This window comes from Panthera pardus, unplaced genomic scaffold (genome assembly GCF_024362965.1).
Source record: "Panthera pardus isolate Hobbes unplaced genomic scaffold, ASM2436296v1 HiC_scaffold_2, whole genome shotgun sequence".
Classification (NCBI taxonomy): domain Eukaryota; kingdom Metazoa; phylum Chordata; class Mammalia; order Carnivora; family Felidae; genus Panthera; species Panthera pardus.
The window spans coordinates 48544284-48616372 of record NW_026526765.1 but is presented as its reverse complement, the minus strand read 5'-3'; the positions used below and the strand labels follow the sequence as shown (position 1 = coordinate 48616372).

General features: G+C 38.9%; 2 protein-coding genes across 7 annotated transcripts; both read left to right on the top strand.

Moving 5' to 3' along the window:
- The first annotated feature begins 154 nt into the window (after positions 1-154).
- Positions 155-18238, top strand: HAVCR2 (hepatitis A virus cellular receptor 2). Of its 2 annotated transcripts, XM_019464524.2 has the most exons (7): positions 155-905; positions 2177-2515; positions 3422-3505; positions 7403-7443; positions 8924-9050; positions 12408-12444; positions 14306-18238. In XM_019464524.2, the coding sequence occupies exons 1-7, from the start codon at positions 848-850 to the stop codon at positions 14463-14465; spliced, it is 846 nt and encodes a 281-aa protein (XP_019320069.2). In that variant the 5' UTR covers positions 155-847; the 3' UTR covers positions 14466-18238. The 2 variants fall into 2 exon arrangements, with proteins under 2 accessions (XP_019320069.2, XP_019320070.1); XM_019464525.2 differs by lacking the exon at positions 3422-3505.
- A 7845-nt stretch (positions 18239-26083) lies between these two features.
- On the top strand, positions 26084-52112 carry HAVCR1 (hepatitis A virus cellular receptor 1). 5 transcript variants are annotated; one of them, XM_019464521.2, is made up of 9 exons: positions 26090-26421; positions 29902-29959; positions 32887-33225; positions 36238-36321; positions 39612-39698; positions 42262-42317; positions 45817-45928; positions 47160-47196; positions 49414-52112. In XM_019464521.2, exons 1-9 carry the CDS (start codon positions 26383-26385, stop codon positions 49526-49528), a joined length of 927 nt encoding a protein of 308 aa, XP_019320066.2. In that variant the 5' UTR covers positions 26090-26382; the 3' UTR covers positions 49529-52112. The 5 variants fall into 5 exon arrangements, with proteins under 5 accessions (XP_019320068.2, XP_053763033.1, XP_019320066.2 ...); XM_019464520.2 differs by having other exon boundaries at positions 26094-26421; positions 39594-39698; XM_019464519.2 differs by lacking the exon at positions 26090-26421 and adding an exon at positions 29344-29535 and having other exon boundaries at positions 39594-39698.
- Positions 52113-72089: the final 19977 nt, after the last annotated feature.

Genomic DNA, 72089 nt, shown 5'->3' with positions numbered 1-72089 from the left:
CTGATTCTATTACATAAGATGTAATAGAATATTGAGGTCCCCTTGATTCCCACTGCAGTGGGGGAGAAACACTGCAGAAAGGAAATATCTTTCCTAAGTGGAAGGGTTTGAAAGTTCAGGTCAAAGTCAGAATATTACAGCAGGGAGCCATGCATATGTCACCTAGCACAATTTCCTCATTTCATACATTTTATAAATGAGGAAACTGAGATCCAACAAGGTTATATAGTACAGCCCAGTGTGTGTTTGGACAAGGCTAAGAATTAAGTTCCGGGGGTGGAAAGGGCCCATAAATTTGAGAATAAGAGACATGCCATTCATTGTGGTATTCTCCAGCTCCTAGTCCATTAATATTGATCACATGACCAACCAACTGACTGATCTGACTGAATGAATGCATGGATGATATGTTCCTGCCTTGTGTTCCCTGGTAACCAGCTAGACCCACATGCCATCCATTCCAAACAGAGGATTATTTCATTGGAGATATGAGAGGGCTCTCTCCACTTGCTAAGAGAGTTTTCTTGACTGGCTGAGAGACATTTTTCTTCCTTGAGTATTGCTTCCTCTTCGTTGATACTAACAGGATAAATATCAGAGCCCTTACAGGATGTGTGTGGTGTAGCACGACAGACAACTGGGGTTTCCTTTGATGTAACTGTGGATTTGACAGCATTAACAGAGGAAAGATTGGTAGTCAGGTGCCCTGGTGTGTTGGTCCAGCAGTCGGGGAGAGCAGCCATTGCTCCTGTGATTGTGGAAGAGATACAGTTGCAAGAGGTACCCAGTTCCACTGGAGAATCAAAACTAAACAGAGCTATTACTGGACGTTTCTTCTTCAGAATCCATGGTTTCACAACTTTCCTTCGACTGTGTCCTGCTGCTGCTGCTGCCACTACTCACAAGTAAGTCTGGGCACGGGCTGTCACACCTGGATAGCGTGAGATAAAGATACAAAGACAGTCATTGTAATATTTGTAGTAGCAAGTTTGGTAGCAGCCTAAATAAATGCCCACTAGTGGGGGAGTAGGTAAATCAGTTTGTGATATCTTCATGATGCAAACAGTGAAGCTGACCAAACATAGTGATATGAAATGTCTCTAAGTTGAAACGTTAATTGAATAAAGCAAAGAACAGAATAACATGTATATTAGACTTCCATTTGTGGATGTGTGTTGTAGGGAATAACATGTATATTAGACTTCCATGTGGGAATACATGAATGGTCCTTAATGTATAGACTCTGGGAAGGGGAACCAGAAAATGGGAAGGAGCAGGGAGAGGGAGTATACTTTTCATATATCTTTTAAAAAAATTTTTAATGTTTATTTATTTGAGAGAGAGAGAGAGAGAGAGAGAGAGAGAGAGAGAGAGAGAGAACATGAGTGGGGAAGGGGCAGAGAGAGAGGAGGACACAGAATGTGAAGCAGTCTCGAGGCTCTGAGCTGTCAGCACAGAGCCTGATCACAGGGCTTGAATTCACGGACTGTGTGATCAAGACCTGAGCCAAAGTCTGATGCTTAACTGATGGAGCCACCCAGAAGCCCTCATATACCTTTTTATACTGTTTAAATGTTTCACTATATATAATTTATTAATATATATATACTTAAAGACAATTCATTTCAAACCTCAAAATAGCCTGTGGGTGGTTTCAAATATGCAAGCTTCTTATTTAGCCAATAGTTTTTATTCATTATGTGCTGAGTGCTTAAAAAAAGAGAGAGCTTTATGTTAACTGCCTTTCATCGATGAGCAGATGGGTGAGCTGTTTTACTAGTTAACAATGACTCATTTTCTGACTATCTGCCCAGCCCTCCGATGTTCACAGGGCTAGACCACAATTGTCTCTTAGGGCATTGGTTCTCAAAGTGAATTTCCAACCAGCTCTGTCAACAACTGGAAACCTGCTAGAAATTCAGATTTTTATACCCCACCCCAGACCTATCGAAGTAGGAACTCTAGCGGTTGAGCCCAACCATCTGTGTTTTAACAAGGCTTTCTGGTGATTCTGATGCTCCTCCAGTCCGACAATCATTGTCATAATGGATCATCTTCCAAACAGGACAGCAGGACTGGTTTCCTTTTTATTCTGTATGGCATTACTTGCAGTTTTCTTGAAATGGACCAGCCTCACTCATTGCCTGGATCTTGCTCTCTTTACTTCTTTATTCAGGGTCTTTGGAAGTGGAATACGTAGTTGAAGTGGGTCAGAATGCTGTTCTGCCCTGCACCTACTCTCCAGCCACTCCTGAGAATCTTGTGCCTGTCTGCTGGGGCAAGGGATCCTGTCCTATGTTTGAATGTCATAGTATGGTGCTCAGCACAGATGGAAGGAACTTGAAATATCAGACATCCAACAGATACCAGCTAAAGAGGAATTTCCACAAAGGAGATGTGTCCTTGACTATAGAGAATGTGACTCTAGCTGACAGTGGGACCTATTGCTGCCGGATTCAATTCCCAGGCCTAATGAATGATAAAAAATCAAACCTGGAGTTGGTCATCAAACCAGGTGAGTGGACCTTTGCGTGTCTTCTTTATGAATAAAACTCACCTGCAGGTAATTAAATATACTGATTGGTCTCATTTCTGATCTCCCCAATTATAGCCCTGGGAGTGGGTCCCTAAGACCTAAAGTTTAACAGGCTCCACCGACAATGCCCAGCCACATTTAATTCCCTTCCTCTATTTTCAAACTCAGGGACAGGATCTGTAGAATGGGAGGAAAGGCCTAGATCAGTGGTTAAGAACCTGATTGCTCATTAGATCACCTGGAAAGCTTTTTAACACTTACATCTTCTTGGTCCCCACCCACAAACCAGAGAAATCGGCATTTCCAGAGGTAGAGCCTGAGTTCTGGGATTTTACGAAGTCTACCTTAGATGATTCTCCTCCCTGTGCAGTCAGGATTGAGAACCACTGGACTGTGTATGTGTGGGGTGGGTAGTGGCGGGGTACACGTGTTTGTACATTTTAAGATTTATACAGCATATAGTGTGTGGCTGATGAAGCTCAGTTTAAATCCAACTTTGCCTCTTACTAGCTGTGTAATCTTGGGCAAGTTATTTAAGCTCTGTGGCCTCCTGTTCTATAAAACATGGCAATTCCTACTACACAGGCCATTGGAAGGATTTTATGAAGTGTTTTATAAAAAGCATTTAGCATGGCCATTTTTGTGGCTATTAGTTCTATTATTAACAATTAGACTGCGATGACGATGGCCGTTAACAGACCTCTGCCCAACATGTGAAGAGTCTCATACACTCTCAGTGAACACGTCCTGGTAGGTTTGGCAGTTGGGCATGTGCCTTTCTTCATTTGTTGTGTTTCATATTTTTTTCTGCTGCCCCTTTGATTCCCCGAAACAAGCTCTCTGTTCTCAGAGAAGTCTCATCCTTATATTGGTTTCTGACATTAGCCAAGGTCACCCCTGCTCGGCCTACATGCAGAGACTTCGGTACAGCCTTTCCAAGAATGCTCACCACCAAGGGATATGGCTCAGGTAATTATACAAGTGGTGTAAGAGGAAGCCTTCTGGCATTTTCTGAGTTCGGAGGATTTTGAATATGGGAAAGAGATGAGAAATGGGTTTGAGTGGAGGTGTGAATGTTCCTATGCACCTGAGATATTGTGTGTGGTGAGAGGGGTGGTGGGGACAAACCTGTGTTGGGAAAAAGGAGCGCTGAGCTAGGATTTGGAATTAGTCACAAGTAGCCCTGTGACCTGGGCTGAAGCCTTTCACTTCCCTGGACCTCACCTTCCTGTTCTGTTCAAGGAGAGGGTTCAGAATCTTTGGATTTTGTAACCTGGTAAAATTCCCACTCCCTCCCCCTAAAAAAAGAATTTTGGTAATATATGTATTTTGCCAAATAAGGAAAAAATTGCATTATTATCCATTATTGCAATAATAAAAGACATGTTTTTAAATTAAATACATTTATTCTAATGAAAAACTCATTACATTGCCATTATTTTCCAATTGACTCCCAGAATGGGGATGTTTTGTTATGAATCCATCCCAGTCCATGTTTGGGGTTGGATTAGGTGATTTCAAGGATCTCTTCTTACTGGAATGAAGCCCATCATCTTCCCTCAATTCCAACCTCAGAAGGAGCAGCTATATTCTTTAAGTAATTCAACAAGGACTTTTCCATGCTGCTCTGGAAGAGAAGATAGGATCAAAAGAGCAGACCTCAGGTCACATTGAGCAGGGAGATTAATCTTAAATGTCTCCTGTCAAAGTCCTGGTCTCTCTTATACTCTCTGGAGCTTAGTCTTCCATTCAGTAAGATGAGGGTAATAACAGGTAAGTCCAAGTCCCATATCTTAATCTCATAAATCTCCTAAATCCCACCTTATGAAATTTAACTAAGAAAGGGTGTCTCAAGTGCTTAGCCCAGTATTTGATCATACTATGTACTCAGTACACGTTGGTTATTGTCCTTAATGTTACCAATAAGATCTGGAGGCAGAATGCGATTGTGGTTAAGCACATCAGCAATAGGTAGGTAGAATGGGTTCCAATATCAGCTCTTCCCGCTAGCTTTGTGAGCTCAAGGTAAAATTGCTCAAACTTTGTGAGGCTCAGTTTCCTTACCTCTATGTTGAGGGTAATCTACTGCGTAAGATTGTTCTAAAGATTTGAATGTGACAATGGTTGTAAAGTGCTCAGTGTAGTACCTGACCCACAGAAAGCACTCAAATACTGGTTATTATTGTAAGTAGTAACTTTAGCTCTCTAGTGGTTTAATCTTTGGTAGTTCTTTAGTGATTGGTAGATAATATCTCTTATGCAATTAGTGAGGAAATTAAATACGGTGGGAACAGATGATAGCCCTCATTGTGGCCTAAGCAAGTCATACCAGATATTTATTGTATGCCCACATTCCCATCCTGTGCTACCAATGCTGTTTATAACATCACCCTCAAGCGCACATTCACTGTATACCCACACACCTTCCTCACGAGGCAGTATATTTCCTCAGAGTTGTCTATATCCTAAACAAGTCTTTTTCTCTTTAGTTTTTACTTGTTAGTTCCTTCCCTTTAGGGCAACAAAGATGGGGGCATTTCTTGCATTGGGAATATAGGCACAGTACCTACAACCTCTGAGCTTTCGATGGCCTAAGAAAATATTCAAGTAAACAAACAAAAAATGTAACAGCTCCAAAGTAGGAAAATAAATAAAAATTAAAATTATTATTTAATGGCATGTCCATAACATGTAACATGATGTCAACTAGTTACCTGCAAGTCAACCTGTGTGTACTTATACATACCTTTTCTTTAGTGTGGAATGTGGGTACATTTAATATGTTTGCTATAAAGTGGAATGGAACCTTAACAAGTAAGAATTCAAGAATCATGGAACCTATCTCGAACACAAAACAATGTAATGTCTCTTCCACCTAAAGGATGCAGGACAGGGTCACAGTGAATCCTCAGCTCTGGAGATAGACTTGGCCTAAATCTCAGGTTTGTCAATGAATAGTTGTGTGATCTTAGGCAAAGTACCTCTCTGAGAATCAGGTTTTTCATCTGAAGAATGGAAAAATAATAGTACCTACTTATTGTGGTGAAGATTAAAAGCTGTTGGGCAAATAAAGTACTAAGCACCATGTCTGGCATATAATATGTACTAGATGGTAACTACAAATTCATAAACTTTTAAGACTCTCATGTGCCACCCTGTTGCTACCTCCACTCCAGCCAAGTCTTGGGTTCTCTGGGAAAATCAAAGCAACTTTTTCCAACTGTCCCACTCACTTGGTTGATGGCTATCTATGTGAAAATAATCTGCGATAATCTATAAAATGGAGTGCTGTTGGGTCATTTTCCCTGTAAATCGTAATTAAAAAAAAAAGAGAAGTCAGTCTTATCATTTAGGCCAAGAAAAATAATTACAGGGAAGCAGAAACTGGATTTACATTAGAAAATCTTGTGTGTGGTTAAGATTCATGTTTACTTAGTAGTTCCACCAATGTGGTTTTTATACTTTAAATTCCTTTTTGGGTAATAAGAGCAAAGGTAAGTGGAAGATAATCTCTTTTACTTCCTCTTTTTTAAAAATAGTTTTAGGCTGAGAATAGTAAAATATTAATATTAAAGTCATGGTGTGTTGGGATGCCTGGGTGGCTCAGTTGGTTAACTGTCTGACTTCGGCTCAGGCTCAAGTCTTGCATCAGGCTCTGTGCTGACAGCTCAGAGCTTGGAGCCTGCTTTGGATTCTGTGTCTCCCTGTCTCTCTCTGCCCCTCCCCTGTTCATGTCCTGTCTCTCTTTGTCTCTCAAAAAATAAAACAAAATGTTAAAAAAAGAAATAAAAAAAAAATCATTGTTAAAGCAGGAGTCCTGCCTTAAAGGATTTAGATTTTTAGGCTTCCAGAAAGTGGCCATGACATTTAAGAAGTTTCAGAGCCTCTGACTCAGCCAGATAAATGAGTAGGCATCCTTAATTTTCCCAAAGCTACCCATCTACTGATTTTTAGAAAGCAGCATCTGTGAGGTCAGGGCTTGTGCCCATGCTGTTCACAGCTCTGTACCCTGGGCCTGGCACAGAGAAGGGGTGTAGTACATGTTCATCAAATGGATAAGCAGGTAAAGAAATGAATGAGTAAAAAGGAAAGAAGGTGAGATGGCACCTGGGCAATGTGACCACGTGGTAGTGACAATGCAAAAGTAAAGGTTGTTGAAAGGGTCATCGTTCAGAGTGTCTTGTTTAAAGCCATGCAGACCTAAATCGAAAGGCTATTTCTGTTATTCACTAATCTCTGTGACCCTGGGTAAGTCCCCTAACTTCCTAATTCTCAGCTTCTTCATCTGCAAAATGGGGCTAATAGTCTCTACTTTAGGATAGTTGTTTTGAATGCTAAATGAGATACTTCGTTCAAAGAATTTAGCACCATGTCAGCTCATGGTAAATTATAGCTATAGTTATTATTACTCTCATTTTTAGGCAATGAAATACCCCGTCTCCCTCTTAATGAGTAAATGTTAAACTTTTTTAAGAAAATTAACTTTTGTTATCTTTCAAAGTTTCATTACAATATAATGCCTGGTTGAGTGTTATCAATGTTGTTGGCAATTTGCTGCCCTCTTTGGGGTGCTGTGGACACAACAAACCACATATTCGACAGAGGTTTTCCTGGCAGAGGTCTCCCGTTCATAGAACATAAGTAGTCAGGTTCATTATCTGGATAAAAAAATATGGTCATCCATATCAAATCGTTGATTTGTAAGTGTTTAGAAAATTTTGTTGGTCTCACAATTACTTATTGTGAAGAGTATAGAGTAGGATTAATTTCAAATATGATTCTAGGCATCTTTAAGAGTTTTTAAAACTCAGATAAAAGAAAACATTCTTGACTATTCTATCAGCTGTTTTTTTCTCTTTATGGCAGAGACACGGACACTGGAGGCCCTCCATGCTAAAAATCAAACTGTAAGTGACATGGACATGTGTGTGCGTGCATGCGTGTGTGCGTGGGTGCGCGCGTGCTAACCTCATATTCAACTCAGAGGGAAGCAAGTTTGGCTTTAGTCTTCATTCTTGTTTGCTCCTCTCCTTTGGAGAAAACATGCCTCACTCTCCATTAGCCTCAGAGCCCTCCGCTGTAACATGTTGATGAGGGCAGTTCTAGCCATCTAAGGACGGAATGAGGGGGTAAGTGCAAAGTGCCTAGCACATAGTAAGTGCTGGAAAACAAAAACACAAAACCACTAGCTTCTTGTTTCTCTTCTCATATTTCACAACTGCGAACCGCTGTGGAGGGTTCAAAGACCCTCCATATCCCTGGAATATATTTCTTCTCGCTTGCATGGTAACCCTGATGAGAAAGATTGTGTAAATTTATTTATGTCTGACAAGACACTAGTCAGGAGTATTTGAAGTCAACAATGTATATATCGAAGTATAAACAAATCAATATTTTAATTAACCACAATTTTAGTGTCCCCCACTTTCTCAGAGCAAAAGGGAATCCCCTAGATATCAAGCTTATAGTAGTGACTTAAAAATTCTTTGAAGATGTATACAGGAGTCTGCATTCATTTGACTAAGTCCCCTACTTGTGTGTTCACAACCAAGGCTCAGCACTTTGTGTTTGTCCCTGCCCCTCTTTGTGACCAAAGACTGACTCTAAATACCTCTGTATATCCATAGTATTTAATGCACAGTACCTTGCATATAGCACTCCTGTAGTAAAAGTTGATTGAATAAGTGGAAAATTTAATTTCTTTGACTTCTTTGTTTTAAAGTTATTTATCATTGTTGCTTTTAAAGGGAGAATATGGACTAAAATTTTGAAAGCAGAAGAATGTTATGGCTTTCAGTTACAAAATAAAATTAATAAAACTAATTAGAGAAATAGCCACCATACCTATCACCACGTAAGCACTGATTGCATTTACTGCATACAAGGCCCTGTGCTAGGCATTTTGTATTTCTTGTTACTTCATTTTCCTAAGAACTCTCCAAGATGATGGCAGAGCTGGGATTTGAACCCAGGACTGTCTGGCTGCAAAGGCCTGGCCCTTGAATCAGTTTTTCTGTGAAGGTGGGGACTTCTCTGCAAGACACCAAGTTTAAACCACTCTGAAACTCCCTGGAACACCAGGGGACCTTGGACGAACAGGGTTCCACCCTAAAACCTATTTATGTTTGTGGGGGAGGGGGGCCCATTTATTAAGAGTTCCTTGTCCCCCCCCCCCCCCACATTGTAGAAGCAGCACATTTTATTCCCTTGTAAGTTTAAGGATTATGCTGATCCCGTTCTTTGGGTGGTTTGAGGCTTGTCTAGAAGGAGATAGATCATGCACGGTCTCAAGGTCCCTGCACTCCTCTGGTGCTGTACGTCACGAGACTAGCTGAGCACACAACTGATTTCTGCCCATCTGCTGCAATTCTGTTTGTGTTTCCATAGCAAATACCCACATTGGCTAAAGCATTACAAGACTCTGCTGTGACCACCAGAATAGGCATCTACATTGGAGTGGGGATCTCTGCTGGGCTGACTCTCATTCTTATCATTGCTGCTTTAATTCTCACATGTAAGTTGGTTGATGTTGCAACTCTCTCCCTCTGATAAGGAACTGTTAAAATAGGAACAAACACAAACCTAGATACAAATGTAAGTTTGTATTTATACCTGAAGACGATTAAACTGAGTACCCTGTAGTCCTTCCAAACCTAACAATAATAATAGCTAATTTTTATGCAATGCTTTACCATGTAATATGCAGGCCTGGTGCTAAACATTTTACGTACATTTTATTGTCACCATCTCATGTGGCAGGTAGTATTTATCACCGTTTTATAGTGCAGGAAACTATAGCTACTAGAAAGTGAGCCTCTTTCCCAAGGTTTCAGAATCCATAAGAGGCAAAGCTGGAATTGAAATTCAAGCAGACTGATTCTAGCACCTGTTCTCTTACCTTTCGTTAAGAAAATAAACTTCTTTAATTCATGAATTAAGTTTATTAGGAAGTGCGACAACAGAAAGTAATTTCTTTCTGTGCGTTTTCTATCTTATTTGTTTCTCAGGCACAGGTCTTTAGAGAGAGGGGTGGCAAGTCCTTTTACCAATGGGTCATGGCCAGGATTGCAGCATTTGTATTTTCAGTAGATGATTATGCATGGGAAACCATCACTATAATCAAGACCCAAACATCGTCATCACCCCAAAAGCTTTGCACACTTTTATATTTGTGATATATTCTCTTCTCTTTGAGGACAGAGGCCAAGACCTTATACCCCAGGGCTTAGTACATTCTAGCAACCCTTCCTACTAATACTTAAAACATGGACTGCATATAGGGTGACCAACCAACCCAGATTTTCCCAGGACTGAAGGGGCCTTAGGATGTGATCCTGCCAATGCTAAAACTGGGACAGTCCAGGGAAAACCAGGATGAATTGGTCACCCTAATTGTGCGACTTAAAGCTGCTGAGTGCTTTATGGGCATTAAATCTTCATGATTACCTTAATGAGAAAGATACTAATATTATTCTAATTTACCAATAGAGAATGAACATGCTGGCCAGAGCCACACAGTTATTAGATACAGAATTTGAAAGCAGGACTCTCTTATTCCTTACCATTATGCTATTCTGCTATCCTCGGTAAATGGATTGTTCTCGGAAAGAAACTACCCTAGCCACACTTACCTGGGTTTGCACAGAGGCAGTAGTGGAGTTTGTGAATTGATCACATGAATGCAAAGTCTACAGGTTGAAAAAGAGCAATGCTAGTACTCACTAGCCTCTCAAGTTCTGCCATGCCATTTCAGCTGGTGCAAAGAGGCTCGAAGTGAAGGTAATGAATGGGAGAAGTTTGACACTTTATACACACATATGTATTACTCCAAAAACATGGCTACTTCGAAGGACAGATAGGAAAGTCCTGTTTGATTTGTGGTCTACAGGTTGCTAGACAAAATCTTATGACAAAGGTGACAGGTTTTTAAGTCATGACATCAAAGCCATAAATTGGTTAACAATACAACCAGCAATCCCGTATCTTTCTAGTGCACTCTCTGAGATGAGCGAGCATACCTCAGTACCACTCAAACCCCTCTCATTTCTCACTCAACTGATGAAGTATAAAAGACCTGTTCCATCTCCTTAGACTTAGCTAAGACTTCATTCTCCTTTTACCCCTTTCTCCAGAATTATCTACCTCTCCCCTTCTATTCATTCTATTCTCATCAGCATAAAAATATGTTCTAACTCACCTATTCCTCTTTAGCTACTCCCATTTCTGTTTTCCTTCACAGCCATATTTCTCAGATGAATTTTTCCTACTTTGTACCCCCTGAACTCTTCAGCCCATCATCTAGCTTCCATCCCTGAAGCACAATGGAGATAGTTTTAGTCAAGCTCACTGACAACCTCCATTTTGCTAAATCCAATAGACACTTCTGTCTTCATTGTAGTCAATCTTTCAGCAATATTTAATCAAATTGACTCTCACTCATTCTAGATAGTATTCCTTCTCTTGGCTTCTAAAACACCACTCTCCTACTTCATTGGCCGTCCATTTTCAGTCATTTTTGTTATTTCCTCTTCTGCTTGACCTTTAGATATTCCTATTCCTCAGGGCTGGCCCTTTCCCTTTCTCTATACCCTCTAGGTGATGGTGTCTATTTCCATAGGTTTAAATAGGTTTTAATTAATTTATTTAATTTAATAATTAATTTATTTAAATAAATAAATAATAAATAAATAAATAATTTTAATTTAATTTAATTAATTAATTTAATTAATTTAATTAAATAGGTTAAATAGGTCTATTTCCATAGGTTTAAATTAAATCTTTAATTCCCCCCTCCAACTCTGAGTGTTTGTCCTGTCGATACCTCCACTTAGATGCCTTCCACACTTAACATGTCCCAAATGGAGGTCTAGAGTCTATATTCCACCTTCCCAGAACACGGCCTCTGCCTCTCTGGTGTTTCCCATTATAACGTTTCACTACCATCCATCTGGTTGTTTAAGCCAGAATGCCATAGGCCATCCTAGAATCCTGTTTCCTCCTAACATAAAAGCCAATTTTAATTCCTTCAGACTTTCTCCAAAATATATGTAAAATACATTCATTATTCTGAATCTCTTTTGATCACCACCTTACTGTGATGTGAGGCATCACGATCTCTACTTAACTTCTTCATTTTTTAAATACCTGCTTTTAATCTATTCCCCACATAGGAGTTAGAGTGATCTTCTTAAAACCCAGTCAGCTCATATTTCTGTCCTCCAATGATTTCTTATAGGAATAAGAGTAAGATTCTTATTTTATAGAATAATATCCAAAATCTAGATTATGACTTAAAAGGTCTTATAGGAGCTATCCCCAGCCTACCTCTCAGAACTTATCTTGGGCTATTTTCTTATTTCAGCCATATTTTCAGTTTCAGGAAGCCATACTCATCATTACCAGGGATTCTCTTTGCCTGAATTCTTCCCCTGCCTGTTCACTTGGCTGACTCATTTTCTTTATTTTCGGAACTGAGCTTAAAGGTTACCCCTCCTGAGAGTTTTTTCCTGACCACCTTCTCAGTCATCTGTTACAGTGCATTGTTGGTTCCACAATTAGAAATTATTATTTTCAATGCCCCCCTCACTAGAACACAAGCTTTCAGAAGTCAGGGCTCACAATTCACCTTTGCATTCCCAGTGCCTACCAGATGCTCCATGTATTTCCTGAATGTGAAAAATGTATCTTTATTGCTTTCTAGAAGAGTCCATGTAACAATCCAAGACACACATTGATAGTTTGATTTAATTCAGTCCAAGGGGAGACCAGATTTTCTTAAACAATCCTTGCCTTCAGTGAGTTCATTTTATTTCCTAACTCATTTGTTTTATGAGAGCAGTTTTAATGGACTTTTCTTCCACATTTTACCTAGGGTATTCTTATAGCAAAGAGAAGTTACAGAATTCAAGGTAAGAGTAATGGGTAGGGTAGGGGAAGGTGGGAATCTTGGAGGCCCCTATTCTAATATGGCTTTGCTCTTAGAAGCCTGGCCCTGGGATTTAAACTTGTACTTCCTTCTTACCTTAGATTTATGTAATGCCAATTAAACACACTGCTCTGTTTTACTTACTGATTTTTCTAGCTTCATTGACTAAAGTTAAGGTATACAATTCATCTCCCTATTGATAGGAAATGCTTATTTGTATATTGATGGTTCTTGTTTTTTTTTTTTTTTTTTTTTTTTTTTAATGAACTGACCCTTCTAGTGATTGAATTACATCCAGGCTCTGGGTTGAGCTTTGGGTTACAAAAGTGAGCAAGAAACCCAGACTCTACTTTCAGGGCTTTTATAGCTCAGCCCAGGCGTTCTTAACTTAGGTTGCCTATTAGAATCACCTAGGGCACTTGAACATACTGTTGCCAACCCCAGAGCAAATACATTGGCATCTTTGAGGATGAGACCTAAGTATGGGTGTTTTTCTGAAAGTTTTCCAGGTGATTCTAATATGCAAAAGGGGTTGAGATCTACTGGTCTATTATACTGCAGTCTCGGTATCTGTTTTTGACTGTATACATATGCGTACATATACACACATGCACACCTCCCCATTCCAAATATACGAAGCTTATATAGCGTGTACTAGAATTTAGTGATATTTGGCACATGGGTAGAATGCAGTACATTTCAAGAAAAAAAAATGACTCATCCCTTTGAATTATATCTAAACCATGAGTGATTTTAGGTAAATATAGATAGTGTATTAATTAAGACAAAATACTCTGCAGTAAAAAGAGCCAAATAAAGCCAAATAAAACAATTTAATTATTAATGGCTTTTGATCATCTGTGCCAGGATCTGTTATTAGAACTGAAACTTGAAATGTGATATTACCCATGGGTGATATTTACATGCATTAATTCATTATTTGGTGAAATTAGTTGGTTAATGTTCATCCCTACTTATAAAGGTAAGCTCTGTAGAACGTTAGGAAGTTGTTGCCACATTAACAACTATATCCCCTGATACAGTATGTGATGCTTAGTAGACACCTACACATCTGATGATTGAATGAATAAATGCTCCTTACAGCAGCCCTGTAAAATAGAATGTTTATTATTCTCATTTTACAGATGAGGACCCTGAGACACAAAGTTTGCTAATACGCAGCCTTCATGGGATTTTTGTGTATTGTTTACTGCTGCATTTCTTGCTTTGTAGCACAGTGGGTAACACACTAAAAATTTCTTGACTGAGTAAATGAAAACAAACAAACAAACAAAAACCCAACCACTTAATTTGTCCAAGGTCATATGGCTGGTAAGTGACAGACAGAATTCAAACTCAAGTCTGATTGGATCCATAAAATATTTCCTTTTTTTTTTCTTTTTGAAACTGTTCAAGTCCACAGAAGAATTGAAGTTATAGTACAAGAACAACAGAACGCTTCAACCAAACTCATGGTTTGAGATTTGGACCTGCTTGCTTTGTTTGTTTCTCTATTTACAGAGAACGTTTCTTCCGAACTATTTGTAAGGACATTTCAGACATCTTCCCCCTTCACCTAAACACTTCAGTCTGTACCTCCTTCCAACACGATGCCATTTTTATACTTAGGAAAATTAAGATTAATTCAAAGGAATTCAAATTTCCTCAACTGTTCCACAAATTGTTTTATGCTATTTTATGGCTTTTTTTTTTTCCTAGTTAGGACCTGATCAAGGATCATGTACTATATTTGGTTGTTGTCTCTTCAGCAAAGCCTCTTATCTTAACTCTATTCTGTGCTGCCCAAGAAATGCTTAACTCAACTGTAACATTTATTTCCACAGCCTTGTCACTTTGGCCAACGTCGCTCCCTCAGGGTTAGCAAATACAGTAGCAGAAGGAATGCACTCAGAGGAAAACATCTATATCATTGAGGAGAACATATATGAAATAGAAGATCCATATGAATACTACTGCTATGTCAGCAGAGAGCAACTATCCTGACAACCCAGAGATCTAACCCTTTAACCCCGCCAGATCCCACTACTTCATTTTTGAGCATGGTATCATTGTGAAAACTATGAAATGTGTCAGCTGATTGGTTTTAGGGGCCCTGTCCATGGCCACCAAGCAGAGTTTTTACATTTCGGGAGATAATTAGCTCACATAGGGATGGAACTGTGTCCTACACTGTATTTAGGTACAACATCACCTCTGTATTTCAGCCAGTGGGGCTACCCAATATAGAGCATGCTAATCGGGGCATTAGAGTTCAAATGGGCTTTTATATAGAGTAGGAATTGTTGGGTTTTTTTTTTTTTTTAATGTTTATTCACTTTTGAGAGAGAGACAGAGACAGAGACAGAGGACGAATGGGGGAGGGGCAGAGAGATTGCGAGACACAGGATCTGAAATAGGCTCCAGACTCTGAGCTGTCAGCACAGAGCCCGATGAGGTGTTCAAGCCCACAGACTGTGAGATCATGACCTGAGCCAAATTTAGATGCTTCACTGACTGAGCTACCCACGCACCCCTAGGCTAGGAATTCTTAATATGTGGTCCCAAGAATTCCAGGAAATTCAGTCACATTATGTATCCACAGAACTACTGAAAATATAGGGAAAATTATGTGTTAAGATATGTGCATGTCTTTTTGGTACAGAAAGGCTAAAGGGGCCACTGAGTTTCAAAGAGTTCTGTGACGCATAAAAAATTTAAAAGCTATTAGAGGAGGAGTAGATGGTCTCGAAGGTTCTCTCTGAGTCTCAAGACTTATGCTTCTTTGAATATTGATTGTTTCCCAGTAAGTGCCTCTGCACAGCTCTCCTTTGCCAGTTAAGTAGACTGCCTAGCAAGTCCTGTGGTGTGAAGGAGCTCCTAGAGAAAAAGGAAGTGTGCTCCGTGTGTTGCCAAGTTTTGCTTGCGGTGCACTCAAAAGGAAATATCTCTGACCAACTTCTCCATTCATGGAGAGAACTGGAGCTATGTTTTTCATAGAAGAAGAAGCAGTGACTTGTACACAAATTCTGTTTCCTGGTGGAAAGAAAGCACAGGGCTCCAGCAATCTATATTTATCGGCATCAAATCCTGTGATGGAAAGGCTGTGGTCCCTAAACTTCATTTCCAAGGTGGTGGCGACTAAGTTTGTCTTCTCTTACTCATTGCCTGCCCAGTGCCTGGCACGGCTCTCCCACATAATAGAAATGTACTAAATGCCTTTGGAATGAAAAACATAAGCAGAAAGGCAGCCTTCTGGAAAGACTTTTCCATTGCAGAACTTAGAGCTGTTCTTGGAGAACTCACAGACACTCCTAAGCTCTCAAATCTGTTCTTATCTAGTTCAAAGTGGTGTTTGCTTCTTAGCTCAGGCCTTTGAAAGTCTGTTACTCTCTTGTCTGTGTCCCCCTTTCTGCTAAGCCTCCTCAGTATATAAAGAATCAATGAGAAGGACCTGTTGCTGCCTGAAAACTACCCCTCCCCAGGTAATAACTAAATCGCTGTGATGCTGTATGCAGAAAATGTTGGTCACCAAGGATGTAGGCAGCCTGTTTATTTCCAGGAGTCTCTGGCAGTTTTGTTGTGTGAATTATAATGTTTGGGCTGCATTTAGACAGTTTTGGGAATCACTGGATTTCTACTGGGAGATATATAAGGGAGATCATTTCATAAAATTATAGGGAACAACTCTCATACAAGATGAAGAATTAACTGTAAATGTTTTACAGTTATGAAATTCTAGAGGGAAAGGACTTCAGACACATTTGAACCATATCAATGGTTCCCACCACCACACCCCTCCTGGAAAGAGATTCTTATCCTATTATTTAAAAATCTTTAAACGATGGTATGTATACAGGATGATTATTGCAACGGTGTTTGTAGGGGACTTTTTATGTCAATTGGGGAATAGTTGATTATTGTAATCTCAACACACTTGTGCATTTAAGTGGTTTCACTTAAGAATTAAGTGGTTTCATCATTGAGCTGTTTTGCTAATTCAATGAATATTTAAGTGCTTACTATGTGTCAGGTACTCTCGTGCTGAGACCATAGAAAGAGACCAAACAGACATATCGCTGACCCTGTAGAACTTGTAGTTCATCTGACAGTAAGGAGGATTCATTCCATTCATTCAGTTGGCGAACATTTATTGGCACCTACTATGTGCCAGATACTGTTCTAGTCCCTAAAAACAGCAGTGAGTTAAACAGACGAAATCCTGATTCTCGTGTAGCGTATGTTACTTACTTGTCAGAGAAGAATGCCATATTGCTAAGTAAAAAAAAAAAAAAAAAAAGTTCTAGAATAGTATATATTGTTGATGCTAATGTTTTCTTTTGCCTTAAAAAATCTAGAAGAATATTCCAAAATCAATATGGCTATCCCACAGGGGCAAATTGTCATGAGACAGACTTCTACTTTTTCCTTTTATGTGCTTGTAAAATTGTTTGAATTATTTTCTTTTATAATAAAAAAAATAGATATAAGAATTGTAGCAATGTTTTTCTGTCTGCCCTCCTCATCATAGAAAGAAATGGAGACTAGGATAAGCTAAATTCAAGGTCAAGGCTGGCAGTAAGCCAGGACTGGAACCCTGGTTGTCAGAGTGGGATCTATTCTACACCAGTTATTTGGAAGGGGGAAGGTGGCAGAATGGGGAACAGAAATCTTCAAGGCTGCTCCAACGGGCCCAGGAGGTCAATGGGTAACTTAATTAAAAACAATGTAATAAGACTGAACATGTGGCTTGCTCTTAGAAGCATCTTAGGATTTTTTTCTCCATAGCTCTTCCATAAGAGACCCCAGGACAAAAGGGGGCTTCCTGATCTTTTTAGACTGAAAAAGTAAGGTCTTCCCATGTTTTATCTGCATCACTTCTAGATTTTGAATTCCCAAGGCAGAAATTCCCAACAGTTCAATCCCTCATTAGTTGATTTTCGGGTACCCCCCTCATGCCTATTCGTATTTTTAATTTCTCATTTAAGTATAAATTCAAAAACTTAAGCTGAACACAATTTTGTCTCCATTTTTTATTCAGAAAGTTTAGATCCTTCTGGAGAAAAGTATAGAGAGATGCCCCAGAGCTGCAGTGTTTAAGATTTTTCCACCACCTTTTTGTGGGACTCAGTTGCTAAGTGGGGAAAAAGAGAGGGGCCTCTGGACCATTTGGCTGCAAAGTTCTCAAGCCTGAGGAGGGCTCAGATTTTAGCCCATTTTCAGTGGAAAATTTGTGCAAAGGAGCAGTATGAGTCAGAAATGTTTCAGGCTTGTAGATCCTCTGTGTCTTTTTCTCAGTAATGTTGACTACAATGATAAAGGTCATTCCAAGTCACTCATTTGCTCATGGTAGTGATTATCTTTTGTGAATTCTTGTTTGAATTCCTTCTGCTTATGTGAGTCTCCTTTTCCAGAGAAAGCAGTGAGGCTTTTTTTTTTTTTTTTTTATGATTGTTTAAGCTATTCATGTATGGTGGTGGTGGTAATGGGACGTCTGTCTAAATGTGCACATTATTTTAATGTAATTGTTTTGTGGGTGGGTCACTTTTGGAAAATATTTCATTATAGTTTTATATTCTGTACTTGCAACCTGTTTTATGGTAAGTTGATATGTCGTCCTTTGTAATTTCTACATTTTGTATTCATACTTTTTCATTCATTTAAACCTAGTTCATGTAAAATAGAAATACTTCTTACTCCAATGCAGTGTTTACCTTATTTTTGTCAGCTCTGAAATATCCATATTCTATATATCTATATCTGATCTGTTTTAAATTTTACTTGTGGTTGTGGTTTCATTTGCCATTACTGGCCCATTGCATGCTGAGTTTAGTTCTTGTTCAGAAAACACTTCAGTAAAAAGTAACAAATGTATAAATGTAGGTGAAGATTATTTCCAACAGTTTGGTTATATTGCAACAAATAGATTGTATATTATAATATATGTAACTATATTATAATATAGATTTTTGATTCATTTCTCTATCCCAAAGTTTACCACTATGTCTTAGCAAAAATCTCTTGAACTTAGTATTAGCTGAATCTAAGGGTTGAAGTAGGAATCCAAGGGGGAAGGAGCTTTAAAATCTGCTCACTGGCTAGGTTTCCAGAAGGTTCTTGGGGGAGCAGTGCTTTTCATCATTCTCTCCAGCAACATCCAACTTCAACAGAAATTCCTATTATGTAAACGGCAGCCAAATAGCTTGTAATCACCATGGGAAAAAAGCATTACCTGAACTAAATGGAATCTTAGGTAAAAACTAAGACATATGACAGCTATCCTAGCTGCCTTACTTGAAGGAAATGAGTTTACGAGGGGCACTCTGGCTGGGACATACAATTTGGAGCTAATTACCTTACAGTATATTGAGACTAAGTAAGAATCTCTATGAAGCAGAAGACACACATCTTGTTAGATTGCTTTTTTCCATTATTATTGTTATTATTATTGTTTATTATTTATTTCAGAGACAGAGAGAGAGACAGAGTGTGAGCAGGGGAGGGGCAGTGAGAGAGGGAGACACAGAATGTGAAGAAGGTTCCAGGCTCTGAGCTGTCAGCACAGAGCCCGACGCAGGGCTCGAACTCACAAACTGCGAGATTATGACCTGAGCCAAAGTCGGACACTCAATGGGCTGAGCCACCCAGGCACCTGATGTTTATTCATTTTTGAGAGAGAAAGAGACAGAGTGTGAGTGGGGAAAGGGCAAAGAGAGAGGAGACACAGAATGTGAAGCAGGCTCCAGGTTCTGAGCTGTCATCACAGAGTCCCACACTGGGCTTGAACTCATGAACTGTGAGATCATGACCTGAGCTGAAGTCAGATGCTTAACCAATTGAGCCACGCAGGCGCCCCTATTATTTTTTTTAAATGTTTATTTTTGAGAGACAGACAGACAGAGCATGAGTGGGGGAAGGGCAGAGAGAGAGACACACATAGAATCCGAAGCAGGCTCCAGGCTCTGAGCTGTCAGCACAGAGCCAGACGTGGGGCTTCAACTCACAAAGGGTGAGATCATGACCTGAGCCAAAGTTGGACGCTCAACTGACTGAGCCACCCAGGCGCCCCTCCCTTATTATTGTTTTTTATCTTTTTATTTTGAAATACTTTAAGATTTACAGAAAAACTGCAACGATAATACAGGGTTCCTGTAGTCACCAGTTTCTGCTAATGTTAACAACTTACATAACCATGGTATGTTTGTCCAGACCAAGACATTAACATGGAAAAATACTGTGAACTACAGACTTTGCTTGTTATTCTGTTATTGATTTTTACTATTTGAAGTTAAATTCTTTTTGAAAAATATAATAGAGTTTAGGTTAAAGGTGAATGTCCCTATTCCCTGTCCTCCTTATCAAAATTTCTCCCCAATCTCATTCCCCAGGAATAATAATCAGTGTTTTTGCTTCATTCTTTTCCACCAGCACCATCTAGTAGAAATGCAATGAAAGCTATACAGGTAATTTAAATTTTTCTACTAGCCACATTTACAAAATAAGAAGAAACAGGTGAAAGTAATTTTTAATAGATTTTTTTTAAGCCCAGTCATTTAAAGTATTGTCATTTTAATGTAGAATAAATATAAATATCATTAATGAGTTCCTCCCCCCCCCCCATTTTTATGCTTCAAAATCCAGCGAGTATTTTATATTTAGAGCACATCTCAATTCTGACTAGTCACATTTTAAGTGCTCTTTAGCCACATGTGGCCAGTGTCTACAGTACTGGTACAGGTCTGGACCATTTCCTATTCTCTCTCATACACACACAAAGACGTACATTGTAATTTAGTTTTCCCACTATTTGTAGAAGGCCATCTGTCCATGTCAGATTATATGGGACAACAACGTTCACCTAGATAACTGAGTAGTATTAAGTAGAACACATGTGCATAATCTATTAAATCCCTTCCCTATGCATCTATATTTAGAGCCTTTTTTTTTTCCATTTCAAACAAGGCTGCAAGGAACATTCTTCATACAAAAACCTATGTGTATTTATGCAGCTTCAAGGCATAGAATTCTAGATATGGAATTGTAGGATCAAAAGATGTGATTGTATTTCAAGTATTATGATTATAAAACAGTATATTTTTAAATAGATATGCCAGTCATCGTATTGCTAAATGAATATTATCTTTCTCAAGGCAGTCATTTTAGAAAACTATTTACTCCAACAACGTTCCTTTATCTCAAAGTAATTTTTGGTTTTTTGGAATTTGACTTAAGAACCAGTTTAAGCTAAAAATACATAGGCCATGTGACTCTCATAGGCCTTGCTCCTTTTTAATCACAGTTATTATTTATTTACTCATTAATTTCCTTCCTTCCTTCCTCCCTCCTTCCCTTGCTTCCTTCCTTCCTTCCTTCCTTCCTTCCTTCATTCCATCCATGCACCCACTCATCCATCTAAGGAATACCCTCCTATTGGTACCCCCCATTTCACTTTTGCTCTCCTCAGAATCCATTCTCCTTACACAGCAGCCAAAGCAGTTTCTTTTTTAAAGTCATCAACCAGGTTCAATTGCTTTGTTATTTAAAACCTTTCAACAACTTCCCACGGGACTGGATTTTTTCTGACATCCCCAACGTTTTCTTATTCACTCTATTTCAGCCATGCTGCTCTCCTTTCCGATTCCAGAACAAACTAAGTTCTTCCTGGTTCTGGTACCTTTTCGATGGAGCTGATCTGTCTGTTTGGGGTACTTCTCACAGACCATTTGCAGAGCTGTCTTTTTAATTTTTTGTGGGTTAAGTGTCATGAGCATCCCTGACCACCCACTCTGAAGTACCAACCTGCCTAGCTTTAGTCTAGTATATTTCCTGCATAGTTTATTTGAGTTGGAAATTCTATTTATTTGCTTTTATTTCCATGTGATTTGCCTTCCCCAATACCCAACTATAAAGTACTCTACCTTTCATTTCATATCCCAGATGCCTAGTACAATACTTGGCTCAGAGTGGATACTAAATAAGAATTTGTCGACTGACAGACTGAATATATGCCTGCTATATGCAAACTCAAGCCATGATACAGGTACCATAGAAACACAGATTTGTAAGTATTTGTCCATCAGGAAAGCCTCATAGCCAAGCAACTGACTACAATAAAAGATAGTAAGCACCTAGTAGACCTGCATACTAGATTCCAAATAGTACAGCAAAGCATTTTTTGCATTTTTTGGTGCTGTCTTCGTTTGTTTCCTCTTTGCTGGGAATACTATTCCTTGTCCTTACCCCTTCCTTAATTTAACTCTATAAAATTCTAAATGACTCTCATAGAATAAAGATGGCCTGGCACATGGCAGGTGCTCAATAAATATTAATTGGGTGAATGCATGAAGTGGTACAGGTGTCATAGAGTCTAACAGCAGACCCCCAACTAAACACATAGTGACTTGATATATTTTCTATTTTGCAGAAAAAAACATGTGCCTTACAGTATAAGCACTTGAATATTAATTAAAACATTATTTCATAATCGGCCATTTTTCTAGGTGCTTGGTGATGTCTGAATGTGGCTTGAGGCAAGTTCAGCTGCTTTTTTTTTTTTTTTCCATCTGGGATAAGGAAAAAGGTGGTTGTAATTAGGTTGTGAAAAATATAGCAGAATGTACAAGACTTCTGCTTTTGTAAGAACATGCGGTTTGAGGACTTGCCTGATTTTCTTATTTTTTTCTTTAGTTAAAATATTTTACATACATTATATAAACAGTACATGGTACATTCTTGTTTTAAGATACTGAAATGATACAAACATATTCTTAAACTGAAAGGCCCCCTTGCCTCTGCTTGTCCCCCTACCAGAGAGGACATTCTGAAGGTGTTGGATGGGTATTCCCAACCCCTTTGCCATGACTTTGCCATGTAGATACGCATGCATGTAAGTTTGTTGTCATTTTATCATGGGGATTTTACAAAATGGGTTTCTATAAAATAGATTGTTGTGTAATTTTTTTTTTCATTTAGCATTTCTTGGAAACAGTTCCCAACAAAATTTTGACACTTTCTCAAAGTATATCATTAATAAGCAGAGGGTTTTATTGACACTGTTTAAAGTCTCAATCCCCACCACCAACGCAGTGCCTGCCAAGGGTTTTGATCGAACTCAGTGTATATTTTATCTCATTGCTACCAGCACACACAGGCAGTTTAACCAGGTGTGCAAGTCCTGCAATAGTCTTGGTTTGGGAGAATAGAATCCTTTAGAAAACTACCCTAATAAATAGTAAATAGTACCCTATCTGATAAAAGCCCAATGCCGTCAAGTGTCTTTGACTCCCCTTCTTTCCTAAAATGGATGTGGATGAAATGTATCACAATCATGTGGTAATGCAGAAAGTTACAGGTTAAAACTGAAAAGTTTTAATCCAAAAACATCTGTGATGTCATTGTTTTTAAGTAGGCAACCTTGTTTTAGTTTCAGGGGGAAAAGAAAAGGACCCATAGTCTCTTAATTTCTTGGGGAAACATTCTGCTTTATACAAATAGTGCCCTCTAGCTGTGTGAGCCAGGGCTTGGCTTGCATCCAGCTTTCTGACATCCTTGTCATACACAACTTTAAAACTCTGGGTCTCAATTGACATGTAATTATAAATTCTAGTGGAGCATAGTAGAGCTCTACTGCTTTCTTATTAAAGGTGACAGCTTGTCTTCCTAAACTTCCAAGGGCAGAGATTGCAGATTTGCTTTATGTGATTAGAATGTTCCATGTTTAGCATGGGGTACTCAATAAAGACTTGGTGAAATAACATTTGTTGAGTGATAAGAATAGTCGAGTAGGTGAAGCTGGCTTTCACTTCTGCATCTGTCCTGAGTGATGTGTACAGGTCCTGCACTCTTCCTCTTTTTCTTCTTTGCTTTATTTCTCTATAAATTGAGAGGTTTGGCCCCTGTTTAAGGTCCCATCATGTGTAAGCAGTATCAAAGTCTATATGACTTTTCAGGCTTGAAGCCTTACCTAAAATCAAGATCTGTGCTGAATCTTTTATTTTTATTTTTTAATGTTTATGTATTTCTGAGAGAGAGAGAGACAGAGAGAGAGAAAGCAGGGAAAGAGCAGAGAGAGAGGGAGACACAGAATCTGAAGCAGGCTCCAGGCTGTGAGCTGTCAGCACAGAGCCCAATGTGGAGCTCAAATTCATGAACCATGAGATCATGACCTGAGCTGAAGTCAGATGCTTAAATGACTGAGCCACCTAGGTGCCCCGTGATGAATCTTTTAAAAACATCCCAGCAGAGAACCAAAACAGAGCTGAGTTCCAGCTCACTAACATCTCCTTATAATCTATTTCAGTTAGTAAATAGACCAAATCCAGCAAAAAAGATTGTCAGACTGGAGAAATTTGACTTTCAAAGATACCTGCCACTATTCTTATGTAAGGGTGTGGCAAAGAGATGAATGGATGCTGGGAGAAAGTTGTCTTTACCCATAAAAACCTTTGAGGGAGGATTAGTAACAACATCAGAGGAGCTGGAAAACTACCTCTTAACTTGTCCGAATGTAAGTCCTCTAGAAACCAAAAGTATCACATGGGGTATTAGGACAGTGATGACTGAGCCAACAGGAATTAGGGGAAACTTGCATAAAACTGGACAAATATTTGGAGCTTTGGGGAGGTAGATTCTTAGTTAAATAGGATCATGGACTTGTATGTCTGAGTTGTTTACACTTTTCCTGCACAACATCAGCCAGAAAAAGAGTGTACCTTTGGAGGAAGCCATATTTATTTAGGCTTGTTTGAAGACTGTGTGACCTTAGAGTCAACACATATTTTTGCTGAGCCTCTCCTCGTCTGTGAAATGGGTATAATATGATATTATGAAAATGGGAGTATGTGTGTCTAGAGCATAGTTATGTTAGCCCTTTGGCTTCTTGACTTCTGTGATTTGTAAAATAAAAATACTTGTAAATTGTAAAAGATAACTAGTTGTATAAGTGTAATGTTCATAAAGGAGGAGCTTAGTATTGGCTTCGGACTTTTGCAGGTTTCGTGATGGTCTCTTCTGGGCTTACGGGGCACCTGGCTGGCTCTGTCGGTAGAGTATGCAACTCTTAATCTTGGGGTTGCAAGTTTGACCCCCCATGTTGGGTGTGATATTACTTAAAAATAAAAAAGAAGCTATTGGGGTTACAAAGGTTAGCAGGTAAAAATGGTTAAATTTGGTTGGCGTTTTGTGAGGCTTGGGGTGGAAGGGTGTGCCCACTTGGGGAAGGTGGGAAAGGTGGGGAAGGTGGGCAGCTTTCAGAGTCTGGACTTTGGCATTGGGAAGCCATTGAATGCTTTTATGGTAGAGCAGATACTTGATTAGATTATTTTTTGAAATATTTATTTTTTATTTTGAAAGAGAGAGAGCATGCACAAACAAGGGAGGGGCAGAAAGAGGGAGAAAGAGAGGATCCCAAGCAGACTCCACCCTGTCAAGCACAGGGGTGGACATTGTGCTCTATCCCATGAACCATGAGATCAGGACCTGAGCCGAAATCAAGAGCTGGACGCTCAACCAACTGAGCGACCCAGCCCCTGATTAGGTTATTTAGAGAGAGATGTGGCCATACTCCACTGTGGAGTCTCCTATTCCTCCCCCGTAGCCTGTGCCTGCAGGTAGCTGGAGAATAGCATCAGCGTCTTGGGCTGTTCTCACTTTCATGACCCCTACCTTCAGTGGCACTTTAATGCTGCCTGATGGTCCTACATTAGTCCCATTTTCTCTTGCTGATGTGCTCCCCTGGTCATGTCTAAAACAAAATCCCCTAATTAGGCACTGGATTTTATTCCTCCATTACTCCACAAATCTTCCCTCTCTTAAATCAATTTTTATTTCTCCTCTGGATCATCTCCGGATCATACAAACATACTGCTATTTTGATCATCTTAAAAAATCTTTCTTGACCCTACTCTCCAACTCCATTTTCCATTTATTTTTCCCTATAAAACTCCTTTAAAGAGTGCCTGTCTCCAATTTCTCTCTTGATTTTTCCTTTCTTTGTAAACGTTTCTTTCTGAAGTGTAATGTACATAGGGAAAGTAAATAATCACTTAAGTACTCTTCACCACAACTGCTTTTGTCAAGGTCATTAGGTTGTACAGTCCTTTAGACAAATCTCATTCCTTGCCTTTGCAACATTTGATTCATGATGATCGCCTCTTCAGTGGACGAATTTGTTTTACGTGACTTCCAGAATCCCATTTACTTTTTTCTTTTCCTCTTACCTCCTTGGTCTGCTTCTCTTTGTGTGCTGGCATCTCTTCTATTTCAACCATCTGTGGGATGCCCCCGAGCCTAGTCCTTAGCCACAAGCATTCCTTTTGATTGAATATCTCTAGGTGCATGATTTGAAAATACCATTTCTATACCAGTGACTCCCAAATATTTATCTTTGTTTTAAAATTTTTTAAAAATGTTTATTCATTTGTGAGAGAGAGACAGACAGACAGACAGAGCATAAGCAGGGGAAGAGCAGAGAGAGAGGAAGACACAGAATCCGAAACAGGCTCTAGGCTCTGAGCTGTTAGCACAGATTCCGATGCGGGGTTCGAACCCACCATCCATGAGATCATGATGGGAGCTGAAGTCGGATGCTTAACTGACTGAGCCACCCTGGCACCCCCCAAATACTTATCTTCATTCTAGATCTCTCTCCTGAACTTCAACAGCCTCCACCTGAAACCCAACACTTTCAAAATCCAGACTATTTCCTCCCAAATCTGTGTCACATGCAGCTTCCCTATCTCAGGTGGTGGCACTTCCAGTTCTTCCAGTTGTTTCAGGCCAAAATCCCCTGGAGTCATGTTTAAGCTCCTGCACCTCATATCCTGTAGAAAATCCTGGTTGCTCTACTGTGTAAACATCCAGAGCCTGAACTGCCCACTACCATCCCTTCCCGTCTTCTGACATACCGCACTCCTGACAGGTCCTCATGCTTCTCAACCCAGCAGCTACAGAGTCCTTATCAAAGGTAAGCCTGGTCTTGTCACTTCTATGCACCTGCAGTGGTGCTCCTTCTCGGGTAGAGTAAGCAGCTGGGAATTCATGTCTGGTCCCTGAACATTGTTGCCCATTGAACCTTAACCCTCAACTTGAGATGTATCTTTCAAGGGGTCACAAATTTGGCACTAAAGAGTAGTGGTTCATGGAGGTTATGTAGGTCAAATTAAACAAACAAACAAACAAACAGACAAATCACTATGCTGTTTGGGAGCCTTTAGGACACAATAGAGGCTGTCATAGGAGATGGACTTGCTAGAAAATTCAGTCCTACAAAATAATACATAATCAACATCTCAGAGCCTTGGTTTTATGTCCCTGTTCTGGCTCTTGCTCATTATTTATTCCACTTAAAACACCCTCTGCTCCTTCCCCCATTTTCCAATGATGAATCTCACATGTCACTTTTTTAAGGGATTTTTCTGCCACTCCCTGCATCACCTTCCCACCCTCCCCTGTCAATGAATGATCTCCCTCCATACCTTCATACTTCCATTACTTTATTTAATCAATGCTAATTGGCTCCCTTACAATGTTTCAGGAGTATAACAGAGAACAAAATGGAGGAGCTCTATCTTAGAGGAGTTTATGGTCTAGAATTGAGTACTTTTCAACACCATAGCCATGTGTGGCTATTTAAATTTAAGTTAATTAAATAAAATTAAGTTAATTATTTTTAACTTCTAAGTTGTACTTGTTGCATTTCAAGTGCTCAGTAGTCAGATGTGGCTAACAGCTACTATATTGCACAACATCCATATGCTATAATAACTCCATCATCATGGAAAGTTCTATTGAACAGTACAAGGGAAAGGAAGGATGGACAACACACACACAATCAAGGGCAACAAGGTAAGAAATGCTGCACAGAGAACTGAAATAGTGTAATAGAGTGATGGGTTGGCTACTTTAGACAGAGGGACCAGAAGGATGTCTGAGAAGGTGACAGTTAAAGAGGGTCCAAAAGAAAAAGAGAAATCTGAAACTGGTGGGGTAAAGGAATGGAGATCTAGGCAGAGGGTACCACTAGGGAAAAAGTCCTAATATGGGGATACATTTGAAAGAACCCCAAATGGCTGGAGCCCTGTAGCAGGGGAGAGAGACATAGAAGAAATTTGAGAGGTAGGCAGGATCCAGATAACGGGGGGATTTTGTAAATCTGGGTAAGACATTAGGGTGTTTTCTTGCTTTTTGTTGTCTTCTGAGAAAGCCATGGGAACATCGTAAGGGGAAGAGTGACACAATCTGATTATATATTTACCAATTACATCATTCTGCCTGATTTTATTAGTTGCTTACTTACCTGTCTCTCCACCTGATTGCACAATCCTGGGTTTTTTCATTCTTAGTATATTAAGTCATGCGGCATTAGCCTCAATATATTGATAGCAAATGTGGTATGATTGAATTAAATTAGAAAAATCCTTATCATTGACCTTCTGGGCTTTGACTAAGTCTCGGAGTATAACAAAACTAGTCATAAAATATTTTGCCTCCCAAATAAATATAAGGCACGACCTACTTCTTTGTGAGGCATTTCAGAATGTGTTCCCCCACTTTTGCTGGTGGTCAATGTGGGGTCAATGGTGTTCCCTTTAAGTGGAGAATAAGAGGAGGATGGGAATCCAGAAAGGAGTTTTTCCCTTGTGAGAACTCATCTTGTTACCCAATTGAATTCAAGTGTGTGGCGTTGTAAAGCTAGGAGTACTAATAAAGGTCATATAATCCAATTGTTGGATGGAAGAGGCGAGTTTCAGCAAATAGGCCAGGGGGACAGCCGGTGTGAAGGCCCAGTGACAGGAAAGAGCTTGTATTCGTGAAGGTGGAGTAGAGTCTAAGACAGGGGCCCCCTCCAGACACAGAAGCACCCCACACCCCCAACAAGGCTGGCGCAGGAGCAGGCTGGAGAGGGCACACTCTAAGGGGACTGGGTGCTACAGGCCATTGCTGGCCATCTAATTGTATTTCATAACAAAGCAGAAAAACTGAGTTCTCATGTGGGCTCTCTAGATTTCTAAATGGTGGCCATTAATTAAAAATGAATTTTTTTAAGGATTAGTTTTTAACATAATCTCTACGCCTACGTGGGGTTTGAAACTCACCACCCCAAGATCAAGAGTTGCATGCTCTACCAACTGAGCCAGCCAGGTGCCCCCAAGAAAAGAATTTTTGAACACCGTGGCACAAAGCACTTCTGTGGGCCAAATATAGTCTTTAGGCCACCAGTTTGTAGTATTAGGCTTTAGGTCTTTTTTCCAAGTGCAGAGACTGCTGGAGTCAGGAGTTCACATTCCCGAGCAGCACAGGACCCGTTGCCACTGTTTTCATGTCTCTGTGAAGCCTGTGATGGGCTGCAAGTAGCCTAGAAATGGAGCATCAGTACCTTCCTGGGAGGAAGTTACTGAATCTTTAGATCAGAGGACAGTTAATGAAGTACTAGGCAGGCTGACACATACTTGTGTGGCTTAATGATTAAGTGCAAAAGTCAGAAGAGCTTGTCTGGAACCTTGGCTCACTTAACATCTACAAGCCTCAGTTTCCTCTTCTATGAAATGAGGTTAATAGCAGGACCTGCCGAAGGAGGTCTTTGAGGACTAAGTGCATGTGTGTGTTTGGCATAGAGCCCGCCACACAGTAAGTTTTCCGAAAACCTTGGTTAGCATTAATGCATATTTACATTTCATTTTCAAAGGTCTTCCATATCGCTTTTGCTCATTATAACAATTCTTTGAGGGAGACACAGCAAGTACTTTTAGTGCTATCTTACAAATGAGGAAGTCAAGGCTTGGAAGAGCTCAGTAACTCATGGAGATACCCAGCTTTGCAAGTGACAGAGCTGGGATCTAAACCCAAGTCTGGTCCAGAATCTACTTCCTGAAACACTTCCTGACATCACTCAGTGAGATGTGGTCTGAGTCATTGCTTCCTGTAACATGGTCAGGCACGGTGATTTACATTTTTGATTAATTCTTGCCACTGGTAAACTTGACAGTATAACTAAGGCTTGGGACAATCATTGTAGCCACAGAGCAGGGAGTTCTCTGCACTCATTAAAGGGCCAGTTGACTCATCTCCGAGGCCAAGGGTAAGTGAAGACCAGTCTTGGTTGTGATCGTCCCCTCACTGAGCCTGACTCTGGTTTCCTTTCTGTTTGCCCCCGTATCCCCTGTGTCAGCATCAGGAGTCAGTTTGGACTCTGTGGGGAAGGAGCTGGGAAACAAGGGGCTGACCTGAGGACAGCTTTGCCTGTCTGTTGGAAGGTGCAGGATGGTCACACTAGAGATAACTGACATGTGAAGCTGTTGTGCATGGTCTCTCCTCACTGACGAGGCAGGCTCATGTGATTCACCCAGTCAGGGTGAAAGGAGAAGTTGCAGTCTGAGAATTAAGACTTGTTCCGAGACCATCTGGTGAGGGGCACACCTACCAGTCTGCTTTCTCTTTCCTTCAGGCCAATACCATCATGCAGCCTTGGGTAGCCATCTTCAGCCCCATACTACTTCTGACAGGTAAGTGAACAGGTGGGCCGGGGTCTGGAAGCCCTGAAGATTGGGGCACGTAGGAGACGTGTGAGTGTGGTGTAGGAAGATGGATGTGCTTGGGCTTTGGTGAAAGGTAATGGATCAGTTAGTGGCCAAAGAACCAGGCTAAATCTTACGCAAAAGAAATTGCTTAAATGCTATGACTTACAAAATCCATGGGTGAGTGAGCCAGACCCAATGCAGAACTGTGTATCATATCTTGTCATTTGTGTTTAAACAATAAAAGGGACGAGTGGACAGCAGTGTCAGCATGGACTACTCAAGTGTATGTAGGATATAGTAACAGTGTTGCCATGAGCAGGAGGGGATGGGGAGAAGAAGCTGGGATTAGTTGGAAAGGGAACCAGTCCTCCATTGAACCATCCTATGTCATTTGATTTTTTAAAAATGCTGTGCAACTATTTCTTTTAAAAGACTCTTAAATACAGAGAACAAACTGAGGGTTGATGGGGGGAGTGGAGGATAGGAGAAAATGGGTGATGGGCACTGAGGAGGGCACGTGTTGGGATGAGCACTGGGTGTTGTATGTAAGCGATAAATCACGGGAATCTACCCCCCCAAATCAAGAGGACACTATATACACTGTATGTTAACCAACCTAAAAATAAATTATATTAAAAAAAACAACAGAATAAAAGCATCCTTCAAAAGTTAAAAATAAAAAAATAAACAAATAAATAAATAAATAAAATGCTTTATAGGGTTTGAGGACATGATTATACTTAGTCATGAAACAGAGTATTCCTTTTAAATCAGAATTGAAATAAGCATGTTTATAAGTGATAAGAGAATTTAGTGATATAACTGAATGTCAACTCAATGTATAGGGGCGCTCTGGTGGCTCAGTGGGTTGAGTGGCCGACTCTTGATTTCTGCACAGGTCATGATCTCAGGGTTCGTGGGATTGAGCACCATGTCAAATTCCCAGAGTCTGCTTGGGATTCTCTTTCTCCATCTCTCTGCATGCACGCATGTGCACTCTCTCTCAAAATGAAATAAACATTTAAAAAAAATAAAAAATAAACAAATAAAAAATATAAAAAATATTTTATTTCAAAACACTCCATGAGATAGCAAAGTTAGGAATAGACATAATGCATAAATTTTAAAAACAATAATCTCCAGAAGTCAGATTATGAAGGAAAGTTCATTTATTATAACTTATATAACTTGATTTTTATAATTAGCATGTATTATATTTATAATCTAAAAATGATACTAGGCAAAACTAAATATTTTAAGAATTCAGTGACTTTTTCTTATTTTATATAACCATGAACATTTTATTCCCAGAGCATTTCCCAAAGTCACAGCCAAAATTGTAAATGTGATTGGTTGGTGAATTTCAGATTTCTTTTCATGGCCACCTTGTCTGCATTTGGCACGATAGGACTTTTATGCCACTGCCCCAGGAGAGACTTCTTGTTTTTGTTTTTTAAGTGTCATAATTTAGTACTTGGTTGAGTGTTTTCCAACTGTCTGTTTTCACAGGGGAAGTGGGCCTTGCTCAGTTGTGGGGCTGCTAACAACATATGAGAAGGGGTCCCTATTGGATTTTTTTAGACTGATCTTAAAGCCCATGATAAACCTCAGCTCCTCCTAGAAGTATTAGAAACCCATTTCCTAAATTTTTTTTTTAAATTTTTATTTATTTATTTTCAGAGAGAGAGAGAGAGAGATCATGGGGGAGGGGTGGAGAAAGAGGGATAGAGAGAAAATCCCAAGCAGACTCCATGTTGTGTGGAACCCCATGTGGGGCTCAAACTCACAAACTTTGAGATCATGACCTGAGCAGAAATCAAGAGTCAGACGCGTAACTGACTGAGCCACCCAGGCACCCCAGTCAATAATACTTTAAACAAAACATTAGTTCTGCTTTTATTTATTTATTTTTTTAGCATTTATTTATTTTGAGATAGAGAGAGTGGGGGGAGGGAGCAGGGGCAGAGAGAGAGGGAGAGAGAGAATCCCAAGCAGGCTCCACACTATCAGAGCAGAGCCTGACACGGGGCTAAAACTCACAAACTGTGAGATAATGACCTGACCCGAAATCAAGAGTCAGACACTTAACCCACTGAGGTAAGTAGGTGCCCCAAGCTCTGCTTTTCTTATAAGAAAGGTGCTGTGAGGGGGCATCACTTGCAATAGAAGTTTAAAAAGCTGCAATAAAAATTAAAACTTTAAATGCAATAGAATTTTTCAAACATATTTCAATTGAGACAGCGAATGAATCTGGGGAAGTGGAAAAGCCACATGTATGTCAAACACAGGATGAAATACATACTCATGTATTACTGGAGTGTCATTTGGTTCAAACCTTTTGGAAAGAAATTTGGTCATGTTCATCAAGAGAGTGAAACTATTCCTGGTAATTTCTCTCTTAGACATCTGTCCTGTTAGAAAATAATCCTAAATACGGAAAAAAAGCTTTAATTATATCTTATCTACAAATATCATATAAATAATGCTTTTAAGAAAATGTTAACATAAAAAAATTTTTTTAATGTTTATTTTTGAGACAGAGAGACAGAGCATGAACGGGGGAGGGTCAGAGACAGAGGGAGACACAGAATCCGAAGCAGGCTCCAGGCTCTGAGCTGTCAGCACAGAGCCCGATGCAGGTGGCTTGAACTCACAAACCCACAAACTGTGAGATCCTGACCTGAGCCAAAGTCAGACACTTAACCGACTGAGCCACCCAGATGCCCCAAGAATATGTTAACATAAAAAAGGAGTACGTTAACATAAAAATGCTTACAATGAATTTTTTTTAATTGAAGATACAAATCCATATGATTGCAAATGAAATAAACTACATTGAAAAGAAAACAGTGAAAATAAATATAAAACTGAAATATTGAGGCCTCATACTCTTCTTCCTCTTTACTTAACAGATGCTGTAGTGTCTCACAAACAAGTGAATGGAGTGGTAGGTCTTTCTGCCACGCTGTCCTGTGCTTACTCGACAGCTAAGGGAGTCACCACCATGTGCTGGGGCAGAGGGGTATGTCCTGTGTCCCAGTGCTCAGATGTAATCATCTGGACTAATGGATCCCACGTCACTTTTCGGAAGCACCCACGTTATAAGCTAAAGGGAAACCTTTTAGAAGGGAATGTGTCTTTGACCATAGAGAACGTGGCTCAGACGGACAGTGGCCTATACTGTTGTCGTGTTGAACACAGCGGGTGGTTCAATGATATGAAGATCACCCTGTCATTGGACATAAAGCCAGGTGAGCTTGTTTTCCTTCTTTGATCACTTCATGTGGGTTGACTGAGATGTTGACTCTTTGGTAGTGTTTTTCTCCTTTAAGAGGGCAAGAGGAGGTTCCTACAGTCTTGTTTTTCAGCAACTGTTGGAAAATAGAATAACTTTTATTTGTATAAAACGAAGTCTTAGACCAATCTTGATTCAAGATGGTAAGCTAGAGGATCTTCCCAGTCAGCAAACTGTTCCCTAAAGCAGTGCTTCAAAAATGCTAATTGGTTCATGAAAAAGCATTCACTGTTCCACTGTGAAATATAGTAAACATTTTTATCAAGCTGAATTTATTCAGCTTAAAGAACTGCCCTTGTTCTCTGAGATTATGTTTTAGAGGAATTTTTAAATGTTCTTAACATTTTTAAAACTATTTCAGAGCATTTCAAACATATAAAGTAGGTAATATGGTATAAGGTCTTATCATAATGGTAGCACCCAGCTATAACAATTGTCAACTCAATCTTGTTGCATATCTGGTTATAAAGGAATATATAGTTCCTTCCTTCAGCCCTGCCTGGGAATTTTTGTAGCATATTTCACATCATATTGCAAAACTGGTTCTTTAAAAATGAAAATGACCTTATTGCAACATGAAAGCATTTATATTCCAGTAACGATACACCAGTTGCTTTTAAGAATTTCATGAAATCCAGGGGCCCCTGGGTGACTCATTCGGTTAAGTGTCCGGCTTCAGCTCAGCTCATGATCTCATAGTTTGTGAGTACGAGCCCCACGTTGGGCTCTGTGCTGACAGCTTGGACCCTAGAGCCTGCTTCAGATTCTGTGTCTCTCTCTCTCTCTGCCCTTCCCCTGCTCATGCTCATGCTCTGTCTGTTAAACATAAATAAAGGTTAAAAAAATAAGAAAAAAAAAAGAATTTCATGAAATCCAAAAATCTGTCTTGATGTAAACATCCTCATTTTCTTTACCACTGGATGAACAGAGTGGATTCCTCAGGATTCCCTGGTTTCTGGTGTTCTTTCCTAATGAAGTTCCTTCCACTAAACTCTTATATTGACAATAGAACCCAATACCTGTGGCCTTAATAAACTCTCTCTCTCTCTGTTTTAAATTAAGAGGAACTTGGTCTTGCAATCTACCAACTTTTGGACTTGGCCTGTTTCTTTTGTGAAGGCAAGTGGGATAAGGTCAATTCTGATGGAGAAAATAGCTGACTCTGGGGAAACTACATCTGGGAAGCAATTTAGGGAAGCCCAAGAATGCTGGTGACTGTAGTGTGCTCTAGACAGAAGTGAGGAGGCAGCATGTCCAGAAGAGATGATGATTGTAACTTTTTTGTATTTGTGAATTTTTTTATGGTTTGGTTGAATTTTTTATGGTTTGGTTGTATGGTTTGAAGCTGATAAAGTGCTTCAAAATTCTTTAATAGGTGGGCATTTACAAGGGCAGTGCCCTGTCAAGTGGGAAGAAGGTTCATAACTGAGCCAAGGTGACTCTGCCTCCAATAACTAACTCTTTGCTAAAGTTGTCTTACATTTTTCATAGGCTGAGCTTACTCTTCAAGCTTCTGTTAGGGCTTTTTTTTCCCCCCCACCAGCATCTATAGTTATAGTTTCCTAGATTCTGCTCGGGAAAAATATTTACCACTGAAGAAGTCAAGTTCATTACACAATTCCATCAGGTTACCTCCTCTTTATTGTTTCCCTTATTCTCCTTTGCTTAGATTTTTTGCGTACTCAGCATACTTGGTTTTAGCTGGAAGGAGGGGACTGGACTGTACTCTTTTCGGAAGCCTCTGACTACACCTTAGATCAGGGTCAGTAAACTATAGTTCCAGAACTAGATCAGATAACAAAACAGGGTCATTGTTTTATAAATTTTTATTAGAACAGCCATACACATTTGATATATATATATATATATATATATATATATATATATATAGTCTATGGCTGCCTTTCACTGACAGAGTTGAGCAACTGTGCCTGGGACTACAGGGTGTCCAAAGACTGAGGCATTTACTATTTGACCCTTCCCAGAAAGTTTGCTGACCTCTACTTTAGACTAATGATTCGCATTAAATAGACACTCACAAATATTTGTTGAAAAAAGTTTTTCCTCTTCAGATTCTAAATTAAGTTAGATCTTTCAGAAGAGTTTTCAAACCAATTGTCCCCTATATAAGTGAAATGGGTTTTCCTTTGTAGTTAGTCAAGTTGAAATTGAAGGAAACTTCTCGTGGAGAAAAACGGTGCCTAGTGAGATCAAAAGTTTATATTCTTCATTCAGTCCTTGTTGGGGCTTAATTCTGGTTTCAGTTCTCTCTGGGTACTTCTGTGACCTTCACTAAGTGGTTTGGAATCCTACCCCACTTCTGACTCCAGAAAGAGTCTATGTTATTAGCTATTGTTATTATCTCTTAGGTAGAAAGGAACCGTAAAACATCTAGTTTACCTTCTAACCAAATATATAAATCATCTGTGTGATTTATCTAGCTAATACACTAATGGATGTGAGTTAGCCCTCATTTAGGTTGCACGTCCCTCTTGGCACGGTACCCTCAGGACTGATGGAACTGAATGCGATTTATTTGGTAAGCATTCTGGGCCTGGGAAATCCTGTTGAAGTCTTAGTCATTCACCACTGAGATGATGAAGACAGCTCCAGGCTCTAGACATTTTCCTTAACTCACAGGTGTTTATGAAGATACATAAATCTGATAGGCATGACTGGTCTCAAAGTGCTTCAGTGCAAATCCCAGGTGTCATTTTTCACCTCGGAACCTCCCCAAATATATATCTTTTAATGCAGCTGTTTCCTTTTCACAAGTATGTCTTCAAGTCCTCCTGTGTCACAGATTCTAGTTGACCAATGACAAGAACTCTGAGTTCAGGGAAAATTGGTGCCTAATTCTGCCTGGGGACAGTTTCTCATTGGTTGCATTGGTACATGGGCCCAGCACAAGGCTCTTGTTTCCTGCTGCTTGACTAATCCTTGCTTTCATATTGATTTCTAACTCCAGCTGTGGTCACCAGTGTTCCAACGTCACCTAGGGCCTTTACCTCTACTTCTTCAATGCCAGCACCCACGCAGAACCTCAAGCCAGGTAAACAAATGTGTTCCTTGAGCCCTGAGGTCTTCTAATGAGAGGATGTAGACCATCCAGGGCATTATGTTAAAGCAGAAGTACAATCTAGGCTGAGTGTTCTTACCTGGGTTCCAAACATGGGCTTCACAGGGTCTGTGAATACCTGTCCCAAATTGTATGCATGTAATCATTTTTAGAGAAAGGAGACTCATAGCTTTTGGTCAGATTATCCAATGCATTCATTATTAGCACCCGCCCCACCACCACCACCCCCCCGCCTCCCTCCCCTCCCCCCCCACCCACTGCCCAAAGCCAGACCTTTGATCTTAAACAACTATTGAGGGTGGAGTGGATTTGGCCCAGTTGAGCAACGGTTTGTAAGGAAAAAATAGGGAATGCCAGGGAACAGGGGCCAGGTTAATGAGATTCTGTCCTTACAAGGAGCTCTGAATAGAGATCATTTAGTACATTCTGAAGCTGGACCTCCACTTGAGGATAAGATTTCAGTAAAGTTAACATTTACTGTGTTTTCTAAGTGATAGGAACCATGCTAACTGCTTTGCAAGTATTATATTGTTTAATATAATACTTATGACAATCTCTCTGCACTGTAGGTGTGATTCAATCCCATTTAATAGTTGTGAGAACTAAGGCAGTGTCTCAGTTCATTGCAGAAAGTTATATGGATAGAAAGCACTTGAATCAGGATTCATTCTCCATTAATTTGAATTTTGGGTTTGTGCTTTTAACTACTGGATTGTTCCTTCTACCATGAGTATTGAGTTTATGTTTGGATGAATTTGTCCTGATCTGACATCCCTCACTGAAAAATCCTTTATACGATTACCCTGTCTTCTCTAGGCATTCAATCTACTCACACAGTTTTGCTTCCAGCATCTTTTAATTTATTTATGTAGCATGGAAATGGCAAAAGATACTATTTATACCGATGAAAAAGTAAACATCGGATTTAAAGACTTCAGGGATTTAGAACTTACACTTTTTTTTCCCCATTCAGGCCACAAGGTTAACACTTCAAACTTCTGATAAATAAGAGTTTAGATTTAATACAAATGAAGAATAATTTGATATAGGGGCGCCTAGGTGGCGCAGTCGGTTAAGCGTCCGACTTCAGCCAGGTCACGATCCCGCCGTCCGTGAGTTCGAGCCCCGCGTCAGGCTCTGGGCTGATGGCTCGGAGCCTGGAGCCTGTTTCCGATTCTGTGTCTCCCTCTCTCTCTGCCCCTCCCCCGTTCATGCTCTGTCTCTCTCTGTCCCCCCCAAAAAAAAAAAAAAAAAAAAAAATTGAAAAAAAAAAAAAGGTAGAGAAATAGTTTGCCATTCTGAGGATAAGTTTAGGTTCAAACCTTCTATCTCTAGGATTAAAAAGATAACTTTCAGTGGAGATTCTTAGAGCCTCCAAAACTCTTTGACCCCTTGGGGTAGCACTGGAATCTGAGGAGTAACAGAGATGTCACAACCTCTTAGCCAGAAAAACCTGATGGAACATATTGATTTCCCTTGACTCCTATTGAACCATATGTATATTTAATCAGGAGGGATCTGAAGGATTGGGCTGTGAGCTGAGTTTGGAAGAGAGGGCTTTAGGTTAAAACTTGGATTTTAGAGCCATAAAAGTTTGTAAGAAAAACAGCTCTGTTTGAGGCAGCTGAACATACTAGAGAATCTGTTGACTTTCTCAATATTGATTTAGCTTCATAATATTTAGTTTGTGCCTGCAAATGTGGATGGATTAGTGGACTTGGTTTGGTGAACATGCATGTTTAAAGCAAAGATTGAGAAGAAAAGTGTTGGTTCATATGTCCATGTGACCTCCTCAGGGATAGTATTAATTGAGCCTTATCCTTGTCTTGATGCTTTTCTTAAGAGTTTGAGTTGAGTTGAACAGGAAGGAGGTGCACATTGGAGCAGATCCAACATGGGGATATTTATCTTTACATCCACTCTCTTCCTGTGCTCAATGCCTCTTGTATATACAACTTGCCTAAAAATTCATGGAATGATTGGCTGTAAGGTTGTAGAAATGGAGGTGGGAGGGGGGGGGAGAAAGATGCCTGCTAAGACAGAAACTTGGAAAAAAAGTTAAGCCCAAGAGGTCTTTTGCACAGATCCAAGTTGAATAAAGATTCTGATCACCCAACTTTCTTATATTGTCTTGTTCTTAGTTCTTCAACAGAGCTACATGCTGTTTTAGATTTGAACATTAGAGAGAGGCAGGAAGATAGTTCAGAACATGAGAAAGGGTAAAGTTGAAATGTGGAGATCACTGTGGGGAAGGGAAAACAGAAAGACCAACAAAAGGCAAGAAAAGCCCAGGTTTGGGAATTCTTGTCCAGCCAGCCCTAATAACTTGCTCCAAAATTTGTGGTGCTCTAAGAGGAAGGTATATAAAAATAAAATATTTAAAATATTTAATAAAATGCACAAAGAAGGAAGTGATCAATGCTGCATATAAGGTGAAATATCTGATAGAAAAGAAAGGATTGATTTTAGAAAGGAAAGGGAAACCTATCCCTGTACTGGAAAACTCTTAGTGAAGCTTTTGGTGTGAAACATAAGATGAGTCAGATAACAGGAAATCAGTCTTAAGAAAGGAGTGACCACAATGCAACCGCAGAAGGAGCCAGGTCAAGGTCTACCAAGAATGTTGCTTTTAGAGTTGTTAATCATCATCAAGGTTCAGACATTGGACAATATTGTCACCTTGAAGAGACCTCAAAGAATTAAATATTTTGAGTATGTATTCTGTGCTGATATGTGGATGGATACTGGGAACTTGAATAAGGTCAGGAAATCTAGATGGCGCTGTTGTGAAGGGGAAAGGGCAAATAAGCACAAACCCCCAGGCCCTGTTCCCATGAAAGTGAAATGTCATTTGTATGAATAAAAGCTTAATTGGATGTCCTACATATGGTGCTGTTGTAGACTTTGGACATTTAGGGGGATCCTAGGAGTAGAACAAGTGTAGAATAACCCTATGTATTGATGAACTATCCGGATGATTATCTAGATCAGGTTTGTTCATGATAATGGTATGCCTAGATAGTGGTGCCATCTGTGATTAAATTTCTAAGAGGGGGTTGAAAGGACTGGAAGTGAGTGAGTGAGAGGCATGCCTTCAGGGACTGGCTGCTTCAGGGAATGGCTGCGTGAAGGTGCTGTGGGAAGTTGATGGTGATTCCTGATTTTAGTTGTGTTTTTCATTTTTGTTGGGGGTGGGAATTTTCCTCTACAGATGGAGCACAGTTCTATTCTTTTCATTCCAATAGCTACTTCATCTTCTCCAGTGCAGACAGCAGAAACCCAGCCTACAGCACCACAGGAGACGAGGACAACACAGCCCACCAGTTCACCATTGTACTCTTGCCCAAAAGGTAACTTCATTTTTTTCCTGAACACCTGAGAGTATTCAAATTTTGATAATCACTGACACATTGTTAAAAGCATATATTTCGGAGTAAGACAGACCTGACCTGAATGCTGATGCTGGCCACTCTAATGAGCTATGTGGTTTGAACAAATGTCTTACCTACTTAGAATCTGTTTTTATCGTTTGTGAACTGGATGGAATACCAATTATCTTGTAGAATGCTGGTGAAGAACCTCAGACATAGTTAAAAAGTGGTAAGTAATAGATACAATAGCAACTCTGACTCTTACTTAGAATGTCCAGAATCCCTATACCTGACTGTCAGAGGTGGCTTGTGTGAGTTGGGAAACATTGACATGCATATCACTCTTTGTCTTAATCAAATCAATCAGTCTTGACTCCAAACTTATTAGTGGGCTTGCTCCCTTGGGCCAGAGCCTTAAAACAATTAAATCCAGCTCCGTGGTATCCAGACTAAACTGGTCAACCATGTTTCTGCTTTATCTAAGACCCAGACCCTAAGTGTATCTAGGAAGCTCCCCTGTCACCCTGTGGAGCTTGTAAATGGACACTTTGAGATTAGCTGAGGACATCAGCACCAGCACCAAGAGGCATATCCTGCTGAGACTGTCTGTTTACTTCCCCAATTTTTCCCTACTGTCCCTATTCTGGGCAGGTCTCATACAATCTCTGCTTTTTTGAAATGTAAGATTCTCCTGTCTTCCCTGTGGTAGAGAAAGGTGATTTGAATCCTTTCATTTTCCCCAGTTAATTCTGTTACCCATGGTGGTAATTCTGGAGAGTGCCACAGGCTGAACCCCTTTGTAATGCAGAGCTGGCTTGTGTGTGCCTGTGCATGTGCTGAATCCAAACAAGGTCAAGCCTTGCAAGAGTCCTCCCTTATGTGCATGACTCATTGTGCTTAGGAGTTAACAATCCGTAGCTGCCTCCCTGCCCCCCCCCGCCCCCCCCCCCCTCCTTTTGGCTTACCTTTTGCCAATAATTCCTGGAAGCTGGTTAATTTAAAATGGAGCTGCAGTGAGATTTACAGATGACCTATTCAACTGGGATTAGATAATGGTGACATTTGGTTTTGAAAGTGGAATCCTTAGTGTGAACTGTTTCCGGGCACAAAAACAAAGTGAAAATATATAGAAACACAAGGTGGCAGCAGTATGAGTGGCGGCACCCCACGCTTTTAGTAGTTGAGTAGGAAGAACATAGGAGTAGGAAATCATTTTCTAAAAATCATGTCACTACAACCTGGTCCAGGTAGAGTTTTCCAAAGTGAAACAGACATCGGAGCTGCTGTGTCCCCTATGAGTCATGTGATTGTTGCCATGCTGGCAGTGTACCTGAGGTTCTGGAGCCAGATCCTCATTGTGCCTGAGTCAGCCTGCAGTGGGCCGAAGTCTCACAGAAGCAAAGAATGTTAGGTTTGGAAGGATTTTGGTGCTCATATGGCCCACCACCCACCTTAGATGGATATATGTGCCAGGAAACTGTTGTATATTATCTCACTTAATTCTTTTAAGGCAGGCCTTATTTACTGCCATTGCTAGATTAGGGAGGCCCTATAATTCTCCTTTAGAGACAGCTTCCAATTCAACGGCCAGTTATTAGCTTCAGACCTATGGGCAAGATGTTGCATTCCTCACTGGATGTTAATGATGATCGAAAGACATGATGTTTGGAAAGCATACTGCACAGTGACTCTCTCCCCACCGCTCCTTCTATTGTAACATATTTAATTCATCACAGCTAATATTTATCTAATATGGTGTTAAGTCCTTTACATGCATCATCTAATTTAGCAACTTTATGAGATGGGTGCTGCTATAGCTTGTAGTTCTGTCTATATTACAAAATAGATATTTCAAAACTCTATTAAGATTTGAATGCTCAGAACTTTAGGGAATAATATAAATAAAATCCTTTTATGTAGGATTTCAGGTAGTATAAGATACATTAGTTTTATAGCTGATATAGCAGATTTTTTATAAAATACTTCTGGATCAAAGTATGGGCACATTGGCATATAATGTAGGAGTTATATGCCCCTCGTTTTAGGTATCTTAGTATGTTTTACCCACATTCTGAATAAAACCAATGTAATGTCCATTCAGAATAGAGTGGTTCTGATCTTTGGATGTGCATGTGGCCTTTGGGTACTCATGGCCTTTATGCCAGTTCTTAGCTGGCATAAAAATATCGATTTCCTACCATTAAGTGGCATTCTTAACTTGGTTCCAAGAATGGGCCTCTGTGATTCCCCTAAAACTGTAGGTGAACCTTTGTGTATACATGCATTTTTTTTTTCCATAAAGAAGACAAAAAGTGTCCATTTTTGAAGGGTCCATGACAAAATGGTTAAGGCACACAACCTTCCACGATAAATTAATACATGTTAGTAACTTGGTATGACTTTTGCAATGTCTTCAGCATTTGGCCATATTATTATTCAACTTTTCATTCACCACCAGAAGGCAACGTGAATATATTTAGTGTCTGCAGTGAAAATTCAATATTTTTTGTAATTATAATTAATTTTCTTTCTTGTTGAGCAGATGGGAATGGCACTGTGACACAGTCTTCAGATGGCCTTTGGCATAGCAATCAAACTGTAAGCATATTTCTTCCTACTTCATTAGCCAGTTTCACTTGTGCGCCCCCCTGGAAGCAAGTTACATTTAGAGATTATTTCTGTAAGATTGGCCCACAGATTGATTCTTTCTGGTTGAAATTTTTTAAAAAAAGGAAGAAAAGAATTTGACTCTTAAATAGGGATACTTTAATTAATTTGGAAAGTTCATACGGGTGGTGGACCAGTTTGTTAGAATTTGCCTGCTAAATGATATTACATTCTGTGTACGCATACATATACATACAAACGCCCACCACAGACTTTCTCCTGGCCAAACATTAAGAAGAAAGAATGGTCTAATTTAAGGAGAGTGACTTAACATAATAGACCAAGGAAGACTTTAATTATCATTAGGGAAATAACATGCTTTGAATCAATGGAGTGGAGGCCACCCCAGACAAAAATATATCCGTGAAAGTGTGCTTGCTTAAGCATATCCTCCTTCGTATTCTTTTCAAACCCATTTGGCATTCTTTATAGAAATATTGAGGCCACTATTGAGTTTTTCCATATATAAACCTCCCCATATGATGACTTTTTAAGGTATTAACATCTTACACACGTTTGTGATTTTCTTACACTTTTCCACAGTGAGCTTGGGAAAACTCTAAGGGGCCCTAAATACTCCTGATGCTTGTCAAAGTCTCATCTTTGTAAACAAGTTAGACAAATTTATCAATAGGACCTTTTCTTTTGGTTCCTCTGAGAGAAATGAGTTTTCTTTTAGTATGTGCAAATAACTCTCAGAAACAGCAAACAAAAAGAGTTTGAGGTATGAGAATAGTCCTTCTGGTCCCAAGTACTGAGAAATGACAACACAGGCCATGGTAAGAAAAACTCAAGCTCAGGCACGGTGGGATTATTTAGTGTGGGGTCAAATGGCTTTATGTTGTATACGTCAGTGACAATGAGACCATTACAGAGGAGTGATATTAACATTTTTAACCACTTATGTAGCATGGGCACTGATTGACCTGATGGATGTGGGTTGAATTTGTATATACCTGCTAAATGTCAGAACTGCAACTATGTGAATGATTCTTCTATTGGTATATAGCCAGGCCTATGCTGGATTAGAAAAAAAAGTAAATAAAACATTCTGAATGGTGATATTGTTCTCGACCTCAGTTATCTGTAGGACAGGTATGTTTAGCAGCAAATGGAAGCGATTTAGAAGCAAGTCACAACAGACAGTAGTGAAACCATGGGCTTTTTGTGTCTTGACTGTGAAGATGTTAAGAGGCATCTCAGGTATCTTGAAAACATGCAGCATGTATTTTGACTCAGTGGGTCAGCTTCCTGGACTCTATTGTAGGAGAAATTGAACAAATGCATGAAGATGTATGAGAAAAGATGTTCATTGCTGCTATTTATAGTCATGAAAATAGTATAGACAACTTAAGTGTTCAATAGTAAGGGATTAATTACTTAGTCAGTTAAGCATGACCACATATTGCCATTAAGAATGTAGTCACTGCAGTGCATTTGCTGACATGGGAAGACAGTGACTGTTTATTGTTAAGTGAAAAAAACAACTGTTAAAACAGCATGCACACATGTGGAAATGTAGTAGCATATATTGAATATAGTAATTGTTTCTGTCAAGAAAAACACTAGGAGGATAAAATTCTAGAAGAGCAGATAATGAAAAATGGTAATAGTGGTTGTTCTTGGATGTTAGGATTATGGTTGGTTTCAGTTTTCTTTTTTCATGCTTCGCCGCACATTCTAAAATGAACATGCAGTTTTTATGTAATATTTTTGAAAATGAAAGCAAAGCCTGCCTCCTGCAGCCCCATGTTACATCTAACTACTTTACTCCCCGTTGGAAAGCTAATAACACAGCTCTTCCCTCCCAGACACTGGCCATTTCGCCTTTAAGTAAGGATGGCTCAAACACTAAGTATCTTTTCCTATCTTCCTCATAGTATTTATCAGAAAGTACCTAAAAGTACCTTTCCCAAGAACACTATTTAATCTGTAGTTGACAGACACAGACACAGAGGCTCAGAGAGGCTAAATAACTTATCCAGGGCCACACAGCAATGAAGTTGAAGAGCCGGGATCCTGACTCCAGACATTAAATTTTTACGCAAGAAGACACTTGATCCTTCTCTCTTATCTTCTTTTCTGTTAAAATACTTACCCTCTGGGATCTCTTTAGGATTTGAGCTAAGCTATAAAAAGTTGCTGAGCACAATGCCTGGCATATTTCAGGCTTATTCCAGGAGGTGGTGATCCTTTACAAACCACACTAGGGTGTTTAAACAAATTTCTGCTTCTCTACCCAATTGCACAGCACTTCAAGTTGGTTGTTAATGAGGGCCATGTCTGTGAGCACCTACTTTCAAGTCCATTTATGTAGACTTTCACAGACTCTTGAGTTATAGCTAAAAAAATAAATAAAAATAAAGACTGTAATCAAGGGCCAAATTCAGTCACCAAGCATATGCAGGTAACATCACCAAGCCAACTTATACACGAACAAAAATTGTTTTTTCTTTTTTAATATCATGGTGGATATATTTATGGAAATAGCTTATTGGTTTTTAAAAATATGCATAATGTACATATAATAAAGTACACCCCTTTGAAACATACAGTTTGAGTTTTGACAAATGCATACCCCTATGTAAATACCACCCCATGCAAGGTATAAAACATTTCTGCCATCCCTAAATACATTTTGAATTTTAAATGGTCTTTGAATTTCACCATATGGTTACAACCTCAGATCACTTGGTCTTATCCCTCATGAGCCAGAAATAGCCAAGGGCCAATAAAGAAAATGGGTCAAAAAAAATTAAAAGTAGATCTAGCCTATGACCCAGCAATAGCACTGCTAGGAATTTACCCAAGGGATACAGGAGTACTGATGCATAGGGGCACTTGTACCCCAATGTTTATAGCAGCACTTTCAACAATAGCCAAATTATGGAAAGAGCCTAAATGTCCATCAATTGATGAATGGATAAAGAAGTTGTCGTTTATATATGCAATGGAATACTACTTGGCAATGAGAAAGAATGAAATATGGCCTTTTGTAGCAACGTGGATGGAACTGGAGAGTGTAATGCTAAGTGAAATAAGTCATACAGAGAAAGACAGATACCATATGTTTTCACTCTTATGTGGATCCTGAGAAACTTAACAGAAAACCATGGGGGAGGGGAAGGAAAAAAAAAAGGTTGGAGAGGGAGAGAGCCAAACCATAAGAGACTCTTAAAAACTGAGAATAAACTGAGGGTTGATGGGGGGTGGGAGGGAGGGGAAAGTGGGTGATGGGCATTGAGGAGGGCATCTGTTGGGATGAACACTGGGTGTTGTATGGAAACCAATTTGACAATAGATTTCATATTAAAAAAAAGAAAAAAAAGAAAAAGAAAAAGAAAAATGGGTCCAAGTACATTATTTTAGGGAATGTCTTCTACTCGTAACTCTAACAAGATGCTTTTCTGATCCACTGATGTCTCCTTAGCATGTGTCGCTGGCACAAAATTCATGGATGACCACCAGTAAGGGACTCTACATTGGAATCTGCATTACTACTGTGGTATTGCTCACTGTGTTGGTTGTTGTGATTACCAAAAGTAAGTCATTTCAGAATTATGCCTAAGGGAACACAGTGGCAAGGGTTCTAGAGCCAAACTGCCTGAGTTCGAGTAGCTCCACACACTACGTGATTGTGATTTCACATTTTCACATAAATTTCTGTTTCGTTTCGTTTCTCTTCTTTTCTTCTCTTTTCTTTTCTTTTTTCTTTTCTTTTCTTTCTTTCTTTCTTTCTTTCTTTCTTTCTTTCTTTCTTTCTTCCTCTTTCTTTCTTTCTCTTTCTTTCTTTCTTTCTTTCTTTCTTTCTTTCTTTCTTTCTTTTTCTTTTCTTCCTTCTTAGAGAGGGAGAGAGAGAGAGGATGTGAGTGGGGGGAGAGGGACAGAGGCAGACAGAGAGAATCTTAAGCAGGCTCAATGCTCAGTGTGGAGCCCCATGTGCAGGCTTCACAGGGCTCAATCCCATGAGCTTGGGATCATGACCTGAGCTGAAATCAAGAGTCAGACGCCCAACCCACTGAGCCACCCAGATGCCCCTAAATGTCTGTTTTCTGAACTGTTCTTAAAAAAAAATATTGGCCTATAAAGATGCAAATTAAATTCTCCAAAGGTGAAATTAAATCTTAAGAAATGAGAATTTTGGGGGCAGGCTTGGAGTTTGGAAAGCAACAAACCATTGTAATATATACAACTTGTTCACTCCTTTTCCATTCCCCCCCAGGAATCAGTTTTTGTCCTCATGAGTGATGATATTGTTGAATTTTACAACACCCATTTGACAGGAAAGGCAAATGAAACATTGGGAGGGAAACTGATTTCAGGGCTAGAAGAAAGAATTTCAAAAGGCAGTCATCCAGCTGTTGTGTACAGGGTGTGTGTGTGTGTGTATGTGTGTAGCCTTCCTTCTATGAAAGAGCCACAGTCATTTATTTTTATTGAAATTTATTTATTAATAATTGCATTAAAGTAAGCCAGGGCATGTGGGTGAATACACTAAGCCATTATGAAAATGAAATACTTTTATGAGAAGTTTGTTTGGGTCTTATCGATTCAAAAGGAGTTACTTGAGTATCTAGGAAAGCACCAAGTCTGTTTTTTTTTTCTTTTTTTAAAAAATTCTTTCTTCTAAATTTATTTTTTCAGGCTCTAGCTCTGTCCAGGTTTTGTTTATAGTAAAGCAATAACAGAAATAATATACTTGCTTGAAAAAAAGGTCTTGTAAACTATTTGACCAATGTATGTAATTTTCTCTTTGGCTCTTCCCCAATTTAGAATATTTATGCGTAAGAAACAAGCTGGAACAACTAAAGTAAGTTTGAAAGTGTGTCAATACCTTTTGGTGTTTCTACTCTGTTAAAAGTAAAGAAAAATTTGTCTCTGTCCTTCTCCTCTTTTTCCCCTAAACTCTTCATTTTATACCCTACATCCTGAAAAATCTAGTTTAATGAATACCACTGTTGTTATCCACAACTTCTAGTGATATTTTTCACTTTCTACATTTCTCTGGAATTGTGCCAGAACTGCTACAGAAGGAGCATCCCAATCTTACCTCTTAGAGAAAGAGAACTAAATCACAAATGCTTGATAGAATGTTTGAGTAAGTTATTTGATTTGTTCTTTGATTTCATTCAGTGCTTTGTTTATTGAATGTTTATTGAATGTCTACTATATTTCAAAGAGATGAACAAAGCGGACAGAAACACATCAGCAAATAAACAGGGACCTTGCAGTGCTTCTAGACAAATATCATTGGGGATATGGAAAAAGGTAATGGGTTGAGTGAGCTCTGAAGGAACAGATGACAGCTCTGCAGAGATGTGGAAAAAGACAGCTCCAGGCTGAAGAAGTGCAAAGGCACTGTGGTGAGGCAGGTACCTCCAGCTCTACACAGGTCCTGCCTTCTCCTGCTGTTTCATTCCCAGCCAGGTGTGCTCATTTACATGGGTTATCTTGCCTCATAAACATTGGCATTTACAGTTTTTGGAAATCTATCCTACTGCCCAATTAAAACTTAAATCCCCTTTACCTGCATCCAAAACTTGGGGTCATCTACTGGAATAGCTGTAATAGTAGGAAGCCAAATCCAAGTAGCTTGCTTCGTTTGATAGAGCTTGAGCTTCATTAAGCAAGGTGTTTATTTAAAATCCATTTCTCTTAGATCGCCATACATTATTCCTAGTTCCCCTTCACTGGATGTTTGCACACAGCCTTTCTTAGGTCTGAGTTAATTGCATGAGCTAATCCAAAGAATGCACCTTGAACAATGCCCAACACATTGTAAGTGCTCCATAAACATTGGCTTTTGTAATTGCCGTTATGCCTGTCATGGTAAATCTACCCATGAGATAGGCACTATTATTCTCAGCTTACAAACTAGAATACAGGTTTAGAAGTGTGAAGTGACATCCAAAGTCACACCACACAGCAGGTAAAAGGCTCAGTCTTAGGTCTTTTAGAGTCCCAAACCCATACTTACAGAAGTTTTTGACTGTGCGCTTCTAAGAATGGAAGAGGAAATTACTCCTAATAGGCAGAAAAGCATGGAACACAACATCCTATTAGTTGATCTTTGTTCTTTCACTATTAACTTTTTCTAAGGGCTGATTTTTTATCACCTAATCATAATAGAAAATATTTGTTGTAGAAAATCTTATAAAATATAAGAAAATTGAAACAACAAAACCCCAAGCTTTTCTTCATGACTTTTTTTCTTTTCTTTTCTTCTTCTTTTTCTTTTTCTTGGTTTTCACAGTTCTCATCACACTGATTCATTTTAAGTCATTGACACTTGTTCTCACAATGTATGGGTGGTCACTTAAAGATCAGAGCTGAATGAATCCTCAGTATGTTCCCTATCATTTCTCAGCAGGCTTAGGTAATAAAAATAGGCACTCTCTACAAATTATGAAACAGCAGCTGTATCAAAACTGCAAACATGAACTTTCTGTACACTTACTGTAGGAGTGTATGTGTTATGAAAGTTGTCTAACCCATGGCTTTCAAATTCGGATCATTAAAACATAGTAAGATTTCTGCACCATGATCTAGCACACGTTTATATGAAGCAATACTCTTTTACTATGTCCAATATATTCTGATATATTTTGTATTCTGTGTTTATCCTAAATGCAGGATTTAGACCACTAAACAGATTTAATAGCGCTCTCTGGAAAACTACAACCCACAGTCAGAAAAACAGCAGCCAAACCATTTCTTAGCTACTACCCTTGAGAATATGCTTGATTTAGGACTTCAATTTGATGTGCGATACCAGTCTTAGATTTTCAATTTTTGCATTCTATTACATGAGTCTCCTGAAGGAGAATACTTAGGTTTTCTACATACTTCTTAAACAGACTCTCCTTCAACTTAATATTCACTACCCTGGATCTCCTTTTCATTTCATAGACTGTGAATGGGGTTCTGGGACTGGCAAATACCCAGTCTTGCCTGCGTGTAAACAAATGTGCTCACCACACTTTAGAAGTGGTCTGCTTTTCCTTTATTCATGTTATTCTTTCTGTAGCTTGGTTTCGTTGAGTGACCCCCAGACTGGAGCTTTGCAAAGTGCATGTGAAGTGGGTGTGCGAGCGGAAGACAATATCTACATTATCGAGGACAATCTTTACGTCATGGATTAAGACCCAGCGGCACTCTAAGGATTTATACCCTTGACTGCAGAAGACAGTGACAAGATATCACCATGTCAGAGTTCTTTTAAGCTCTAGAATGATTTTTCTGTCAATTTCAAATGATATTCCAATATGTCAGTTATGATGGGTAGGCTGACTTTGGTTCATCTGTGTACAGTCAACCTCATTGGTCATGTAGTCCTAATTTTTTATACTACAACTGGTTCAGTATTTCTGGTCATTGCAGAGATTTCTCTCAAACACGAAGTGAACACTTTAGAATTGTGTATTCTCTTTGGACCCTATGAACCCTATATCCATCAAGAATTCTCGCTGGTGAAACAGGAGAGGAACTACTACGTTGGTCACCAAAGCTGTCAAGAAGAGTGGAGTAGGAGTTAAAGTCAGCAAATCCAATTTGGGACTTAAAGTCTTCACTTGGAATCATTTCACAATTATCTCTTGTGTTTTACCTTGTAATAACTCCAAATGTTACATTTCTTAGGTTCCCCAAGGCTTTCAAATCACAGGGGTACACAGGCTTTTATTTCCCCCATAGGGAAATAGAAGTGAATGTGATATTGCCATTGTGGGTAAATCCAATTTCTCATGGCTCTGGAAATACATGGTATTAAGCCTTTCCTTAGAACCAGGGTGGGTATTTTAGCAGTTAGAAGAAACTAGGGTAATGAGTGAACCAAGAAGATTCTCCAGGAAAGAAAATCAGTTGATTTATTACATGCTATTTCTGCTACATCTGTTCCACAGTTCCAAGCATTTGTGTAGATAATTGTCATGCTCTCTGAAATAATTTTTAGAATGAGGCAGGGCATAAATAAATAGAAGAAAAAAAAAGGGAGAAGGCTAAAAGGCTTTCTGCTTTAGAAAAGTTACTTTGCAAATATAATAATGTTGTTTGAGAGTGTTACTAAGTTTCAGTCAAAATTCTAAATTGTCACTAAACCACTGCAATTTTTAAAATTGTTTTGGAAGGATGAAGGTTTTTTTTTTTTTAATATCAAAGCAATTCCAATGCTATTCTTTTTTTTTTTCACAATTCAGTGAAATTTTTGTCTTTTCCAAGAGAGTTAAACAAAAGCTAAAGGTAAGGATTTTTTAGTCAACACAGGCATTTCTACATGAACAGTTAACAAGGTTGGGTATTAATTTCAATCTGAGTAAACCCTGAAACAACTCCTGCTTGGGGTTCAGAGATACACTATAGCAGTTGAGGAAGGCAGGATGTTCATTTCTGAGGGCAACATGCTTGACATTCTTCTGCAGGGTTCTAGGAAGTTAACAGGACCTCTGAATAAAAGTTATACGGGCAAATAATATTGTTAAACATGCTATCTTGGGTTTTCCATGTGTGGCCAAGATCTGATCTGGCCTAAGAAATTTTTTTTGTTTTTGTTTTTAAACTACAGTGTTTTTCTTTCAAATTCAAGACAACATGCATAAACATGGTGAATTCAGATGAAAGCCTGAATTTGTAGCTTTTCTGGAAAGACCTTGAAACATTGGACTGCATTCCTAGGTAGTCAGGGCCCCATTAAATGGTGCTACATCCTCTCAGCCCCTAGTGCTCAACTTTCCTGCACAGACACACATTTGTCACCTGCTTTGTGACTGGGAATTTGAATTTATAACAGCTCTGCTCTCTCTACCCTTCCTGCAGATTTATGATGGCACATTAAAAGTTCTGGGAATCTGGTTAACTTTGTTAATCCAGCACTTCCAAAACTTGCTTGAACACAAGGACTACTGCCATATCCAGTCGCATTCTGTGAAACAGAATGTGAGGATGTGTGAGAAAGAAGGTGGTACACAGAATCAGGACTAGGACCTGAGTTCTACTCTTAACTCTTAACAGAAACACTGGATGCCATTAGGGCGAATCTTTCTCGATGCCTACATTTTTTAATCTATCAGGCATAATTATTCCTATAATTATGTCAGTGTATAGTGGTAATTCCAATGCTATGTTACTTGTGAGAGGTCTTTGAAAAGCGGAAAACACTACAGAAATGCAAAAAGTGTTTTTTTTAATTTGTTTTTATTTTTTGGTTGATTTTATAGTAATAGCAGATGTAGATTTAGTGCTCAGTAAATAATTTCAATGGTGTTGCATTCATATGTATTTTGCTATATGGTACTTTATTGGAGGGAATAATTTACTTTTTGGAAAGCTGATATAGGGTAATTGGGCTAATTTTATACTGGAGTAAAAACTGTCAATAACTGAAAGGACAAACAGGTGAGTGGGGAGGAAAGGGAGGTATTAAGTTAATATTAAACTCTTTTTTTTGTGAATATATCCATCTTATAGAATGTATTGATTTGTTTTCAATCCTTTGAGATGATTGAGGTTCCATTTTCTACAAACTGTCTTGTGATGTTAGGACACTGGTGTAAGTAAGATATCTAAACTTGGGAAATTTTGCACATCTTTAAGAAGTAGCAGAACCAATTTTTCACTAATGGCTGTGAAGATAATTCTGGGAGTACATGAAAGTATGAGGGACTCTTTGGGACTAGTTTAATTTGTATGTACACTCATTAATAAAACAGATTTTTGTTTTCATTTTGAAAATGACTTGTTGCTTTCTCAAGCTCATCTGTTGAACATGAGCCAGGCATGTTCAACTTGCTGTGGACTCCCAGGATAAGGGAAAGTAGGGCAAGGTTTGAGAGTCAAGTGTGCCCAGTGCTCCTCTAAATACTGGGGGTAGAGCAGAGAACAACCCTGAAATCCAGTTCCTGAGAAGCTCCAATTTAGTGGGAAGAACGCCCCAAACCATCGAATTCTAATGCGGAGGAAAAAGATCATAGTGGTAGCTAGGCTCCTCAGTTGTGACATTCGGGGCCAGATAACCCTTCATTGTGGAGGCCGTCCTGTGCATTGTAGGATATTTTGCAGCATCTCTGTCCTCTACGCACTGGAGGAGACAGCTGGGCCCCACCAGTTGTGACAATTACAATACCACCTCTGGTTGAAAGCCAACGTTAGACAGATACCTGAAGGATGTGGCTGGTGTGGGGAATGGGTTGCTCGGTTGGTTACGAGCTCCCTCTGGGTAAGAGGTGACATTTAAGTCGAAACCAAATGAATGTGTGGGCAGTAGCCTCTTCGGGGAGTCTACCAAATGCAAAGGCCTGAATCAGGAAGAAGCCTGTGTATTAAGAGAAAGTAGGGTATGTTCTGAGGACTAGAAAAAAAAAAAAACAAAAAAAACACAAAAAAACCCCAAAACAACATTATGGCTGCAGCAGTGAACAAGGGGGACTAGAAAGAACTGACGCTGGAGAAATGGCCTGGTAACTGGCAAGATGCTAGGTGAAAAGGGCTCTAGGAACACATCTGTTGGAGAAGAGTCCCTTTCTTAGAAAACAAAGCACTCGTGCACACTAAGGATTAGACCTGCTATCCATCACTGAATTATATATATATTTTTCAAATGTTTATTTATTTATTTTGAAAGAGAGAGAGCAGGGGAAAGGCAGAGAGAGACGGAGACAGGATCCCAAGCAGGTTCCACGCTGTGAGCTCGGAGCCTGACACAGGGTTAGAACCCACGAACCATGAGATCATGACCTGAGCCAAAACCAAGACTTGGCCGCTTAACTGACTGAGCCACCCAAGTGCCCCTCCAAATTATATTTTAACGTGCATTAATGTGCTCCAGTGACATTCTTCTTAGATCAGATCTAAAAAGTTTGGGGGCACCCGGGTGGCTCGGTCGGTTAAGCGTCTGACTCTTGGTTTTGGCTCGGGACATGTGATCTCACGGTTTGTGGGTTCAAGCCCTGAGCCTGCTTGGGATTCTCTGTCTCCCTCTCTCTCTCTCTGCCCCTCCATTCCCCTTCTCTCTCTCTCTTTCTCTCTCAAAATAAATAAATAAACACTAAAAAAAATAAAAAAGCCAGTTTGGTTGGGGTAACAAAACAAGGGGAAGGAGAAGGGAAGGGGGTTACATCCTGGCAGTGAGGGGCTTTCCACAGGGCTGTGTGAGGGCACCCAGGATTGCAGCGTTCAGTAGCAGGTGGTGCAGGGATGCCTTCTGTTGGCCCACAGTGGATTTTTAAACTAGTTTTGATGTGCACTTTTAGGCAACAGTGCATTAGAACCATGACTTAATGGATATTGTTTAGGATGACTAAAATTTTAAAGTTAATTAATCTGAAACAACTTGAGTGAACAAGAGCTAGACACCAGTGTGAGTTTAGCAAAGGTCATGCAGACGCATGAAGTCAGGGAAGCAACAGGTTAGATCGGCTGGGAGGTAGTTCAAATACAGACTCCTGGGCCCCCCTCCTAGAGATTATGATTTGTAAGACGGGTGGGACCTAAGAATTTATTTTTTGTTTGTTTAAATTACAGAAGACAAGCTACTACAGATTATTTTACATTTCAACCAAAATATTCAGATTTCCTGAAAGAGTATGTAGAAATAAGAGCAGGTAATCTTCCTTCATTTCTACTTGTTTCTTTCCTTTTTTAAAGTTTATTTAATTTGAGAGAGAGAGATAGAGAGAGAGAGAGAGGGAGCACAAACAGGGGAGGGTCAGAGAGAAGGAGAGACAGAATCCCAAGCAGGCCCCACACCATCAGTGCAGAACCCGATGTGGGGCTTGAACTCACAAACTGCGAGATCTTGACCTGAGCTGAGATCAAGAGACGGATGCTTAACTGACTGCACCACCCAGGCACCCCATTTCTACTTATTTCTAAAGTGAATCTCGGGAAATGAAGCTGGAAACCTTATATTTAGAGTGGGTGGGTATTTTCATGCCAGTTTTGAAGGCAAACAAAATTTCTCAGAGTCCCCCGATGTAGGGAAGACACATTTATCCTCTGCATTTCATAGCCTGGTTTGTGCAGAATTGTTTCTTCTGGGTTCAAAGTGCTCTCTAGAAGGAAAGAAATAGCAATTGATCATTTGTTCTTCCTCTGATCAAGTTTCTTTATCAGTTGGTTGTGGACCACTTTGGGTACACGTCCTCCCAAGACTTGGTTTCTTCTTTGACTCTTGATGACATCAGATTATCTGAGGAAATATAACAGAAGGGCATTCCTCACCCCACTGCAAAGGCGATGACAGGTAGCACAAATAAGTAGTTTTGATGTGGAACATGAGCATGGTGTCTGTAGGGCTGTGGGAGAGTCTAATAATTAGGACCCCCAGGAATCTAATTGCAAGTTTCCCTTGGGGCTTATCAAGGGCCCTTCCAACTCTGACTTGGAATCATCGGTTACCAATTGTGTCTTCCCACTCCTTCCGTCCCTTCCCCCACACGGCCATCGGGATAATCTAAAGAACCAAGATCTGATTGTGAAGTGTGAACTGAAAAGCTCCCACTGCTCTCTGGTGGGTAAAAGTTTGTAATAAGCCCATCAGAACATCTTCCTTGTCTGCTTCATGCAGCCCCTCTCTGCCATACTCCAGTGGATGGAAATGCCTCAGATACCCACTCTCTGCTCTGCAGGTCAACTCACCTTCCAGGAATGCTTGTCTCCTACCTCTCCACTGGGTATGTCATTCCTCAAGGTTCAGCTCAAAATGTTACTTCTTCAGCCTTTCTGGACCTCATCTACCTAGACAGAATTAATCCCGTCTCACGAATACTTCTGTGCAACCCTTTCTAGTCACTGGGTGAATGTGATGGAGTGCCTCCCCTCGGCATACAAGCGTGGTGCTAATGCCTAGCTCAGCTCATTCTACATGAGGCCAGGGCATGTGTGCCATCTTTGGGTGAATTACAAGCAGGCCCCCTCTTCCTTCTGGCTGACACAGCCCTGAGCCAGGGCCGAGACTTTCCCAACTGAATCTGTACAAAATACTACAACCATAAATAGTGACCTAATGACTTAGTTCTTTGTATTAAAGGAATTTCAGTTGATGACGCTTTTTTATACTGAGATCTTTGAGGGAAGTATCCAGTGTCTTAGCACCTAGCATTCATATGAGTTACTTAATACATAGCTGTGAAAATGAGAGTAAATTATCTGAAAGAACATTTCCTAGAAACTTTGTGTATGTGCTACAGCAGGGTGGGGAAGCGAACAATGTCTTTAAAACTCTTTTAGGAGATAGAAACAACTCTGTTCGTATGACTGGCCGGAGTGTAGGAGTCTGTGTGACTCCCAAGGACTCTCTGAGGCCAGTGATTTGTAACCTTGGCTGTAAATTATAATCACCTGGGAAGCTTGGCCAACCTAGCTCTACTCAGACCAATCGAATCAGAATCTCAGTAAGTGGGGCCCAGATAGTGCAGCTTTCAGTCTCCACAGGTGATTTCAATGTATAGCTGAGACTGCAAACCACTGACCTAGAGAGAGGGGGAGGGAAAATTACAGCATGTTTTCTTGTTCTGTGTGACAAGTGCTCTGGAAAACATAAAACAGTACAAACTAAAACAAGAAAATATCAACAATGGGCTGGGGCAGGTGAACAACCAAGTGGGAAAGGGCATGCTGCTGGGTAACAGCAGATCTGTCCTACATCTGGCTTCTATGGCAACAGCATTATATTGGCAGCCCTGGGGACAAGAAGTCTGGACGTTGCTTCACTTTTGTAAAGCTTCTCAGGAAGTTGGCCCATGGCTGTCTAGCTGACTGTCCCTGGGCCTCCTAAGAACTAAATGTTTTCTTCTACAAGTTGTAAGAATAAGCAAAGAAGAAAATCCCCTTTGGCCTGTGAGGAAATGCTCTAAGGTAAACTTCTCTGTTTTTGTACTGTGGATTGCTGAGATGGGGTTTGCTCTATCTGGCAGTTCCTGCACCTGCTTGAACCTAAAAAATACTTGGATGAGGACTGATTCACACATTTCTCAATAGACTTTATTTTTTTTTAGAGCAGTTTTAGGCTTACAGAAAAGCTGAGCAGAAAGTATGGAGAGTTCCCATATAATCACCCTCCTCTCTCCTAAACAATGCATTCTCCTCCACCATTAACAGCTCTCCCAAACGTGGTACATTTGGTGTCACTGGTGAACCACCACTGACATATCACTATCAACTGAAGTCCATAGTTTACATTAGGGTTCATACTTTGCATCGTGAATCCTAAGGATTTGGGAAAATGTATAAGGATGTGTATCCACCATTATAGTATCATACAGAATAGTTTCACTGCCCTAAAAATCCCTTATGCTCCACCTTATTCTTCCCTCACTCCCCCCAGACCTGGGATAACCACTATCCTTTTTATTGTCTCCATAGTCTCACCTTTTCCAGTATGTTATCTGATCGGAATTATATAGTATGTGGCCTTTTCAGATTGACTTCTTTCACTAAGCAGTATGAGTTTAGGGTCCCTCTATTTCTTTTTGTGGAATGATAGTTCACTGTTTTGATGTACTACAGTTTGTTTACTCATTGACCAATTGAAGGACATCTTGGTTGCTTCCAAGTTTGGGCAATTATGAATAAAGCTGCTGTAAATACCCAAGGGCAGGTTAAGGACAATGTTTGCTTGGTAAAGAGTAGGTTTAATTTTGTAAGAAACTGTTAAACTGTCTCCCAAAGTGGCTAATAGCATTTTGTATTCCCATCAGCGATGAATGAGAGTTCCTGTTGTTCCACACCCTTTCCAGCGGTGGGTGTTGAACTTCAGCCATTCCAGTAGGTGTGTATGCCGTTGTTGTTTTCATCAGCATTCTCTAATAACATATGCTGTTGAACATGTTTTTATGTTTATTTGCTATCTAGATAGCTTCTTTGGTGAAGTATCTATTCAGATATTTTGACCATTTTTAAATCAGGTTGTTCATTTTCTTACGGTTGAGTTTTAAGAGTTATTTGCATATTTTGCACTTGGGTCTTTCATCAGATATGTCTTTTGCAAATGTTTTTTTCACAATCTATGGCTTGTCTTCTCATTCTCTTGACAGTATCTTTTGCAGAGCAGAAACACTTAATTTTAATGAAGTTCAGCTCATCATGGTTTTTCTTTCATGGATCATGTCTTTGGTCTTGTTTCTAAAAAGTTCATTGCCATACCTAAGGTCAGCCAGATTTTTTCCTATGTTATCTTCTAGGAGTTTTATAGTTTGACACTTTATGTTTTGGGGTATGATCAATTTTGAGTTAATTTTTGTGAAGGGCATAAGGTCTGAATCTAGGTTTGGATTTTTGCATGTGGATATCTAGTTGTTCTAGCACCATGTGTTGAAAAAACAATTCTTCCTCCATTGATTGAATTGTCTTTGCTCCTTTGTCAAAGAGCTGGTGACTATATCAGTGTTGTTCCCTTTCTTGGCTCTCTATTTTGCCCATTTATTTATTTTTCTATCCTCTGGTTAATAGAACACTGTCTTGAATACTGTAGCTTTATAATAAAACTTGAGATTGGGTAGTGTCAATCCTCTGACTTTGTTCTTCAGTATTATGTTGACTATTCTGGATCTTTTGCCTCTCTCTAGACACTTTAGAATCAGTTTGTCAATCTCCACACAATAACTTTCTGGGATTTTGATTGGGATTGCATTGAGCCTATGGATCAGGTTGGGAGGAACTGACATTTTAACAATATTGAGTCTTCAGATCCATGAACATGAAATATCTGTTCATTTATTTAATTCTTTGATTTTTTTCATTAATTTTGTAGCTTTCCTCATATATATCTTACACAAATTTTGTTATATTTATACCTAAGTATTTCAGTTTTGAGTACTAATATAGATGGTTTTACATAGAAAAGCAATAGACTTTGGATATTAACCTTGTATCTTGCAACCTTGCTGTAATGGATTATTCTAGGATTTTTTTTTTTAGTCAATTCTTTTGGATTTCCAATGTAGACAATCTTGTCACATGTGAACAAAAGAGTTTTACTTCTTCCTTCCCCATCGATATATCTTTTATTTCTTTTTCTTGTCTTTTGCATTGGCTAGGACTTCCAGTATTATGTTGAAAGGGCATACCTTTTTTGTTCCTGATCTTAGTGGAAAAGCATCTTGTTTGGGCTTTGAACAAGGACCAGGATCATGAAACCTTTTAAAGATGTCTTGGTATATGTTCATTCCAAACTCATCTATATCTTCAATCTTCTGCTTTCTACTGGAATCTTCCCCTCTGCCTGTGAGTATGACAAACAAAAGCCAGTAACAACTTTCCCTGGACCCTTTAAACTCTGGCTGCTCTCCTTTCTCTTTCCTTAATTTCTGAGCCAAACGTCTCTGTTCCAAATATCCATTTCCCTGACTCTTATTTACTCCTTAAACTAATGCAATCTGGTTTCCAGCTCCACTCCTCCAATGAAGCCATTAAGCAATAATAGTTCGATGCAAATGTGGTGACTATTTCTTAATCTTTATCATACTTGACCTTTTTGTAGCATTTGACCCCACTAACTAAACCATACTTTTTACAAACTTTCTCTTCCTTTTGCTCTCAGGGAGTGGTGCAGTTTATCCTGATTTTCTCCCTATTCTGCGTTTGTTCTTAGAATCTGTGGCTGGATCCTCTTTATCTCTCTCCTTGAGTGTTAATGTGTCCCAGGACTCCATCTACCACTTGCTCCTTTTTTGACATCTTCTCCACTTTTACTGGAGATCCCCAAGTTTCTGTTATAGTCAGATCTCTCTCTTTAGCTTCAGACAGAGTTGTGATAATTACATTATCAATGTTTATTGAAGTGTAGTGTTGAGCACTTATTTACACAATTTAGTAGTAGAAAATCCCATTCCATAGATGGAGAAATTGAGTTCAGAGACTGACAATTGGAAAGTTCTAGAAACAGATGTGATTCCATCCATTTTGATTCTAGAGTTGTGCTGTTAAGTTAGCTACTAACCATATATGGTTGTTTTAAATTTACATTAATTAAAATTAAATTGAAAAATTCAGCTTCTTGGGGCACCTGGCTGGCTCAGTTGGTAGAATATGTGACTCTTGATCTTGGGGTCATGAGTTCAAGCCCCACAATGGGTATAGAGCCTACTTAAAAAAAATTCAGTTTCTTAGTCACACTAGCCACATTTCAATTGCTCAATTGCCACACATGGCTACTGGCTTCCCTACTGGAAAGCACAGTATAAAACATTCCATCATCACTGAATGTTCTATTGAATATTGCTGCTCTAGAGACTTCCTCTAATCACATCTGGAAAAGTATTTGCCTCAGTCCCCTTTCTCATTCTGCAATGACGGGGTAATCATTATTCACAGCTACCTGTGTAACCTTCCACAACTTTCTCTAAACAAATTCATATAAAAACACCCATATAATACACATTTTGTTTTATGTTATTTTTTTTAAATGAGATCAAATTATACTTATTGTTCTGTAACTTGCTTTGTTACCTAGCAATAGATCTTGAACCTACTTCCACATCAGACTTTTAAGAAACTGCCAAACTATTTTCCAGAGCAGATATGCCATTTAAATTCTCATAAGTTATGGTGGTATCTCATTATGGTTTTAATTTGCATTTCACTATTGACTAATGAGATGTCTATAGTATCTCATTTAGTATTGACTAAAGATGTCGAACATCTTTTCATGGCTTATTTGCCACCTGTATATCCTCTTTTTAAAAGAATATTTATTTATTTTTGAGAGAGAGAGAAAGAGCATGAATGAGGGAGGGAAAGAGAGAGAGGAACAAAGGATCTGAAGTGGGATCTGGACTGACAGCAGCCAGCTGGATCCAGGGCTTGAACTCACTAACTGTGAGATCATGACCTGAGCCAAAGTCAAAGTTCAAAAGACTGAGCCACCCAGATGCCCCAACCTGTATATTCTCTTAAGTGAAATTTTCATTCATGTCTTTTGCTCATTTTGTGATTGGAATTTTTTATTTTGTTTACTGTTGAGGTTTGAGAATTTTTCACATATTCTACATACTAGTCCTTGTGGTTTGCAATATATGTGGTTTGCAAATATATTCTTCCAGTCTGTAATTAACTTCTTTTCCTCTTAACAGGTTCTTTCATGGAGAAAATGTTTAAAAATTTGATGTGGTCCAATTTATCAGTTCTCCTTATGTGAAGCACATTTTAGTGTCTAGTCTGAAAATGCTTTGCTGACCGTAGATCCAGAAGAGTTTCTCCTATAATTTTTCCTAAACACTTAATAGTTATATGTTTTACGTTTAAATTCATAATCCATTTTAAGGGTTAATTTTTATATAAAGTTTGAGGTTAGGTCGAGGTTTGTTTGTTTATTTATTTATTTATTTTGCCCATGGATGTTCAATTGTTCCAACACCATTGTTGAAAAGGGCATCTTTTGGGGTGCCTGGATGGCTCAGTTGGTTAAGCGGCCGACTTCGGCTCATGTTGTGATCTCGCGCTCCGTGAGTTCAAGCCCTGCGTCGGGCTCTGTGCTGACAGCTCAGAGCCTGGAGCCTGTTTCAGATTCTGTGCCTCCCTCTCTCTGACCCTCCCCTGTTCATGCTCTGTCTCTCTCTGTCTCAAAAATAAATAAATGTTAAAAAAAAATTAAAAAAAAAAGAAAAGGGCATCTTTTCTCCATTGAATTACATTTGTACCCCTGTCAAAAAAATTATTGGTCATATTTGTGTGAGTTTGTTTCTGGGTTTTCTCTTTTTTTTAACTGAGGTATAATTGACATATATTAATGACATTATATTAGTTTCAAGTATATACCATAATGGGTTGATGTATGCATATATTGCAAAATGATCATCACAATAAATCTAGTTAACATCTGTCATCATACATAGTTACAAAACCTTCAAGGTTCTTTTAGCAGCTTTCAAATATGCAACATAGTATTATTGAGTCACACCAACAATTGATGTGGTCATATGAGTTTTCAGTGGATTACATTGATCAATTTTTTTAATGTTGAATCAGTCCTGTGCCCTTGAAATAAACCCCATTTGGTCATAGTGCATAATTCTATTTATATGTTGCTGATTTCTATTTTCTAATATTTTTTTAAAGATTTGTGTATCGTATTCTTGAGGGATATTGGTGTGTATTTTTCTTTTTTGTATGTCTTTGTCTGGTTTTGGTATCAGGTTAATACTAGCTTCATGAAATGAATTGGAAATGTTTCCTCCTCTTCCATTTTTTTTTTTTTTTGTTGTTGAGAATATTGTGTAGAATTGATATTAATTCTTCTTTAAATATTTGGTAAAATTTTCCAATGAAACTATTGGGCCTGGAGATTTCTTTTGGGGAAACTTCTTTAAGTTATGAATTAAATTTGCTTTAATATTTATAGGGCTATTCAAATGATCTGTTTCGTATTGGGTGACTTGTAAAATTTGTGTTTCCTGAGGAATTGGTTCATTTTATCTAAGTTGTCAGATTTATCTGGGTAGACTTGTTCTTAGTAGTTCCTTACACTAAGGTAGGGCCATCAGTTGTATCCCCAGTTTCATTTGTGATATTGGTAATTTGTGTCTTCTTACTGTTTTTTCCTTCCTTCCTTCCTCCCTTCCTCCCTTCCTTCCTTTCTTCCTTCCTCCCTTCCTTCCATCTGTATTGCTTGAAATTTGTCAATGTCATTGTTCTTTCAAAGAACCAGATTTTTGTTTCACTAATTTCCATTAATGTTTTTCTGTTTTAGATTTAATCAATTTTTGCTTCTATATTTGTTATTTTCTCCCTTCTTTTGGCTTGAGTTTATTTTTCTCATCTTTGTGCATGTTCTGGGGTAGGAGCTTAGATTACTGATTTGAAATTTTCCCCCTTTCCTAATGTATGCTTTAGTACTATAAAATTTCCTCTCCCCATTGATTTAGCTGTGTCCCACAAGTTCCAACATGATTTTTATTCGGCTCAATGTATGTATGTATGTATGTATGTATGTATGTATGTATGTATGTATTTTTACTTCTTTGAGAGATCCTCTTTGATACATGGTTTGTTTGTTTGCTTTTTAATATAATTTATTGTCAAATTGGCTAATTTATACAGTGTGTAAAGTGTGCTCTTGGTTTTTGGGGTAGATACCTGTGGTTTATCATTTACATGGTTTATTTAGAAGTGTGTTGTTTAGTTCCCAAGTATTTATTTTCCTGGTATCTTTCTGTTATTGATTTCTAGTTTGATTTCACAGTGGACAGAGAACTTACTCTATATGATTTCTTTTTTTATTTTTTATTATTTATTTATTTATTTATTTATTTAATATGAAATTTATTGTCAAATTGGTTTCCATACAACACCCAGTGCTCATCCCAAAAGGTGCCCTCCTCAATACCCATCACCCACCCTCCCTTCCCCCCCCCCCCATCAACCCTCAGAATGTTCTCAGTTTTTAAGAGTCTCTTATGGTTTGGCTCCCTCCCTCTCTAATTTTTTTTTTTCCTTTCCCCTCCCCCATGGTCTTCTGTTAAGTTTTTCAGGATCCACGTAAGAGTAGAAACATATGGTATCTGTCTTTCTCTATATGACTTATTTCACTTAGCATAACACTCTCCAGTTCCATCCACATTGCTACAAAAGGCCATATTTCATTCTTTCTCATTGCCACGTAGTATTCCATTGTGTATATAAACCACAATTTCTTTATCCATTCCTCAGTTGATGGACATTTAGGCTCTTTCCATAATTTGGCTATTGTTGAGAGTGCTGCTATAAACATTGGGGTACAAGTGCCCCTATGCATCAGTACTCCTGTATCCCTTGGGTAAAATCCTAGCAGTGCTCTTGCTGGGTCATAGGCTAGATCTATTTTTAATTTTTTGAGGAACCTCCACACTGTTTTCCAGAGCGGCTGCACCAGTTTGCATTCCCACCAACAGTACAAGAGGGTTCCCGTTTCTCCACATCCTCGCCAGCAACTATAGATGGCAGCGTAGGAAGACGCTGGGCTTACCATGTCCTGCTGATCGCTTAGATTCCACCCACATCTGCCTATATGATTTCAACTTTTAAAAATTTGTTGAAGTTTGTTTAATGACCCAGGATGTTGCCTATCTTTGTATATTTTCTGTGATAACTTGAAGAGAATGTATATTCCACTATTGATGGGTATTTGTAAATGTTGATTAGATCTTGTTGGCTATTGTGTTATGAAGTTCTATATCCTTGCTGATTTTATGCCCAGTTATTCTTTCAGTTATTGAGAGAGGGGTCTTAAAGTATCCAGCTATAATTGTGAATTTTTCTATTTCTTTTAGCTCTGTCAGTTTTTGCTTCACATATTTTACAGCTGTTTGGTGCATATACATTTAGGATTGCTATGTCTTGCTGGATGGTCATCCTTTCCTGCTTCTGGTAATATGTTTTGGTCTGAAGTATACTTTACATGATGGTATTATAACTGTTCATGCTTTCTTGGATTAATGTTCAGATTAGTGTTTGCCTCGTAGTATCTATATTAGTTTGCCAGAACTGCCATGATAAAATACTACAGATTGTGTGGCTTAAATATATATATAATATATTATAATATATTATAATATATATTATATATTATAATATTATATATATTATATATTATAATATATAATATATTATATATTATAATATATAATATATGTAATATATATATATTCTCTCACAATTCTAGAGGGAGGAATCTGAGATCAAGGTGCCAGCAGGCTTGGTTTTCTCTGATGTATCTTTGGCTTGCAGATGGCTGCTAAGTCTCATTATGTCTTCACTTTGTAATCCCTTTAAGTATTTTTGTGTCCTGTTTCCTCTTCTTATAGGGACACTAGTCATATTGGATTAGGGTCAACCCCTACTTTAAACTTAATTACCCCTTTAAAGGACGAAATACTGTTACAGTCTGCAGTGCTGGAAGTTAGGGCTTCAACATGAATTTGGGGGCAATACAATTCAGCCCATAGCAGTATATTTTTCTATCCTTTTATTTTCAACTTGCTGATCGGTGTATATTTGAAGAATAAATAGCATATAAACTGACAATGCCTTTTAATCCACTCTTCTAATCTCTCCTTTTTTAACTGAGGTATTTAGACCATTTTCACTTAATGTAACTCTTGATACATTTTAAGACCTAGGTCTCCCATTTATAGATTTTTTTATATACTTTTATTTTATATACTTTATTTATATACTTTTTTTTTCTTGCCTTCTTGTGGGTTACTTGGCTGTTTTTTAGGATTCCACTTTGATTTATCTGTCATGTTTTTGAACGTGTCTCTTTGTATAGATTTTTAGTGGTTTCTCTATTTATTGCATAATACATGCATAACTTGCCACAGTCTACTAGTGTCAATATATTATCAGTTTGGATGAAGTATAGAAACTTAATCTCCCTTTACCTCCTCCCACTTATAATTGTGTTAAATATTTCCTCTACATTAATTAAGAACTTCCTTCATCTGAGAACATCTTGAACGTCTTTTTGCCAGATATAGAATTCATGTTTGACAGTTTGTTTCTTTATCACTTGAAAATGTGTCACTTCCTTTGACCTCCATGGTTTCAGATGAGAAATCCACTGTTACTCAAATGAGTGTTTCCCCCCAAAACAATGAGTCATTCCCTCTTGCTGCTTTTAAGACTTTTTTCTTTGTCTTTAACTTCAGAAATTTGACGTGTGTGTGTGTGTGTGTGTGTGTGTGTGTGTGTGTAATTATTTTCTGATTTCTCTTGTTTGAGGTCTTCTCAGCTCCTTGCATCTATAAGTGTCTTTCTTCCCCAACTGAAAATTTTCTAGCCATTATTTATTACCATTGTTTCAATTCCACTCTTTCCATCCTCTCCTTCTGGAACTCCAGTGATATGAATGTTAACTCTTTTGTTTTAGTTGTTCAGGTTGCTAAGACTCTGGATTTGTTTGTTTGTTGTTGTTGTTTTTTCCCTCTGTCACTCAGATTGGGTAAATTCTGTTAATCTGTTCTCAAACTCTCTGTGTCTCTCCTTCATTATCTCTATTCTAGTATTGAACACATCTGTCAAGCTCTTATTTCAGTTATTTTATTTATAGTATTTTTCAATTCCATGATTGCAATTTGGTTCATCTTTGTAACTTTTATTTCTTTGTTCACAGTCCTAGACATTTTTAGGAACAAGCATACTTTTTCTCTAAGTATTTCACTATACATCTCTAAACTGTGAAATAAAATTTGTATGTAATCACCATTATTACACCTATAAAACCAATGATAATTCTTTTTGCTTTTAAAGTTTATTTATCTTGAGAGAGAGAGAGGGAAAGAGAGCATGAGCAGAAGGAGGGACAGAGAGAGAGAGGGAGAGAGAGAATTCCAAGCCAGTTCTACGCTGTCAGTGCAGAGGCTGGTGTGGGGCTTGATCCCACCACCCTGGGATCATGACCTGCGCCAAAATCAAGAGTCAGATGCTTAACTGACTGAGCCACCCAGGCCCCCCAAACCAGTGATAATTCTTTATTACTAGTCTAAATTTGAATTTCACTGATTTCCCCCAAATGTCTGTTTATAATTGATTCATCCAAATTAGTATCCATACAAGACCAATAGACTGCATTTTGTTGCTTTGTCTTTTAACTTTCTTCTCATCTAGAATAGTGACTCCTCACTTTTTTCCATGCCATTGACTTGTTGAAATACTAGATAGTAATTCTTTAAAATGTCCCACCTTGTGGGCTTTTCAGATTGTTTCATTCCCTGTAAACTGGAAGTTTAAGATAAATGCTTGATTAGGTCCGATTTCAATATTTTTGTGAAAAATACTTCATAAGAGGTGTTATTAAAGTGCTATTTCTAGTAAAAAATTGAGGTATAGAACCTAACTATCTAGTAAAGGGGACTTACTTAAATAAATTATGACAAGGGCACCTGGGTGACTTCGTTGGTCGAGCATCCCAGTCTTGATTTAGGCAGAGGTCATGATCTCAGGGTCATTGGAGTGAGCCCCATGTTGGGCTCTGAGCTGAGTGTGGAGCCTGCTTAAGATTCTCTCTTTCTCTCTGCCCTTCTTCCCTGCTTGTGCTCTCCATCTCTAAAATTAAAAAAAAAAACAATAATTAATAAATAATGACATATCCATAATGTGCAACCAGTACTGAAGGCATGAAGAAATATTCAGTAAGAAGAGTGCTTGAATACAAATTTGAGAATGTGACCCATGTTCATATTGTGGTAAATGAGAAAAGCTGGTCGCCAAAACTAAGATACGCCCTGGGTGAATATGGGTGGTAGGATCTACATCACAACCCTGTTGATTAGTGCTGGGGTCAGTAAGCTATTTGTCTTGTTTTTCCTTTGTAGGAAATAAAGAAAAGAAAGATCTATAACGATCTTTCATTCCTTTGTAATAACACTAACATAAAAGCAATGGAAGTCATCTTCCAATAGATAATCAAAAGAAAAATAAAAATAATAAAATTAAAAAAATTTAAAAATGTAAATAAATAGCTTAAATGTACACCCCAGAAATAAGATGGTGTAAAGAGGATGTGAACCTCTGTGGTTTCCCGTAGGTTCCTCAATGCCTTTAAACCACCTTCTTTAAAGAGGGAATGCAGAGTGAAGCAAAGCAGCACATGACTGGCTTTAGGAGTCACTTACACTTGAAGCCCAGAACGTGGGAAAGGAGGCAGAAAAGACACATGAGAAACGAAATGTAAGGCGCATGGGTGGCTCAGTCTGTTAAGCATCCGACTTGGTTTTGGCTCAGGTCATGGTCTCTTTGGGGGTTAAAGCCCCACATCAGGTTCTGCGCTACTAACACGGAGCCTGCTTGGGGTTCTCTCTCCCCCTCTCTTTCTCTCTCTCTCTCAAAATAAATAAAGAAACTTTAACAAAAGAAACAAAATGGAAACATCCCCCAGTTTAATAAGTAGGGCTGGTAGCTGCTCCTTCTCAACCCAGAGCTTCAGCGAGCCCTCAGCATGTGAATGCCCCACCCTATGACTGACACACACTGGGCAGTCACCCTAGGCACAGTCCAGGCCATGTCATGTGGACAGCCCTCCCTCATGCCCGTGGTAAGGGGCACTAGAGGCCAGCCAGGCCACAGCTGTGAAAGGAAGGCCTGACTTCTGAGGCCTCACCGTTTCCTCTCTGGGGTCCTTCTTGTATGCCGCCCCACCTTTCTCACTTCCTAGTGCCAAAGAGTCCTCCTCCGGGACCCCATCACCACACCCACATTGGTTCTTACTGTGTATTTATTTTGCAGGAAGCATCTCTGTGAGGCAGGGTGGGGTGGTGCCCTTGTGTTCAGGTTCTAATCCCCTGGAAGAGTCTGGCTCTACCTCTTGCTAACCTGAATCCTCAAGCAAGTAATTTACAAGTCCGTTTCTTTACAGTGTCCTTAGAAACACAGCATGTGAGCTTGAAGGGTTTCCAAATATTTAACATCCAATGGTTGTTTTGTTAGGTTCCCAATGGCATGTTTTGGGGTTGAAGCTCAGGAACTTTTTTCTCTACTTTCTCCTCTCTTCTTTCCAACTAAGTATTTAGCAGAGAAAAGAATTAAAATAACTTAAAGGATATGTATTTTTTCCCTGAATTGTTATGTAAAATTTAACACAGCTAAAAAAAAAAAAAAAAGGAGCAGATAACAATTACTCTTTTTTCTCTTTGCTTACACCCACTCCCCCATTTATCAAAGGGAAATCTTCGTTAGCTGAATCTATTCCAAGGTTGTTTCTTTGTCCTCGGTTTAGTTTTACAAGTGCTTAAGAAAAATTCCTTACATTTCTATAGAGCTTTACATTTTACAATGTGTTTGTACATTCTTTGTGTAATTTTCTCCCCCAGCACTTTTAAAAGCAGCTATATTGAGGTACATTTTACCTATAAAAAAATTCACTCATTTTCAGTGTACATCGTATTGGCAAATGAGTACAATTATCTAAGCACCACCACATTCAAGATGCAGACATTTCTATCACTCCAGCAAGTTCCCATGTGTCTCTTCTCAAGCAATGCCCTTCCTTCCCGCCCCAGCCTCCAGCAACTACTGATCTGTTTCCTTATCTCTACAGTTTTGCCTTGTTTTAGAATTTCCTTTGGATGACACGTAGAGTATGCAATCTTTTGTGTCTAGATTTTTCACCTGGCCTAATGTTTTTGAGATGCATCAGTGTTGTTTCACGTATGGATAGTTTGTTCCTTTTTATTGACGACTAGCATTTTGGTGCGTGAACGTTCCAGTTTTTGACTACTGGGAATAATGTTACAGACATTGATGTACTTGTATTGACATAGTTTTATTTCTCTTGGGTAAATATCTAAGAGTGAAATTGCTGCGTCTATGGCAAGTGTCCATTTAACTTACTCCTAATTGTTTATGGGAGGATGTTTTGACTCATCACAAAAACTCTAGACCAGCGGAAGGCAGCTCTTCCTACTTTACAGATAAGGAAACTAAGGCACTAGGAAAGTTTTGTGCTTTACTCAAACTTCTTCTGTGAAACTTTGGACATGCTAAGATTAGGACATAGACACCTACTATTCACTTGCCTTTTCATTTTTTGTTTTCTTTCTTTTTAGATCTTTTGTTTTAATGTGAGAATGCAAGTTAATTGTACACAAAATTTAAAAATGTAGATATGTAAAGAAAAAGGAGCCAACAATTGCCTGTTTCCTCCACTCAGAGGGGACCATAGTTAATGCTTTTTGTATCATTGCAGGCTCGTGTGTGTGTGTGTGTGTGTGTTTGTGTGTGTGTGTGTTTCTTCCTGCAAAGACAGTTAAGATTGTGTGTAATCTTTGTGTCCTGATTGCCACATTCAGTCATGAAGATCATTCTCCCCACTTCTATCCTGAAGATCTTTTCACATTAATAAATACACACCTACAACATCCTTTTAAGAGGTTGCTGAATCTTTGTATTGATGATTCAGTATGAATTTTTATATTGATGGTGCATGACAGTTGGTTATTTTAGATTTTGTGCTATTATTAGCAATAATCTGATATTCAGTTTTAAGAACTTATTTGTATCTCCACCTATTTGTAAAGCATACTTATGCATTTTGAGATGAATCATTTGATTTTAGATTTGCTGTTCTTTAAAAGTGTAACTTTGATTTCTTTCCAAGTATACCCTAGAGATGTGGGTGAGGGGATTGGTCTCGCTGTGGAAATGAGAAATGGAACTCATCTGAGTGAAGAAATAGGTCTGTTATGTAAGACGCTTAGGTGGTGAATTTTGTACTTTGTCTCAAATATTTTTTTGATATGAAAAAAATCCCTCCTACCTCACAAAAGAGGAACATGGAGTAAAAATTTGGCAGCAAAGAGTCTGCAAGGAACAAGCTGCCTTTAGCAATGCAACTCCAGAAGTTTCACTTCTGTCTCTTCCTCTTCTCTGCCCAAAAGGGAAAACTCTTAAAATGCATGGAGCCAGTTGAAAAGAGCTTCAATATTAGAGTGGGGACTGAGCTGATGTCAGAGAAAGAGCCAATTCAGTAACTGGCCAAAATGACAGTGGTAAAAATAATCCAGTTCCTCTCTAAAAGTGTCCATTCCCAAATGGTCTCTGTGCAGTTATATGAACTAAACTTATTCCCCTTGAGTTCCCATAAAGAATTACTCTTCTCAAATCCTCTTTGCCAAAGAAAACAGTGGAATAAAAAAGTCAAAAGAGAGATTAATTCACACTTAAAATTGTTTTCCACTTCTGTTGCTTCATTTTCTAAAAAAAGTATTTTCAGAGACCTGAGGTAGAAGGAAGTATAGATATCATTGAGTTCGGTCTCCTCATTTTATAGATGAGGAAGTAGGTGGAGAATATAATGTTTAGATTTCACTTTGATCTTTGTTTTCTTTTCCTCTAAAGATCGAGTTCTTCAGTTCTGGGCTTCTGTAATGCTTTTTGAAAAGAGTTGTTTCCCTACTCACTCCTTGATTTCCTTGACTGGACTGGTTTTTCTAGGAGAAAAGTATTTTCTGTCTTTATGGAGTACAGTGTAAACCTCTCAGGACTAGTTCCATTCAAGAAATGACCTGTTCAACTTCCTTCCCTCAATCCGCTCCCCTTTTCTCTCTCTTTAACCTTTCTTGTTTCTTTCTTTCCTGTTTTAGAGAAAGAAATAGTCTTGTTCCTACAAAGAAAAAGTTTTCACATGTAGTCTGTTACCCCCTTTTATTTCATAAAGTTTTTTTTTGAAAGGTAATCTATGTTAACTGAATACAAAATAGAAAGTAGTCTCTATTTCAGCAAAAATTGTCTGAAAAATATAAAATAAGGTATAAATCACATTAGCAAGAAAGTATGTAGTAGTTAATAAAAAATGCATGAAACCTTTATGAAAAAAAAATTGAAACTCTATTAAGGAACACAGGACAACCTGATGTGCCGAGCTAATGAATGAAATGATTTAACATTTGTAAATATATCCATTCTTTTTTAATAAATCAGTCATTTAGGCCAGTTACAATAAAAATCCAACATGATATTTTTTCCTGATTTTATTGAGATAGAATTGCAATGTCAGATTGTATTAATTTTAGGTGTACAACATACCTTAGTATGTGTGTATATTTCAAAATTATTACCATAATAAGTTTTGTCAACATCCATCACCTCACAGTTATAAATCTCTTTCTTGTGGTAAGAAGTTTTAGGATTTACCCTTTTAGCAATTTTCAAACATACAATATAGCATTATTAGCTTCAGTGGCCATGTTGTAAATTACGTCCCAGAACTTATTTATCTTATAACTGTAAGTTTGCACCTTCTGACTACCTTCACCTATTTCACCGCTCCCCCCATCCTCCTTATGGACTCTATTTAAGCACTCAACAATTGATTCTAGAGTTTTCATGGAAGTATAAAATATAAAATAGCAAATCTAATAAATAAAAATAAACGCCAAAGGTAGCGGGATGTTCAGAACCATTCTTCTTAATAGCAGAGCCTGCTGCCCAGCCATCATATTAAATAATGTAATAAGAGCACAAGGACAAGAACACCAACAAAAAGCCCAGTAAAACAGAATAAATAACACAGAACACACACACATCCAAGTACATTTATCTACCTGCCTAATATTCTACATAACATACAATACAGATGGCATCACCGACCAATGAAGAAAGGATGGATTTTTAGGGGAAAGTAATGAGAAAACTAGCTTATTATATAGAAAAAATAAAGTTAGGTTTCTATCTCATACCATAAATAATAGTGACCTCCAGAGGGATTAGAGACCAATTGCAAAACCAAACTATAAAGCTAGTGAAAAAACTATAGACAAATATCATAGTGATCTCGGAGTGGCAAAAAGGAAAACCTCTTAAACAAGACCCTCCCAAGTAGACGTCACAGTGATAAAGCTTGATACGTTTTAATAAATCATTATTAAGACTTTCAGTTCAGTGAAGTATTTGATGGACAAAGTTGGTAGAGAGTTGATGGAGCAGAAGACATTACCTGTAATGTTTAGAGATGATACTGAACATACCCATAAACACACACAGACACAAAATAGAAAAATGGGCAAAGATAAGAGAAGTCCATTCACTGAAGGAGAAGAAACGTTAACAGTTAACCAGATGTGAAGAGGAGACTAAGCTCATAGTAGTAAAAGAAATCTAAAGGGAACAAAGTAACACATTACATTCATCAGCTTGGCAAAAATTATAAAGAAGGATATAGTTACTCACCCCTCTCTGAAGCTAGCTGTTCCTGAGCAGAGCCCAGAGCCGCCCAGATATTTATTCTGATTTGCAAATTTT

Bases quoted from the DNA above. Each gene is read 5' to 3' on its own strand.
- HAVCR2 (XM_019464524.2), top strand. From the start codon at position 848: ATGGTTTCACAACTTTCCTTCGACTGTGTCCTGCTGCTGCTGCTGCCA. The intron at 2,516-3,421 runs GTGAGTGGACCT...TTCTGACATTAG, and splicing joins GGAGTTGGTCATCAAACCAG to CCAAGGTCACCCCTGCTCGG. The intron at 12,445-14,305 runs GTAAGAGTAATG...TTATTTCCACAG, and splicing joins GAGAAGTTACAGAATTCAAG to CCTTGTCACTTTGGCCAACG.
- HAVCR1 (XM_019464520.2), top strand. From the start codon at position 26,383: ATGCTTCTCAACCCAGCAGCTACAGAGTCCTTATCAAAG. The intron at 36,322-39,593 runs GTAAACAAATGT...TCATTCCAATAG, and splicing joins CACGCAGAACCTCAAGCCAG to CTACTTCATCTTCTCCAGTG. The intron at 39,699-42,261 runs GTAACTTCATTT...CTTGTTGAGCAG, and splicing joins ATTGTACTCTTGCCCAAAAG to ATGGGAATGGCACTGTGACA.